Raw genomic sequence first — 72,089 nt, forward strand, 5'->3', positions numbered from 1 at the left:
ATTATATTTTTATCTTCTCATAATAACTTATCTTTATATGATGTTATAGGATTTTTTTTTAAACTTTAACTTTTCATATTCTCTTATTCTTTATTTTTATATAGGTTACAATATTACTTTCAATATTAATGCTAATTCTTTTTAATAGATATAAAGTTAACTAAAATCTAAGTCATTTTCTTCTCCTTTCATACTCATCAATCATTCTTATATTATATTTACTATATAAATCAATATTTACTTTACACATTTTCTTTATCTCCTTTCACATAATCGTATACCTCTTTCTCTTTCTCCCTCTCCCTCTCAATTTCTACTATTTTTTTGCACAACTGGAATTTAATTGATGACCATAATTCTTATTTTTATTTTTTTAATTTGCTAATAAGCGTATATATTAGGTGATTGTGTGATTGTATTCATGAATTTTTCTATTTCTTTCAGTAATTGTATTCATGAGTTATATATTGTCTTTATCGTCTATATATCACTTCTTTTCCTTCAACAATTTACATTTTTTTAATATCATTTAGTTATAATACTATTACTAAAAATACATATTATCATGATTCATGAAAAATAAAATTAAAAAATTGAAGATCGTTTTTAATTATCAAAACATTAATAATATTTACTATATAAATCAACATTTACTTTACACATTTTCTTTATCTCCTCTAGCTAACATAATTTCATGCCTTTTTCTCTTTTTCTTTTTTCCTCTCTATTCTTGCTAATTTTTTGCATAACTAGAATTTGGAGGTGATTGTGTAATTGTATTTATTAATTTTTTTTATTTCTATGTATAATTATATTCTTAAGATATATAATGTCTTTGTCGTCTATATATTCATTTTTTTTCAACAATTTACTTTTTTTTTAATATAATTTATTTGTAATAATATTGTTAAAAATACATATTGTCATATTCATAAAAAAAATTAAAAAATTGAATATGTTTTTAATTATCAAAATATTAGTAATATCCATACTTATATTTTATCTAATAGTTTCATTATTGTACTATATTATTTAAATATAACCTAAAGAAAGATTAAAAAAATAAAAGTAACTATTTAAAAAAATTAATAATAATTATACAAAATCAGGTGAATAAACTTTAATTGAATATTTTTATTTCTTATAGTCTAATTTATCTATAATTTTATTTTTTATAATGATTAAATTTTGAATTAATTTTTTATTTTAAATTGTTATTTATCATTATAAAATCTAAATTAATTTTGATATGCTACTAAACAAAATTTTAAACTTCTTAATCAATTAAATTTAATTCATATTATTATTCAATTGAATTATAAAATAACAGTTAAATATAATTATTATCTATATTAAAACGGTATATTTTTTTGTATTTTTTCGTTGAATAATAATATTATTAAATCATATATAAATTCCCAAATAAAATAAATGTATTATATAATATTTTTTATAAATTAACTTCTATCTTTAATATTAATTTACATATAATCTAATATATCCCTAAGCAATATATATAGCATTTTAAATTTATACTATATAAAATAATTAATTTAGTTATCCACACATCGCTTAATCTAGTTAGATATTAATATTATAGGAAAAACAACTATTTGTACCCATGAACTTTACGAATATTTACAAAAGTACCCATTAAACAAGAAAACTAATATTATACCCATGAAAGATGGTTTACGTGTGACAACACTACAAAAAAAATCATTTTTAGCGGTTATTTATTTTGTTTTTAGTGGCAATAAAAATAGCCGCTAATACATTTACCGGCAAATAGACATTAGCCGTCTTATGCTTTGTCGCTAAAAAGTTTTAGTGGCAATTATAACATTTGCCGGTAAAGACCTTTTTAATGGCCGCAAAAAGTATATAACTTTTAGCGGCCATTTTCTTAGCAATTTATATGGCCACAAAAAGTTATTCTAAAATTAAAATGTTATTCACTTTTAGTGGCATTACTATTGCCGCCAAAACCCATTTTACCGGCAATTTATATGGCCACTAAAAATAATTCTAAAATTGTAATGTTATTCACTTTTAGTGGTCATTACTATTGCCGCTAAAATATTAAGTATTTTTTTAGTTATATTATACTCATTTTCTTAGAAGCAACGATCTATTTTTTTTTTTGGAATTTCAATTATTTTTGCCAACAATTATTATTATTATGCATAATATAAATATACTGAAATTAATTACTACAAAATGAGATATTTCATTAAACTCAAAATATTAATACACAAATTTCTCTTGAAAAGTAATAAATCATGTTATAAATCTAAACAACAAAAAATACTACAAAGCTATAACTATGTTGTATCAATGTAGCAATTGGAGTGTTAGCAATGATCTAAAGTTGTACCTCATAGAACAAATAGGGGGTAATGATTGCAACCTTCTCTTAGAGCTACTTTGATCATCATCTTCATTTTGTTCACTTCTATTAAGAAGAAGATCATCAGGGAATTCAAGCTCACTGATATTGATATCTACTCCCAATGCCATAAGCTTCTATTTGTAAGCCAGGACTTGGAACTGAAGAGCAGTGGTTTCCATCTCCTTTTGATACATAAGCTCTTCAAAGACTTCAAGAGTTTCCTCAGCATGACCTATCTTCTCCTCTGCCATTCTCTTGTAGTGACTTGCCTCCATTTTCATGATCAATTTCACAATTCCATTAGTAGCGTTGCATTTGAGCATACAAAATAGATATATACATATAAGAAATCAAGTTTTCAATGTCTGTAAAAAAACAATGCTTAATTCCCACAATTTTGGAAAACCAGGAACCTTTCTCTTTTCACAAAAAACCAAAAGGGAACTATAGGGTAATGAAGCAGAATGGTGTTAGCGGCAAGGCAAATACAAGATAATAAATTAGAAAATTATGGTGTTAACTACATAAATCATATAAAAATGGATCATGCTTTTATTGCAAGGAAGAAAAGAAATTTATTAAATGTACCTTGCAGCTTCCAAATGAGCGTGAACGGATTCAATAAGACAAATGCAGAAACACCCTAAAGAAGCAGGATCCTTTATTTTTCTGCATCAAATTCCAACAAATTAAAAGATTATCAGAAAGGAAAAAAATTGAAAAGAACAAAATGTGTTTGGTATTTTGTATACAAACAGGCACAGTTAGAAAATTCATGTGATGTCAAGGATTCAAACGAAGCATAGATATACATTTTTTAAAAGAGGGTAAAACAACAAGGCAGCAATATATTTATAAAAGGAAAAAGACATATCTATCAATAATAATAAGAGATCTCTATTAATTGATTTACTATATTAAATCATGAGCATATTTTGTTTGAGTTAATAACAGTAGCTTCTTGTTAGAAAGGTAATGTGCTTCGAACCCCAAGAAATAATGAAACAAGCCAAGATCTTTTAATGGAAATATAGCAATAGTACTTAATTACATCATTAACCATAATAATACTAAATGGACCTATTCCACCCTTAAAACATCACCACCTAACCCCCAATGGCATCCACCCCTGACTGCAAACCTCCAATTGCCACTCTAACACACCTATCCAAAATTTAAAATTGAATATAGTAATTATGGAATATAAATAAATACCCGATAAGGAGAAGAAAATTTCTTGGTGGGATTTGACCCAGGAATGAATTAACTGCCAAAGATATTTAGTATTTGCACATTATAAAATGGTTGAATGAAATACACATGCTGGAGGCACAAGTTAACAACAGCAATCTATGAATTGACTGTATATCCATCCAACCAAAACTAATTATCCTCCGCATGACAAGCAATCATTTAACTAGAGTTGCCTAGCTCAATTATTTGAATATAAACCAACTCCATAATAGTCCACTAATTATTTTAACGATAAACTAAGATGAATGTACCCTATATTCTAAATTCATGTTCAATAGATTGTTAAAAAAAACAACCACCACTACCAAAAAAGAAGTAAAAAAGATTTACCACTTTACCTGACTAAGAACAGTTGAAACTAACTTATCCTTTGGACCATTGATGCATATATCAAGAAGATCATAGCTGAAGGCAGAGAATACACAATATCAGTTACAACAAGGATTTAATCATGCATTTAGTTGTATGGTTCCACAGCTTTGTGTTAAGCAAATTAAAGCTGCTAATGTTCGTGGCTCTGGTAATGTAATATGACATTCTTTTTCACTTTATTTCTTAAGATGGCAGAAAAGCTTGGAGTCTTGTGAAATTACCATAAACCTATGTGCATGTATATCTTTCTAGATTGACTTTTTTTTTCAAAAACAACCTCCAAACACTTAATATTATACTTTCATTTATTGTTCTACCTTTTCTTCGACTCAGATTATAATGTTGGAATTAAAATAAATAAAAGATACAAAGACAGAGGAGCAACACTTATATTACATCAGAGAAAAAAGAAGAGCCACACTTACTTGTCATTTTCCTCGTCACTTAACACTTTGATTCTATGAAATAATAAAGTTAATACCCAAAGTTAATTTATTTCCTTATAACCATGTCTAGTATAAAATAGTTGCATCCGTTACTCACTCTAAGTTTGTGTTATTAAACACACAATAAAATGAATCCTAAGTGCAATGTTATAATACTAGTTAGAACTATAAATATATAGTTGAATGGTATCATTTGTAAGAGTTAGTGAACTCTAGTTCACTTAAATCTTTATATTCTAAGTCCCACTTAGCCATATTCTTATTAATTCTTCATTAATCAAACTCCTGTTTGTAACATAAGCCATGATTTCCATGATTACCATAAGAGCATGTACTTTACCTTAGAAACCCGTGATGACAATTTGTGAGGATCCGTGTTAAAATGTTCTAAAGAATCAATCATGCAGCTAAACAAAATAATGAAAAATACAACAATTAGAAAGAAGACAAGATAAAGAAGAAAAATTTGTCACCATTTCAACATCTTCACACTCTTCTTTTAAGATGCTAAGCATTACAGGAAAGCCTACAAAGAAGCATTAATCATCAAATGAAAAAATAAATAAATGGAAAACAGAGCAAAACAATTTGTTTAAGTATACCCATGGCGCCAAATGCTAACTGGGAAGCCTAATTTTCTGAGACAACAGCTTGAAGCTCAATAATAGCATTTCTTCTATCGTCTGCTAGTTTACCATTGCTTATCCGGTCAAGCAACCGCTCAACATAGCTACAAGATAAATACCAAGCATGTAGCTTTAAGTATTAGGAACTCATTAGTATAGTAAGATTAAGCAAAAAATTATATTTATAAAATAATTCACTCTTTTCTTCTTCTTTTTCTTTTTTCTATTTGGGTTATAATAATAAATAAACTTTCTAATTTAGCTTTTTACTTCACTAACTCAACTTTAATTAGCTATTAAAAGCTTCGCTTAGCATGTGAACCAAAGATCAAGTGCAAAAACATAAAAAAAATAGTATTGTATCTAACAAATATTGACAAGAGTGAAATAAATGAAATGATGAAATGATGAATTGTACCTGTATTGGTGACATATCCCTCTGCATGTAATCCAAAGGAGTCCAATTGATAACATTAGAACAAGTGTTGGAACCAAAAATACAACTCATAATAATGGTGGCGGTGTAGTACAATAATGAGTGTTAGTAATTTAATTAGGTCCACTTCAAAAGAGAGCTAAGGATTCTGGATTCTGGACTATGAAAAATTGTAGCAAAGCTGAGAAAGCTAAATGAAAATCTAGTGTGTTATAATTTTACTGTAAAATACAACTGGTAGCTTCAAAGATTACAAAATTCATGTGAATATTAGTAATAATATAGCTTTATTTCTACCTGTAATCAATCGATTCAACTCAATCTAACATGTGAATAATACAATAATAACAGTATTAAAAATGAACTAATAGTAATATATCTATTCTTTTAATATCTGGTAAGAGACGAATTTGTTTCTTGTTAATAATTTGTGGTGAGATTTTGGAATGCGTAGAAGTTGGTGATGCAGAGTGTGAATGAGGAATTTCATCGAACAGGTAAGGGAGACAAACAGGCATGAATCATCGAAAGTGCAAAAGCTTAAAGAAAAACAAAAAGATCACTAACCTATGCAATATGCAGGTAAGAATATGCTTTGAAATTCGAATCTGGTTGACGAATCCAAGATGAAGCTCATCACTGCGATGAACTCAACTCGCTGCGCATGCATTTCGGCGCTTTGCACTTTTTGACTCTGCAATAACGGCGGCGGTGCAAGGCGGAGGTATGGTGTTGCGACAATAGCAGCAATGGTGGTTGGAAGACCTTGGCGACGTAGATCTGAGACGAACAAACGATGACAGCGATGCGGATATGAGGCGGATCGGATGGAAACGAAGTCCAATCCAAGGAGTAGGTTGATGGACGGCGGCTGTCGGCGATGGCAACGGTTATGGCGGTGGTGATCGGCAATGGAAGGATTACGCAAATTAAGCAGTGAAGATATTTTTCTTTCTTTTTTCAGTTTTTCACTACATTTTCTCTCTTTCCGTTTTTCAATTTAATTTAGAAAAGAAAAGACAAAAAAACAGTGATAATAAAAGTATAGCGGCAATAATTTAAATGGCCAGTATAATAATTTAAAAAAATTAAAATCAAAGGTAAAAAAGGATAATAATTTTCTGGCCATAGTAATAATGGCCACTATAATATATAATAATAATGGCAAATACATAATTGCCACAAAAATATAGCTTAAATTAAGAAATTAGTGGCCATTATGTTATTGCCACTAAAAGTTTGTCGCTAAAACATATTTTTTTGTAGTGCAAAAGTATTTAAACTCTAATTTTTTGTTGACTTTTTAATAAAATTCCTAAATTATCCACAAATTTCATCTTCATCTTCAACCTCAACTCTACACTATCTTTTCTTCCCTAAATTTTAAACTTTCACAACCCTCTATTGTCATCATCTTATTCTTAACCCATTTTCTATTATTTGCTAGAAGCTAAGTTTGTTTCAAAACCTTTTATATAAGGCGCTGGCTTTGATGTCAGCAATGTTTGTGTTTGCCATTTACAACCTCATACTAAGCATAATTTTTGTGCTAGTCATAACCTTCAGTTTAAATCAAAATTAGGAGAACACCTAAAAAGACCAAAGTGTTTGAAATGGTGATTGGAGTTGGTAGGGACAATGGTGTTGATTTTTGTCAAAGGGGTTCAAATTGGCTCATCATTCAAGCTAAAATGATCAAGAAATACCAATTCATAACTCAAGCACAACTTTTTTTATGCTTACAATAAGAGCTATTCAAGCTATTGTTATCGCTTTTTGTATTGAGAGAGATCTCAATTAATGGAAACTTTGTTGAAATATTAGGTTTTTGGCTTCTTCTTATTTAGTAAAGGAGAGAGAGAAGAGAAGAAGAGGATCGGGTAACTATAAAGGAGAATAAGAGAAGAGCTTGTGTGAGAGAGAAGAGGGCTAGATGTGCCAAGCTCAGCGGCGGACAACGATAATAGGGACTGCGGTGACGGAAACTACGGGTTAGACAGAGGAAACAAGGACTAAATTGACATAAGCAGTAAGGATGGACGGCTACAAATGGAAGGCGGCAAAGCGTTGCAAAGTGCGAACATAAGGGAAAGCGATGGCGGCTGTGTCACTAGATGCTGGTAACGGAAAAAAGGAGAGTAGAGAGACGCAACGACTAGGGATGGCAACACCACCCGAACCCGCGGGTACCCACCCCGCCTCTACCCGCTTGGGGCGGATAATTACCGCCCCGCTCTGGGGTGGGTTTTTTAGCAGGGCAGGACGTGGCGGGTTCAGGCTTAGGTAATACCTACTCCGGTATATATAATATATAATATGTGTAATATATGTAAAATAATTAGTAAAATGATTAATAATATTGTATCATATTTAAATTTTTATTTTAATTTAGGTTATGTGTGTGATGATGGTTATATAAATTTTGAAATATAATTTTATTTATTGGATTTTAATAATTATAGGGGCAGGTAAGGGCAGGGCGGGTATCCGCAAGTTAGAGTTCAACTTTTTACTACCCGCGGATAGGAGCAGGAAGAGTGTTATGCGGGTTATTGTAGAGAGGGGAGGGGTCGGGTAGAGCAAAAATTCGTCCCTTTCCGCCCTATTGTCACCCCTAGCAACGACTGTGTGACTGAAGTCTAGCAGGTGATGACAGAGGGGTTGTCTCTGGAGGTTGGAGTGACTTTCTCCAAAGATGTTGGAAGTTGGAAAAGAATAGATGGTGTAAGGGTTGAGGTTGAAGATGAAGAGATGGGGTAATTTAGGAGTTTTATTAAAAAATTAACAAAAAATTAGAATTTGGGTACTTTTGTCACACAGAATTCATCTTTTTATGGGTACAATGTTAGTTTTCTTATTTGATGGGTACGTTTGTCGATATTCACAAAATTTCCTACAAATTATTATTTTTCTAACACTATATTCTATTTATAGATGTGCACTCTAGATTTACATGTACCTATTTCTTGAGATCTAAATCAAAAGCTTTCCATGCCTTTTTACAATTTAACTATTTAACGATAATGTAAAATTATAGCCCTAGAAGAAACTTAATATAATACAATCAAATTGAGAAGGTGAATTTAGAGATTTTTTAAATTACTCTTGAAAGAAAGGTATCAATCAAGTATTAATTTTCTACACATTCACACCATCAAAATGGTGCAATAGAAAGAAAATACAGATATCTAGTTGAGACAACTATCACTTTACTATAATGACTTAATGAGAATTTTATTGGCTTGTATTTTTTTATTATTGAAAAATCTAACTTTTTTAAAACCCAACCAACAACCTCAATTCATAATTATTAATGATAATATTATTTAACATTTCAATTGATATCTATTTAAGACATAAATTTAATTTTAAAGCAAAAATATCATAAATAAAAAATCAAAATAATACAACAAATTTGTCAGCAATTTTAGATTAAGTGTTTAAAAATAGGATAAAATATATTTTTTATTTCTAAAATTTTTTACAAGCTAAAAATATTCTTAATGTATAATCTAATTCAATTTTATCCTTAGTATTTGAATAGATTTTAGTGTTATTGTCTAAATTCATTTTTATAGTCTAATTTTATCTTTCTATCTTTGTTTTTTTCACTTTCTATATCTCTTCTCCAATTTCTCATCACCACTTCAACAAAATCAAACTGCTACCACCTTTTCACTCCTACTATCACAGGCATGAATATCATTATCATATAAAAAATTTTTCTCTTAACAACACTACAATAATTGGTGCTATTATTACTACTCTATAGCTCCATTCTTAAACTCCTTGCATCTCTCTGCACGCATTTACTCAAATTAAATATTCTCCTAACCAGCATATCAATTTTGTTCTTCTTTTGTCAGGGAATATAACTTATCAATCTAATCTCACTTTTGTTTTTTGGTCCCTATATATTACACTCATCTGCGAATTATTTTTAAATCCTTGCACACTATTTCTCTTCTAAGGCGTTTTTCTACCATTATATAATTCTCAAATGAAAGCGTCTTCTTGATTTTTTGTTTCTATTGTTTTATTTTATTTTTCAAATAGAATAATGACAAACAACATTTGTTGCTTGTATTTTTTGGGTTTAGAGTTTTATATATTTTATTTCCTATTGTTAATTTTAGTTCACAAAGAAATAAACAATAACTATTCTATTTTGTCACGATAAATTTTAGAAGGTTAGATTTAACAGTGTTTGTATAATTTTCTGGAGTGTTTGAGAATGCTCTAGATGGTTTCGGAACGTTCTAAAATGTCCTAGAAGGTACCGGAATACTCTAGAAGGTTCTAGAAGACTCTGGAAGGTCATAGAGTATTCTAGAAGAGTGTGGATGTATATAGGAGTATGAAGAGTAGTATGGAAGAATCTAGAAGTATTTAGAAAGTTGTAGTAGGATAGATATTTATAATGAAGGTTCTAAATAATTAATCTAGACCGTTGATTAGATTTAATCCTAACTATCCATTAAGGAGGTGGATGGCTATAATTAGGAGGTGAGAGTTAGTGTGAGTTATGTATGAGTCACTTGTAATAAACACTTGAGTAATAGAGTGTTCTTTCCACCAAAGCTTTCTTTCTCTTGTGTTCTCTTGTGTTCTTAGCTTTCTTGCTAAATACTAAGGGTTAGGCTGACTTGGTCTTAGCTCAAGAGGTTGAGTAAGTTCGAGTGATGGCACGGTAGCATTGGAGTGTGTCCAAGGTCGTGACAATTTGGAATTAGAGCAAGGTTCGAGAGGGAGCACAAGTGGTTTGTGGGTATGACTTCTAGTGTAAACATGGAGCATGTTGAGTCTCAAAGGGGAAGGAATGCTATTCCTTCTCAATGGGGAGGCAAGAAAGTCCGTTCTTCAAGTGAGCTTAGAGGTAAGGACTCTAACTTCTTAGAAGAGAGAGTTTCTGTATTGGAGAATGTTCTATCCTCTATGGATGAGCATTTTAAAAGGATAAAACATGATAAGGAGACCCTCGAGGCTCACGTGTTAGGAGAACTAGATGCTTTCAAAGAAATCATGCTCTAAATCGAAGAGAAGCTTGAGAATTCCTTGAAACTATTTGAGGAAGTTTGAGTTTGATTCGAGGAGGCAAAATCTCGACCTACCATTATAAGAGAGAGAACAAAGATTGATCTCCCCAAGCCAAAGGAGTTCAAGGGCGTGAGGGACGCTTGAGAGGTGGAGAACTTCCTATGGCAAATGGAGAGGTACTTCGAAGGTCAAGGAATGGTCGAAGAAGCAATAAAGGTACGCAATGCAGCTCTCTACTTTTCTGATAATGCTACTTTGTGGTGGAGGAGAAAATGCGTAGATATGGAGAAGGGTACTTGCAACATAGCCACATGGGAAGATTTCAAAAGAGAATTGAAAAGACAATTCTTCCATAAGAATGTGGTTTATGAAGCAAGGAAGAAGTTGAGAGAGTTGAAGCACAAGAGTACAATTAGCGACTACGTAAAGGAGTTCACTACTCTCACGCTTCAAATCCCCAACATAGCATCAGATGATGCATTGTTCTTCTTCATTGATGGACTCCAACCTTGAGAAAAACAAGAACTACAAAGAAAGAATGTTAAGGATGTTGATGAGGCCATCGTGGTGGCCGAATCACTCACTGAGTACGAGACTCTAAACCCAAGTCTTCCTCCAAGCCTAGTTCTACTAAAGGTGGGGGAGACAAGGGGAAGAGTTTCTCAACCAAGAAGAAAGGAAAATACTCTTCAAAGAAAGAGTATGAGAAAAAGAAGAAGGCTTTCGTGCCCAAAGGAGGATGCTTCGTGTGCAAGGGACCACACCAAATGAAGGACTGTCCCAAGCTAGGGACTCTGGCATCTATCGCCAAGGAACGAGAGGCCCAAACTCAAGTAAATGAGTGTGTTGGATCTATCAAACTCATGAATGCTGTGAAAGGCAAAGAGGCAAGCACCGCAGAAAAGAAAGGCTTGATGTATGTCAAGGCCTTTATTAATGAAAAACCCGTCATGGCTATGATCAACACTGGTGCTACACTGATGATTGGATTTTTGACGGTCTAGAATTCACTAATGAATCCTCGTTGCAATATAGTTTCTAAACCAACAATAATCCTTTCATACAAAATATTGTTTGTCACTAAAACAAACCCCTAAATTTATAAATCGAAGTATTGAACCTCGGGTCGTTCTCCCTAGGAATTACAATAAAGTGTCTTGTTATTGGTTATGAGTTATTTTTGGGGTTTTGATAAGAAACATGAAAGATAAATGGCAAGAAAGTAAACTAATGGCTAAAAAGGTCTTGGCAAGATTTGGTGGTCAAGGATCTCTATCCCTATCACTTACCACAATATGAGAATTGGCAAGGATTAATCTCATTAAATCATCCTTTAACTAGTAATAAAGGAAAATTAAATGAGATGTATCAATCCAAGTCCATAGGTCCTAACTCTCCACTAATTCAATTAGTGAGAACTAGAGTCAATGGCTCCCAATCATCAATTACTTGGATATTAGTAACTCAAGAGTTCCTAAGTTACCTTTCCAAGCCAAGAGCATAAAATTCTATTGTAAAAACCAACCAAGCATTTCATCAAACACTTGGAAGGCATAAAAGAAAAGCATAGTAAATTGATAACAACAATGAAATCTAACAACAATTATTGCAAGGAATTAACAACAACAATCAAAAGAAACACAATTATTATGAATTACCTTGAATTGAATTGAAAGAAAATAGAAGGAATAAGAGTAGCTCTACAACAAAACATAGAGGCAACATAAAGGAAATTACAACAAAAGAATAGAAGAAAAATGAATGTAACAACTAAGAATTGAAAGGTAGAAGTAGAAGAAGATGAATGAAAACCTAGATCTAAGAACTAAACCTAATCCTAATACTAATCCTAGAGAGAAGTGAGAGCTTCTCTCTCTAAAATAACTCTAAACTAATCCTAATGAGTATGAATGATCAAAAGTCCCTTTGCTCTTCAATCATTGGCTTTAAATAGCATCTTTGGCACCAAAGTTGGTTGGGATTGGGCCCCACAACTCCTGAGAATTTGCTGGGCACGAATTCACTTAAAAATAAAGTATCAGCATCGACGCATACGCGCACAGCACGCGTACGCGTCCATGGGCCATTTCGCAAGGTGCGCGTAAGCGCCTGGTGCGCGCGCGCGTCCATGGGCGAGCTCAACTCTATGGCTTTTCATGATTTCTCCACTTTGCATTCTTTCCTCTTCACTCCTTTGATCAATTCCTAGCCTTTTCAATCTGAAATCACTAACAAACACATCAAGGCATCTAGTGGAATCAAAGGGAGATTAAAATCATCAAGTTAAAGGCCTAAAAAGCATGTTTTCACATCTAAGCACAAATAAGGAGACAACCACAAAATCATGCTAATTCATTGAATAAATGTGGGTAAAAGGTATTAAACTTTCCTAAAATCAATACAAGATAAACCCTACAAATGGGGTCTACCATACACACAACTTCATCACACCTGATAAAGCAAAGAGGCTTAGGTTGAAGATCACCGAAAAGAATGGCTGGTTCAAACCTGTGAATACCAAGGGTGAACCTCTTAAGGGAGTAGCAAAAGGGGTTGAGATGACTCTTGGTTCTTAGAAGGGTCTTGTGGATTTCTCAGTAACACCCATGGACGATTTTAAAATAGTCATTGGGCTTGATTTGCAAAGGAAGACAAATATAATACCTATGTCATACTATGACATAGTATGTGTCATGGAGAAAGGGTCTCCATGCATGGTTCCTACAGTCTCTAAAGCTAGAGGACCACTGATAATCTCTACTATGCAACTCAAGAAAGCGTTCAAGAAGGGAGAGATTACATATTTGACTCTATTACAAGAGGAGTCAACACTTGAAAGAGAAGACGTTCCTCCCAAAATCAAAGAAGTCCTTGAAGAAAATAAGGATGTGATGCCTCCCGAGTTGCCAAAATAACTACCACCTAGGAGAAAGGTGGACCACAAGATTGAATTGGAGTCAGGAGCAAAGCCGCCTGCCTCAACAGCTTATAGGATGGCACTGCCAAAACTTGAGGAGTTGAAGAAGCAAATCAAGGATTTACTAGATGCTGGGTTCATTCGTCCATCGAAGGTACCTTATGGCGCACCAGTCTTGTTCCAAAAGAAGCATGATGGTTCGTTGAGACTATGCATCGACTATTAAGTACTTAACAAGGTAACCATCAAGAACAAATACCCTATTCCTTTGATAGCCGATTTGTTTTATCAACTTGGTAGAGCCAAGTGGTTCTTAAAGCTGGATTTGAGGTCAGGATATCACCAAGTGAGGATTGCTGACGGTGATGAACTTAAGACCACGTGTGTCATGAGGTATGGATCGTATGAGTGGTTGGTGATGCCTTTTGGCTTGACCAATGCTCCTGTGACCTTCTGTACCTTGATGAACGAGATCTTTTGACTTTACCTTCATCGGTTTGTAGTGGTCTACTTGGATGATATTGTTGTCTATAACAATACTTTGGAGGAACATGTGGAACACTTACGAACCGTGTTTAAGATCTTGCGAGAGAATAACCTATATGTGAAGAAGGAAAAGTGCTCCTTTGCAAGGGACGAAGTACACTTCTTGGGACATATCATTAAAGATGGAACTCTCTGCATGGATAAAGAAAAGGTGAAGGCTATCAAAGAATGGGAGCTGCCAAACAAGGTATCTGAATTGAGGTCATTTCTTGGGTTGGCTAATTACTATCGGAGGTTTATCAAGGGATACTCCACTAAGGCTACACCATTAACTGATCTTCTCAAGAAGAATCACTCTTGGAAATGGTCAAAGAAGTGTCAAAAGGCCTTTGATGAGTTGAAGGCTGTTATCACAGAAGGACCAATACTAGCACTACTCGACTTTCAAAGGTGTTTGAAGTCCACACTGATGCTTCTGACTACGCTATTGGAGGGCTTCTGATGCAAGAAGGACATCTTATTGCCTTTGAGAGTCGCAAGTTGAATGATGCAGAGAGGCGATATACTATCCAAGAGAAGGAGATGACCGCGGTGGTGCATTGTTTGAGAGCTTGGTGTCACTACTTGTTTGGTTCACACTTCATCGTCAAGACAGACAATGTGGCTACAAGCTACTTCCAAACTCAGAAGAAGTTAAGCCCCAAACAAGCTAGGTGGCAAGATTTCTTAGCTGAGTTTGATTTCAAATTTGAATACAAGCCTGGCAAGACTAATGTGGTAGCAAATGCACTGAGCCGCAAGGCTGAGTTGGTAGCCATTTCCATGGTCGAAGGAGATATTGTACATACCATCAAGGAAGGGTTGTATCATGATCCATTAGCCAAGAAGTTGGTGGAGTTTGCTAGAGAAGGTAAGACTAAAAGATTTTGGCTAGAAGACGACCTTTTCTACACTAAAGGGAGAAGATTATACGTCCTTAAATGGGAAAATCTAAGAAAAAAATTAGGAGAGAATGCTATGACACCAAGTGGGCTGGTTACCAAGGTCAGCGAAGGACCTTGGCACTCATTGAATCTTCTTATTGTTGGCCTCAAATGAGAGATGAAGTGGAGAGTTATGTGAAGACTTGTCCTGTGTGCCAACAAGATAAGATTGAAAATAAGACACCAAGTAGGTTGTTGGAACCTCTGCCTCCATCAGGGCGACCGTGAGAAAGTGTCTCTCTAGATTTCATCTCTGTCTTACCGAAGTCTGAGGGGTTTGGATCTATTCTTGTGGTAGTGGATTGATTTTTGAAGTATGCTACCTTTATACCCGCCCCTACTGACTGCACTGCAGAGGAGGCAGTACAACTATTCTTCAAGAATGTGGTGAAATATTGGGGATTTCCTAAGAGCATCAGTAGTGATCGAGATCCACGCTTCACAGGACGACTATGGATAGAGCTGTTCAAACTCCTTGGGTCGGAGCTTCATTTTTTAACAAGCTTCCATCTTCAAACCGATTGGACAACAATCTGCAAAGGAGTGAGTCTACAAGGAAGAGTCCGTTCGAGATTGTGACTGAACAACAGCCGCTTACACCTCACTCTCTTTCTTTCTCTTACTCAGGGAAGGACCCTAGAGCTTATCATATGATTAAGTCCTGGGAAGAATAAGCAGATGTCACTCGTTCTTACCTTGACAAAGCTGCAAAGAGGATGAAAAAATGGGCACATAAGAAGAGGAGGCATGCAAGCTATCAAGTGGGAGACAAGGTAATGATTAAACTTCTTCCACAACAATTCAGAACCTTTCGCAAGGTTCATAAGGGCTTAATCCGCAAATACAAAGGGCCATTTGAGATCATTGGACGTGTTGCGGAGGTTGCTTACAAAGTACAACTCCCTCCCTCTATGAAGATCTACCCGGTCTTCCATGTGAGGGCTGCGATGGTGAGGGAGATGGAAGGGGAGTCTGCATTGGAGAGGGAGTGTTTAGGGTTTGGGAGGTAGTTTGCCATGTCACCAAAATACGGTGGCCATGTCAGCATTATATTTGCCGGATATTTACTCCGGCGAGTTCGGGGACACACTTGTCAAATTTTAAAATCTTTTTGGGACTATTTTGTCAATAATAAAAATCAGATACCATTTTGTCAGCGCCAGAATCTTTCGGGTACCGATCTGGTATTGACCTCTTTTTGAAATTATTCATGTTATTTGGGTAAGTATTTTTTAAACTAAGTTCAATCAGATTAGACTAATAAGTCACTAATCCAAAATGTTCACAAACAAAAACTATTGATTCTTTTCTTTTCTAATTTTTGAGTCTTCATTTTCTACAATAAAATTAGTTACTTTGTCTCCTATATTTTTAGTCTTTTTTCTTTTTTTTTTCTTTCTTTCTTTCACATTTTTTGTTCTCATTTCGTGGTTCATTTTTTTTCTTTCCTTGAGAAAGAAAAACAGAAAATGAAAAAGAAAAAGAGAAAGATGAAGAGAAAGAAAAAAATAAAAAATAAAAAATGCATAAATTTTGTGTTTTTGTTTATAAAATTTTTTGTATTTTTTATTTAGAACTTTTTTTAGCTTCTTCTTTTAAGGTTTTTTTTATGCTTCTTCTTTTATTATCATATTTTTTTCTATGATTTTCTTATAAATTTTTTGTGTTTATCATAAAAAATTATGTGTTTCTCTTACAAGATTTTTATTACGTTAGATAGATTGGTTTATTTGTTTTCAGCCTTGATATATGTTATTGTGATAATTACATCAGCTATTTGATGATGTTATTTTAGATCTCTCTGCTCGTTGCAAATAGGTCAAAGTGATAAAAAACTCTATTTATCTATCTTACAACACAAAATTTAAGAAAAACGAATTCTAATATTTTTTTTTGAAATAAATGCTTCCAAATAAAAATTCATTTGGAATCTATTTAGAGTATTAATCTAAATTTAAAGGTAAATTGATCGAAGGGAATGAAAATTTTCATTAAAATGGTATCTTAAATTGATGTTGATCTTTTTATAAACTATTTTGGAATAAAAACTTAATAAATTAATATTTTAAATTTTAGATAATTTAATTTTTTTATTATATAATATAAATTTAATTTTGATGTACTGTCAGTATAAAATATTTTATACAGTTATATAATTATATCTATTATTTTAAATGACTATTTATGTGACTAATATAAAAATAAATTATTTTTGTCAATATAATTTTATATGATTAGATGCATGTGTAAAATCACTTTATATTAATAATGTGCTAAAATTAAATTCATATAATATTTATAAAAATAATAGATTAATTTGTCTATTATTCTAAAAGAATAAAAACCATTTTCTTTATTTCTTTTTAGAAATTCATTTATTCAAAACAAAATAGTTAGAAACTAATTCAAAATTTTTATTCTATTTGTTTAATCCTATCTATACTTGTTCAAACTTCAAAGTATAGTAATTAATTTCTTATTAGATTTAGTAAAATTTATTAGTACTAGCATATCTTTATTTATGTGATATTGAGATCGCTTAAATTTCCTTTTTAATGATGTCTGTTTTATATTTATAATATAAAATATTTATACTTAGCATTGTGTAATATTTAATATTTTAAAGAATAATATAATAAAATAAAATAAAATAGGGTTGATTTCACGTTCCACCAAATTTCTTATTATAATGTGTGAAAATTAGAAAAGAACCTATATCTTACGCTAATTATGAGACTAAATTATTGAACTTAAGCTTCCACTGCCCCATGTCGTCTCCCAGACCCGCTCTTCAATTCGCGGGTGTGATGGACAGATAGCTTTTAAAATTTTTTAAAACTCCACTTTACCCCCATTGGGTCCCATAAGGGTCCCCTTTCTTCGGTTTTTGCCTCCCTTTTCTTTACTCCGTCTCACACCTCTCACTGGTTCCAGCTCCTCTGTCTCTTTCTCTCTCCCCCCATCCCAACCTTTTTCTGCTTTTTCCATGGCTATGCTACGCACTACGCACTCTCTTCCAGTCTTCCTTCTCTTCTTCTTCCTAATTTTTCTTTCTATGACTCAGCCTCGGTTTCAGTTCCTGCGTCTTCTTCTAATCCTAGATCTCTAATGTTCTAGTTTGGTCACAACAAAAAATAAAACGATTCACTCACCTAGTCACCTGTAGTTATAGTACCCTTAACAAGCATTGTGCTTCTTAGATGTTAGATCCTACCCAAAACGCTGCCGTTTTGTTGCGGAGCCTGCATTTCTTTATAAACGCTTCATTTTAAGTCTTACAAGCCTGCATTTCTCCATGTTTTTCTTTTCTTGATTTTATTTTTCAGTTGTGGAAAATTTCTCAGAAGCGCTGTTTATAAATGGAGGAGCCTTCAGAGCATCAAGGCGAAGTCGTAAAGCCAGAAAATCCCCAAACTGCTGAAAGAAAGGCCTCTTTGGAAGCAGGGAAACGAGCTTCTTCGAAAACTGCCGCGAACACTGGCGGTTCAGTTCCCGCAAGAAAGAGAGTAACGGAACCTCGAAATGGTTCGGGTTCAGGTTTAGGTTCGGGTTCTTCGGCTTTGGCGGCTAAGAGATCAAGTTCATCCACCGGTTCTGTTTCTTCGGTTTCCGTGCCAAGGCGAAACAGCACCGGTGGATTGCCGAAGAAGCCGTCTATCTCTGATGAAAAACGGAAAGCCGGTGCGGATTCTGCTGCAGGCGTCAAGGGCAGCACCGAAATGACGCGGAAGTCATTGCCGGAGCTCCGGCGAAGTTCTGTTACTTCTTCACCTCGCGCTGGAGTTGCGGCGAAGCCTGCACTGGGATCACCGGTTGGACTAGGTTTGAGGACTTCAGTGAGTAAGGCGGATGTTGTCAAGAAGCCGTTGAGTAGGCCGGCATTGTCGGTTTCTTCGTCGACGAGTGTTCGTTCTTTGGTGGATAGTACTGCCAGCAGCGGCCATGGTGGTTCTTCTAGGAGGATGGTTTTGCAGGCTTCATCACCATCAGTGGTGCGGTCGCCTTCGGTTTCCAGCGGGTCAAGAGCAGGGTCTCTATCTTCATCGGCCACCTCAATTGATAGGAGTTCTAGCCTGTCTGGGAGGAAAGTAGGCACGCCTGATACCCGGGATTCACGATTTATTGTTCTTCCACAGGTTGATAATAAGGCCAATGATGATGTGGTAAGACTCGTGTCTTTTTGAATACTTTTAGGTGATATCACAAGTATTTAGATTCTCCTCAGTGAATGAATTTCTGTTAACTCTAATGCGTAAGTGCAGCAATTGGCAACGAAAGAGAGAATTATATGTATGTGAATGAAAGTATGGTTGCTGTTGTGTCTGGAAAAATCTAATGCTTGTACAGTAATCTTTTAGACTGTCACACTAGGAATCATTATACTTTACCTCTATGAAACTGCAAATGTTAGTTGATATTTGGCATACTTGAGCCAATACATGTCGTGAAATGGTCTCATCAATTGATTCCATATCTCTTGGGGGGGCCTAATTGTAGTGTGTCACTTGTATATTTGATGCTGAACTATTGTTTTCAATCTCTTCCCTGCCTATAATTTTGTGATATACTGTGATGGAACTTTCTAGTCTTCGTACTGTGTTATCTAATTCTGGATCCATCTGTGATATTTTATTATCAGAGGTTGGATCTTAGGGGACACAGAGTTCGCAGTCTGAATGCCAGTGGATTAAACTTGTCCTCAAACTTAGAGGTAAATATGTCATTTGGTTGTTTCATTAAGATTATGATATATGTTCTGATTTTTTTTATGGTCTATGTTGAAATCTTAACTCATGCCAGATATTAGCTACGTTTGTCAGATTTTTTTATTTTTTGTTTATTTTTTTTTATCAGAGGTGGTGTTCTAAGGAGGGTGTGCCTGAATATGCTTTGATAAATTATATTATAAGATAATACAGAAAATTATTTACTTTTAGACGTTTTTGTGAAAGATAGAATTTGTTTTACAATTTGATAGAACTATATAGAAAGCACATTTTAGGTTTTATTATTGTTGATCACTCTTATATTCCATTCTTAATTGATTATTTTACAAAGAACACTTTTGTGCTTCTTAAAAGGTGCAGAAAACTGTAACTTTTATTGGTAGAGCTGCTTTTCTTTTCAAGATTTCATCTTGACAAATGTCAATATATTCCGAGAATGGTTGTTTGCTTACTATTTTAACCAGAAAAAGACAATCAAATTTACAATCATATTCTAGTGTTATATGTACGAGTAAGGTTTGGCATTTTTGGTCAGTGTTGGGTATGTCTGGTAACCTAAAGTTAGATTCTTTTGACAATGTTTAAGGTTGGGGAAGAGAGGGGGCAGCTGAATCCTTGTGGCAGTGCTTTATATATGCTATCATTTGGAATACTTGGTTATAGTGCAATTCTTGCACTTTCCATGACATTTTCAGACGGAGATGTTTTGTGGGATAGATTAGATGCTTAGCCTCTGTATGGTGTAAAGCACATAGTCTGTGTAGAGGAGTTTCCATCTTATATGTTGTGAGATTGGAATGTTTTCCTCCATTGCTAGCCTTCTTTACTTTATTTGTTCTTGTATAGAGGATCTCTTCTCCTTCTCCTACATTGTAATTTTCTATCTTATTAGTATACTTATTCTTTTTTCAAAAAGAGAAAAAGGACAAATATGCTTTCTTATGGCAATGCTTTGGTTCAGCAGTTGATGAGATATGAATTAATTAGTGTTTTCCATTTTTCTTGATATTTAATGGACACAAAATTATTTAGAATGAAAGTTGTTTGTTATGATTGAGCTCACTCTAGTTTGTATTGAGAAACAGTAGTGCAAATTGTTCAGTTGCTAATTGCTAGGAAGAGAAGTTGTGAAAAAAGCATAACTTTTCTTGGTGGTCCGTTTTTGTTTTTCTCTTAATTACTGAACAACTGGAATACATGAAGCAAAGCACTTTCTAACAGGTCTTAGACACATTGAACAGTTGGCCCTAGTGAGATGATTTTGGTTAGTTGATATTGTATTTGGCAACAGGTTTAGGTTTTTGTTCTTTAAGATTGTGAAATAAAGATTGAGGTGTTAGGGAAATTGGAAGACTTTGGGTTTTTCCAAAAGTAGGTCTGTTTTCACTTTTACTATCATGTGGTTGAACTTATACTGAATACATTGTTACATTTGGTGATTGTTCTGTAAGCCTTGTGACCTTACATCAGTTTTGTGGATTAGTTTTGTTGGTTTTTGGTTTTTCTGAAAATAAAGGAGGCCAAATCTTTGTACGATTGTGCTATATGTATACAACTATTCGAAGTCTCTAGTCAGGGCACAATTCCCACACCTTCAAAATAAATTTCAAAAATCAAGTTTTGTAGGTTAGTGCTAGGTCTTTGGTGTCTATTTGGTGCAAATGACATGACATTTTAGCAGACTTTACTTCTCAAACATGTTTGGAGATTGGGATGCTATGTTATTGGTACATTTTCTTGCATCATTCTTATCTTCATCTCAAAAATATTTTTCTCTTATCAGAAAAGAAAATAAGTTTTCCATTTTGCCTTGCTCTCATGGACTACATAGTGTTAATTGTAGAATTTTGGTTTATTTCTTTTATGTACCCCAATGTGTTCTATTGATTAACTTTTAATTTTTTTGGACAGTTTGTTTATCTTCGTGACAATCTCCTTTCTACATTGGACGGAGTTGAAATATTGACGAGAGTGAAGGTTTTGTATACTTTTAATTTGTAATTTATTTAGATTTTGAGGTTTAGTTTGAGAATTTTTGTTATCTTCTAAATGCTTAAAAGAATTATTTATTGCCAGGTTCTTGATTTGAGTTTTAATGACTTTAGAGGGCCTGGATTTGAGCCTCTTGAGAATTGCAAAGTACTGCAGGTGTGTTGCCTTCTTTCTTGGGTTTGTATTTTTGTATGCATGTGTAATGTGTTTGTCATATTGTTGCTTTTGGAAAAAGTTTTACAATGTTAATTGTTACTTGATAAATTTTTCTGCAGCAACTTTATCTTGCTGGAAATCAAATTACATCATTGGCAAGTCTCCCGCAACTTCCTAACTTGGAGGCAAGCTTTAATAATTCTGCAAACTTCATGATTTTAATTATGTCTTAACTCGTTTGTCAACTTAAGTGTTTTATAAACTTTCTGATTTTGTTCTGTTTTTGCAGTTCCTCTCAGTAGCTCAAAATAAATTGAAATCTCTCACTATGGCAAGTCAACCTCGACTGCAGGTTGTTTTGTTTCATTCAGTTGTGACAATATATTGGCTTATATATATACACACACATTGGATTATATATTAATCTATGTATTTGGACTTTGGTGCAGGTCTTAGCTGCCAGCAAAAACAGAATTTCCACTCTTAAGGGTTTCCCATATTTACCTGTTCTTGAGGTTAGTATAACATGGCTTAAGCATATCATGCATTGTGTGTATGAATTAGTCATATTGTTTGACAAAGTTCTTATTTATTGTGTGAAATGTCATCCTCTCAATGTATATGGAATGGAGTCATAGACAATAGAATATTAGAATATGGATTATACTTTTAGTTTTTGTATTGTTGTGATGAAATGAACTATTGGTTTTCTAAGAAAATCAACCAGGGAAAATGTATAGTTTGTGGGTGTGATGCTTGGGTTCTTTCTATTTTACCGTTTGGTGTGATTGGTTGTCCCTCCTTCCCCTCTTCTTAAGGATAAAATTTGGAACAAAGCATGCTGATGTCTATCAATTATAATGGAACTGTTAAGTGTTGACCATTTGCAATGAACAAAGGGATGTCAAAAGAGTAATCCAATCCTTGTTGAAAACCAACAATAAACATCGATAAACTTGTTTGCAAATTTAAATCTCTCTCCACGGTCAAATCTCTTACTTGGATTGCAGTTCTTAATTGGATCAATACTAATTGTCAACTGGATGTCAAGGACATCAAATCTAATCAGATTCCTTGATTTGTTTAATGAATTGTTTCCTAAATATGATTTGTTGTGATATTCTTTCCTTTTTAGCTTAGCTTATTTTAGGAAGTTTTATGATTAGAATTAGAAATCTTTCTTTTTATTTTAGACTAGTATTTTCTTGTTTTCTAGTTGTTTCTATTTCTGTAATCCCTCTCTAAAGAGGATGATTTTCTGCACATTTGACATAACACAATATTCAAACACTTCAAGGTGGTATTAGAGCAAGACTTTGCACTATGCCTTTGATTTATAGCCATGGCTAACAGTTCCTTAACCATTAATTATGGATAGACGGAGACTGCCACTCCCACTCTATTTGATTCAAAATATGAGCAACGGGTATTGGTTGGTGGTGACTCCCATTTAATTCAGATCACCACATTGTGATTCAATTGGTCGAACTACCATATGTGATTCCAATCAGTTTAGATGTACATTCATCGAAGAGGGAAGATTGGATACCTCACTGAGGAGTGAAGCTAGCCTGGTGTCTTTGACAGGCAATATAATGTGTATGATACCGAAAATTCCATGGTGGCGAGTGGCGACATGACTGGTGAACTCAGTGGAGGAAGATATCAGCCGTAACTATATGTATTATACGACCTCCAAGGAATTGTGGAATATTGTAAAGGAGATTAAATATGATTTTGGGAATAAATCCTGGATTTATCGTCTCACTCTCCAAGTTAGAGACATTCGACAAGGGGTGATAGTGTCACCAAATATTTCCATAGAATGAAGTGGGTGTGGCAAGGATCCTTACCACTTCGATACCTACAAGTAGAATTCAACTGTTGATGCTAAACATCACTAACAAGCAGTGGAATAAGTGAGGATGTTTCAATTTCTTGCAGGACTCAATGTGGAGCTAGATGATGTTCATGGTAAAGTTATTGGACGAGCAATCCTACCCTCAATTGGGGAAGTATTTGTTGAAGTTAAAAGAGAGGAAACCTATAGAGCTGTGATGATGGAAAGGCAAAATTGAACAGACTTCATTGGAGTTCAATGCACTCTTAGTGGAACCTACTGCACTTATGGAATTGAGTCAGCCTGAGGTGGTGTTAGGTGCTCTGGTTGGATGGCTAAAAGTCTGCAATTTAGATGATTTTGGCCGAGATTTTGCAAATTGATATCATTCTGCCTAGCACGAGCCCTTTCTTTAGTCCTGTTATTTTGGTTAAGAAGGACGGTGGGTGGCGGTTTTGTGTGGATTATTATCGGGTGCTAAATAACATTATAGTACCTAATAAATTTCCAATTCTGATTATAGATGAGTTATTGGATGTTGTTGGGGCTGCGGTATTTTCGAAGCTTGATTAGAAGTCCAGTTACCACCAAATCTGCATGCAGCAGGAGTATATTCTGAAAACAGCATTTAAGACCCATGAGGGGCAATATGATTCTTAGTAATGCCTTTTGATCTCACGAATGGTTCATCTACTTTTCAGGCATTGAAGAACAACATTTTGAAGGGAGTTTTTGGGGGAAGTGAGTTTTAGGGAGTTGTTGGAGGCGAGAGGAGTATATAAATAGAAAAGGGAGGAGGAGGGTAGGTAAAAAGTAGAGTGAGAATTGAGGGGGAAATTGGCCTCTCGAATGCCAAATATCATTGTGGTTATTTCTTATATGCCCATACACACTTACATAATAGAATTCTTCACTAATTGGGGAACTATCATACTAATACTCTCTTTTCAGTGATTCTGTTTTTTCTTCTATTTCTATTATCTTCTACTAATTCCTACTAAATTTCTATACTGATTCTACCTCAATTCTCTTTTACCTTCTGTTATATCTCAGAGCCTTATAGACCTCAATTTGGTGCAAAGTTCATTGATTTGTTAGAGGACTTTCCTTCTCAAACGTGTGCCAATTAGAAAGCTAAGCTACACTTCATTAATTTGTTCTGTTTTGGATCTATTAGGAGGATCGCTTTTCCTTTCCTTTGCTTTTGGTATTCTTCGCTTGGTGTTAATGGTATTTCGTCCCCCCCCCCCTTCCTTTAACTTTCTCCTCCTCCCCCGTAATATTAGAAATACTCTCGATGGATGTTTGACTTAATTTATAAATGCAGTTGAATATTTTCCCGTAAAGGAAAAAGTTGAGTAATATGACAGTCAGTCATTATGTGGTCCTGTTAGAAACATTTGGTGCACGTGTGCCTGGTTTGAAACTTTTAAATCATTGGCTGCACTTGTAAATTGTGTAATACAAGTATTTTCAACATCCAATGTTAGAGATTGCGATCAGTGAAAATTACTACATGAATGCATAGTAAAAATGTGAATTGATTGGTTACTTCCAATGATTTTGTTGTATCGTAGCATTTGCGTGTGGAGGAGAATCCTATACTTAAGATGCCTCATTTAGAAGCTGCTTCGATATTGCTAGTTGGGCCCACTTTGAAAAAATATAACGATAGAGGTATGGGTGGTAACTTTTTCATTACCCTTTATCATCTACTGTTGTTAGGACTGGAATTGATTGTTTAAACTTCTTGATTCTTATTCCCTGAAATAATATTACCCAATGTATGTGTTATCTACTGTTGTCTGTGAGTTATTCTACGAATTAATATAAGTTGAAGAAGTTTTGCAGATCTTTCTCGTGAGGAAATGGCATTAGCCAAACGATATCCTGCACAAACAGCATTTTGTATCAGAGATGGTTGGGAGTTTGGTCGCCCTGAGCAAGCTGCAGAGTCAACTTTCCGTTTTCTAGCAGAGAAATGGAAAGATCATATCCCTCCTGGGTTCCTCCTCAAAGAAGCCTCCATTGATAAACCGTCGGAAGAAGATGTGTGTCACTGTCATTTCACGGTTATTCCTGATGGTGCAGTGAGTGTGGACTCTCCATTAGTCTTAAAATATCAATGGTTTTCTGGTGACAAAACACTTTCAAATTTTGTTTCTATTCCAGATGCTACTGGTGAGGTAATGAGTTGACTACATTTACCTTAAATTGTTTATGTTTTACCCTCTTTTTGTTATTGTAAATATATTTGCTCAATAAAGTGTTTGATTACCAGATTTACTGGCCAAAGCATGATGACATTGGTAAAATTCTGAAAGTGGAATGCACTCCCTGTTTAGGCGAGACAGAGTATCCTTCTATATTTGCCGTCTCTCCTCCAGTTTCACGAGGTAGACCTGTCTTATATCCTTACAGATAGTTATTAACATGTCCTCTATAGAATAGCCTTTGTCAGGAGAGAATTGTGGGATATCCTAGCTGTCTTTGTGAAGTTGGTTTGTGTAAGCATGAACATAAGTAACTTTGCTTTTGGGGAACGGATGAGCTCCTCCAAACCTGAATTATTGTGTTGTTGCTTGAAGGTGAGCTATTGTGAGGGGAAAACTAGAAACACCCCCTTTTGTTAGTATGGCAAACTAGAAGTGAGGACAAATAGAGAATTTTGCAAGCAAAATGAAAAAAGAGAAGGGTTTAAAGCAATGGAGGGGCACCATAGATGCAATGCTGTGACATTGCCTTTATTTGTGCCAAACATAGTTTTTGATTGCAGATGGCGGCTCATGGCGGTGAGCCAAAAATCCGCCATAAAGTTATAGCGGATAGCGTTGCGGAAAATGGTGGAAATGGCGGATTACCTAAAATACACATATATGTACAAAAAAAAACATGCAGAAAAATTGCAAATATAATAAACTATAAAATCTATCTATATAAGCAACTTTCTAGTCATAAAACATCTAATTAATATAGCAAATATAGTAGCAAATTTAGCAAATAAATATAACATCAAGTTCAAATCATAACTCAAAAGTCATAAGCAAGCCATAAAATAGAAGACATAAAACATAAAAACTATAAACCATCTACATTCTAGCTCTCATCAAATTCATCCAAATTAACACGATTATTATCGTGTCCCTCTACCCCCTCATTATCCTCTGAATCAGTATCATTGAATTGAATCTCCTCTTCTTGTTCTTCTTCATTTTCTGAATCTTCTTCATCTTCAAATTCTGGTTCTTCCTCTTCCACAATTACTGCTTTTCCTTTTCCTTTTTTTGAAGCCTTAGACCCACTTGGTATTTCCCTCTTCTACAGCAGTAACATATTTCCACCCTGGATCAATCCTAGTGGCACGGACAGCAGCTGCAGGACGAGCAGCAGTTCCAGCAACATGGCCAGCAGAGGCAGAGGCAGGGGCAGGGGCAGGGACAGGGGTAGAGGCAGGGGCATCAGAATTACGGGCTGGTCTAGAAGTTGACATGATGAACTGAGCTGAAAGGAAAAAAAATTGAAGGAAGAGAGGTTTATGAGGGAAGAGAAGGAGAAGGAGACAGGGAAGTGAGTGAACTGAATGAAAAAAAAAAGGGAACGGTAACTTCTACAAACCAGAAAAAAGAGGGAATTGTGGTGATGAGTGGCAGTGACCACCAGCAGTGACGGTCGGCGACGAACGGCAACAGGTGGCGGCGACGGACGGCGACGGGCAGTGGCTAAGATCGGCTGTGATTGGAGGCAGAGAGAAGAGAGAAAGAGAACAGAGAGAAAGAGAACAGAGAGATAGAGCCGTTTTGGACGTTCAGAGAGGAAGGCTTGTTTTTGAACTGCGGCGGCTGAACGTGGGTTACTCTTTCATTTAGGGTTTTGCAAAATTACCCAATCACCCTCGAAATTTTTTAAAAAACCCGAAAAAACCCGCCATTTTCGCCATTCTCAATGGCGGACCGCCATGGCGCCACCGCAATTGCGGCGCCTTTTGCCCCGCCGTGATAAGCACGTTGCGGTGGCCTACATATGGCGGCGAGGTCAAATCCCGCCACGCCATTCCGCCATGGCGCCGCCATGGCCGCTATTTTAAAACACTGGTGCCAAATGACAAAAGAAGATAAAGTTTTGGATGCTCAACTCTAAAACACAACCTTTTGCCTCAATAGTGCTGCTATTTGGTGCTGTCGATAACTATATGTCTGCTTACCTGTTTTGTTTCTTTCTGGCAAAAGAAAAAGGAGCTGTATGATTTCTTTCTATATTGATGTTCTGTAGCAATTTTTTAGCATGTATATTTCTCATGCATTTCTTATTCTATGCTTTTACTTTTCACAAGGAAGTGGAATTCCAAAGGTTGTAACACTTGAAGTTCATGGAGAACTAGTAGAGGGAAGTATCATCAAGGGCTATGCGAAGGTTGCATGGTGTGGTGGGACTCCAGGAAAAGGTGTTGCTAGGTGAGATGGCATTCTCTACATCTGTACTTGCATTTCAGGTTCCATGTGTTGGTCTGCATCTGTGTAAATGATGAAATATATGTTCTGTTGAGAAAGTTGTGTAATACAACTCCGCCATGTCTTTTGTTACCTTTCCTTAATATAGTTGGCTGCGGAGGAAATGGAACAGCAGTCCTGTAGTCATTGCTGGGGCAGAAGATGAAGAGTATCAGCTTACCTTAGATGACGTTGATTCAAGTTTGGTTTTCATGTACACACCAGTAACAGAGGAAGGTGCTAAAGGAGAGCCTCAATATAAATATACAGATTTTATAAAAGCCGGTATGTATTAAATTTTATCATCTTTATCTTTATGTTTGAGCTTCTTTTGAATCATGCTTGGTAGCATTTGTGAGAAAACTTGTCTAGAGGAGGCTGGTGATTGTGGTTTGGAGAAGCTATGGTTGGGGTAAAGAGGATTCTAGTGCCACAAAAGGTTGTGGAGACTGTTGAGACGATGGGTTTTTTTAGTTAGGAGAGGAAGAATAGAAAGTCTTGAGTAATATGAAATATGTTGCTATTATATTATGTGGTGTTGTAGAAATACAAGCTATTTGCCATAATCCTCGTTAAAGGAGGAAATAATCATAAAATAACATAATCAATCATTAGAGATATTTGATATTTTGAGATATGATAGAGATATAATGGGATATTCTCTTTATTTGTTGCACCTCTCTACAAGGTAAAGCTTACTAAGTTTTAAGCTTGCTACACTTAAGCTTTAAGGATATAAAATAACTTCTGTTGAATTTCATGCCACCATGAAAAAGGAAATAAATATTTGAAGGAAAATATTTAAATAAGTGGAAATAAATTTCTCAAATGAAAATGATGATTACAATTAGTCTATTACATGACTTATATTGTGTTAGACATGTAACTAACTATCATAACCTTCTTGCTAATCCTAATTACAATAATATCCTCCGACTTCTCTTCATAAGTTGGAGAATGTGTACTTTAGCATGTCCAGCATGAGATGGACGAGTGTACACCACAACGAGATGTGAAAAATACAGTGAACTAGAATCTAAAAAAGGAAGGAAAAACCGAGTCACAAAGGCCTTCATTCCAACCAATGGAGAATACGAATGTGAAATGAGTTAACTCCCCAGCATACAAATCAGTCAAACATTGCACTTCAATGTAGGAATGGGAATAGAGATTGGCAATGGAAGCCAAAATTAGATCCACAAAGGTGGAAGCCAACTCATTGTGAAAGCAGAGATATATGGCAATGGAAGCCAAAATTAGATCCAGAAAGGTGGAAGCTAAGTCGTTGTGAAAGCAGAGATATATCACAAACCAAATTGGAAAAGGTTAAGATGGGCACTGCCTTGAGATAAAGAAAAGACAACCGAGATGGAGATTACCAAGTGTGGGAAATCACTTACCACACCGCAGGGAATCCACTTGAAAACAGAGAATGCAGTGGCTAAATAGAGAGTGCACTTCAGGCAGTGAAGAACTACCAACTCATGGGAGAATCTTGAACTAAATATTTATGATTGAAGCAGTGAAGAAACAAGTCTGGGGACAAGATTAACAAATTGGTACAAGGCAGAAAAAATGCTGGATTTGCCAGCATGATGAATAGATTGGCAGTGAACCATAATGGAGCCATAATATGCTTTCAAAAAAGTGGTTTTGGAAGAATTATTTTAGAAAGTTTAAAACGAAATATCAAAGAAAGAAAAGAATTATGAGAAAATGTGTGATAAATGGGAAGTGTTTTTGGTAGATGGCAAAAGAAAGGATAATCCAAAAAGAAGAAACCGCAGCAAGAAAATCATTGAGGGTGATAATAATTCAATGCCATGTTGATTTACTTGGTACCCGGTAAAAGGAAATAAATAATTAAGAGAAAAGTGGAAATGAATTTAATTCAACGTTGAATACGATCGTAAAAGGGTATACGAAGGTAGCTGGAGTGAGAGTTACCATTAGCTTGAACAATGCTTTGGAGAAATTGAAGAGGCAAAACTCATCGGTACTTCCAAATAGAAATTAAACTATTCGAATGAATTAGGATTGATGGTTGTAAGAAACTCAATGAAGGCATCAGAAATTTTCTATACATACAATAATAAATCACACATGGTTAGCCAAGTTTGACGAGATGACAACACTATGGACAAACCAAAGTGGCTACCATGGTGCAAAGATTAGTTGGCTCAATCATCAGGGAATCTTCAGCGATTGTTGGAAAAGGATCAACAAACATGGGTCATTGAAAGGGTAAAAAACGGAAACATGAAAACTGGTGCATTCAAGTAGTGTTTGGATGTGAGCAGCATGGCATATTTACAATGTGGAGAATAGGGTGATTTCAGCGATGTGTCGCCATGTGTTGCCAAAAGGATCATGTAACCTGATGCTTGAGAAATGAAGTGCTGCGTGTAGGTACATGGATGAGCGGATGGAGATGTGCACAGTGGGGAGCCTATCGTGCAAGTGGTGCTAAGGTGAATGATGGGCTCTGTGGCACACTCATAAGTTGGTAGTGGTTGGCATCAGAGAACACTTTGAAGGTGGTAAAAATGGCTATTTGAATAGATATAAATAGGAAAAATGCATTGAAGGCTGTTAGAGTGACATGCTGAAATAAATGTTCCATGCGATGGTTAGCATGATATACTCTGCTGGATAACCATGGGGCCATTTCTTTATGACATTTCACACATTATAAGAGAAGGGTTTGATTGCCCTATGCTTCAATTTTAGTTTGCATACCGTGAAAGATCTATAATCCCCGAGATTTGCTTGCAGTTGGATAGGAGTATGTACATGTCTTTTTCCGTTAAATGGAATGGGCTACGTAGATAAAATGATAGTGTTTTAGTGCAAATCATGTTTATCGAACAGGTTATTTAACTTTGAGTCTTTAATGATTTTTGTTTACCACTATTCTTGATCATTCTTTGACTTAAATTGTTTGATGACACTGAATTTGATGAGATCTTCTTACTATTCACAAGTGTTTTTTTTGCATGTCCTTCACACAATAGTTGCTATTTTAGCTTCTTGTCTACATTCATTATTATTCCTCTCATATCTAACGTGTGTACTAATTAAACATAATGTTTTCATGTTTTCTGGCTTTGTTGCCAAATATTCAATCGCGTACAGTTGACACTCATAACACTGCTCTGTTTTATTAACGTAGCTTGAATCCTGTTGTTTACATTTTTTTAATTGTTCCTTCATGTCTATAAGATGCATACAGCTAGATGCTTAATCACTGTTAAAGTCCGTGATTAACCAGGAAAATAAGAGTAAATAGTAGCTTACAGGATGGGAGAAAGAATATATTATTCTTATGTGATGTGTACGTGATGTGACTTACATGAGAGGAATACTACCATCTTTTTATAATAATGGTAAAATCGTAATACTAATAAGGAAATAATGATATATATCAGTGCTAATCCCAAGAGATCATATTTGATAATCTTTGATATTATACGATTCTGTCTTGATTTCTGAGGAACCCAATGTTGTGGTATGTTCTCCATTTTTGACCACCATGTTAAAGATACACCCTATTTTGCTAACCGTCACTTTTTCTCTGTTTTTAACCTTTTCTAACATTCACCTAATTGAAAATATGGTCTCAAGATTGTTTTCTGTTCTGAAACTTTACATTTATATATTTGCTCAACTCTTGAACTAGGACTATTCCATCAGCAAAAAGCATGCTTGGTGGCACATTTGAATAGGGAACTTTCTTTAATTGAATTTTTAATTTCCTTGTGATAATTCTTTTTTAGGTACTAATGTGTCCTCTGTTATTAGGAATATGTAGATGAACATGAAGTGAAAGTATATATTGGATATAAATGGCTTATAATTAACGAAATGATTCTATTTGGAAATTATTACTGTAAAGAAAGGGTTAATCTATTGTCATGAGATTAAAATTGGAAATATCTCTTGGTTTCGAAGCTGCAAACTGTTATCTTGGAGGGACCAATTTTGCTGAACTACTTTCCATGGTACTATCTGAGGTTTGTTTGTCATTTTTCCCTTTCACGTTGCAGCTCCTCCTTCAGTTAGTAATGTTAGAATAGTTGGAGATGTTGTTGAAGGAAATACCATTAAAGGAGTTGGTGATTATTTTGGAGGGAGGGAGGGTCCCAGCAAGTTTGAATGGTTACGGGAGAACAAGAGTGCAGGGTGAGTATTCATTTTATTATGCCTCATAGGATTCACGCTCCTTTCTCTCGTGTTTTGTTTTACTAATTTTTCTGTTATTCGTTGTGGTAAACTTGGGCAGTGACTTTTTGTTAGTGTCAGCTGGTACTTCTGAATATACCTTGGCCAAAGAGGATGTTGGTCAATGTTTGGCTTTTGTATACATACCGATTAATTTTGAAGGTTGGTTTCTAGATTTTCTGTGATTTTATTAATTATATACATATAATGTGAAGGGGAGCCTTGGAACAACCGTGAGTTGTCTCCATGTGACCTCAAGGTCATGGGTTTAAGTTGTGAAATCAGCCACTGATGTAATTATCAGGTTAGGCTGTCTATAATACACCCTTTGGGTGCGGCCCTTTCCCGGATTCTGTGCTATTGTGGGATGCTTGTGTACCAGCTGCTCTTTAAGTATATACATGTAATGTAAATATTTAACTCTTCATTGGTATATTTTCTCAGGTCAGGAAGGAAAATCTTTGTCAGCAAGGTCGCCTGTTGTCAAACAAGGTACCTCAGTAACACTCTACATTGTCCCCTCCGCCCTGTTTCTTCTGTTTTCTGCTTCACCATTATTGGATATACTCTTAACAGTAGCCAGTGCCATTTAACTTTGAAATGATTTGATATGTCATTTCTTATTGTTCACACACACATACAAACACACACACACACACGCACACACGCTCACACAACCATTTGTGGGCCCATCTATTTAGATTGGAGATATCAAACATTCCTCAACCCTGTCCAACCCCGCACGCATGTGGTCACCCACCTGCCGATAAATTGAGCTTTTGGGTGGATTGGATCGGATTTTGACTGTTTTCTTCAAGGGCAATATTATAGGAGGTTATTCCATGAGGGGATGGAGTTAGTCATCTTTTGATCTGTGTATTGCATGGTTAGGTTTCACAAAGGATTCTATAGTAACTTTTTCTGCCCCTTTTCATTCTTTTAATTGATCACCCCCAAGTGTGTAATGTTCCGGGAAATGGTTCTAACTTTTACCCTATGCGTTTTGAAAATAAAATTTGTTTTTTATTTGCCGAAGTTTGCATTTTAATATCAAAAGAAATTTATATTGAAGAGAAAAAAAAGAGTTGAGTAGAGGATTAGGCATCCTAACAGCAATGCATGTAAATATGTATAAATTTATGAATACTTACAAATTTAAAAGTAACCATTGATTAAGCATTTTTTATTCTTTTAAATGCTTTATTGTTGCATATATGTGAACCAATGTATGTAATTCTTCTCAGTTCTTCTAGTAATATGTGAGATATCTGAAGATGATGATTCTTTTACCAAATGCTGCTAATCACATTAACAATCAACATATTATCTTTGATTTTTCTTGTGATGCTTCTATCTGAATTTCAGCACCACCAAAAGTAACCAATGTCAAAATAATTGGTGACCTACGAGAGAATAGCAAGGTAACTGCAACTGGTATTGTTACTGGAGGAACTGAAGGATCTAGCAGAGTTCAGTGGTTTAAGACATATTCTTCAACTTTGGATGAAAACAGTCTTGAGGCCTTAAGTTCTTCCAAAATAGCAAAGGTGAGTTGTTTTGTGCTTTATATCATTACATAATGATTCGTGAAAAGCAAGGTGTGATTTTTTTACGCATAATATCATTGTAATTCCTTGTTGGATTTTGACTGGTTCAGGCATTCCGCATACCACTTGGAGCTGTTGGCTGTTACATTGTTGCAAAATATACACCAATGACTCCTGATGGTGATTATGGTGAACCAGCATTTGTAATATCTGATAGAGCAGTTGAGAGTGAGTTTCTACATCCCTTATCCCTCCTCCTTTGTTTTTGTTCTGTCATAAACTATCAAGAATATAAATACCATATGTTTCATATAATGTATTTCCTAGAATATCATCTCTACTTCTTGAAATTAAACCAGCTTGTATCTTACAACTTCCTACAATTTTCACAGCTCTACCTCCAAGCTTGAATTTCTTGTCTATTATTGGAGATTATAGTGAAGGTGGAATATTGACAGCTTCATATGGATATGTTGGAGGTCATGAAGGGAAAAGTATATATAATTGGTATCTTCATGAGGTATGCAATCCTGTCATAGTTACAACATGCTGAGCTTCATTTAACAAAATAGATTGCTAACGTAAAAGCTCACAGCATTCTTCCTTGAATCAAGTGATAATATTAGACAACTTGTATTTTTGTTTTGATAGAAAAAAATGCTATCGTGAATAAGATTATAAGTAAAATTCTATTGTTATGTTAACAACTGCCCAGGACTGTTTAGTATATCTTGCTTTGCAAGCCCCCATTTCTATAAGGTAGTGTTTGTTTCCAAAGATTGGAACTGAGACTGGAGGACTGGGACTCAATATTGTGTTTGATGGCCAGAGATGAACTAAAATTTCAGTCTCGGGACACAAAATTTCGGTCGTTTCAGTACCTCCAGAAAGTGGAGACATAACGGACTGAAATATCTGGTGACGGAGATTGAAATTTTAACAACATTTTCTTTAATAACTAAGGATATTTTAGTTAATATTCTTATTTTATATCCATATTTATTTTGCACCAAATAGAATACTAAGACATAACTTAGTCCTGTATATTTTACACTAAACATAATACAGAAACTTAATTTAGTTTCAGTTTATGTCTCCTAGTCTCTGTGTCTCAATCTCAGTCTCTCTTCCAAACATAGGTTAAATGATTTCTCTATAACTCACACTCAACAGAATAACAGAACACCTTTTCATCTCTCTCTCTGAGCGAGAACAGTCTATCTATATCTATACCTTCGTTCTCAATATAAAATATCTTTTGGAATGAGCAGGTTGAAGGTGATGTGGGTTCGTCGATACCAGGTGTTACAGGTTTGCAGTATTGTATTACTAAAGAAGCAATTGGAAAATTCATTTCATTCCAGTGTACTCCAGTTCGTGATGATGGTGTTGTGGGTGACCTACGAATTTGCATGGGACAGGAGCGTATTCGCCCTGGTAACATCTTTATGGATCTATATGGGAGAATAAATGAAGAAGTTGGTTTATTTTTGTGAAATTTAGACATCTTTTAGTAATGACATGGAACTATTGAGTTTTTTAAGCAAGCATTTGATTTCTATTTCATATAATTTTCATTAAAGCAATTATACAAAAAAGTGCTTGTAATAAAGTAAATTAATTGGTTATAGTTTAGATATCTGTATATTTGATATTTATGAAATAGATTGTTAGACATATTTTAATTTTGATATTTTACTTGAAAATGAGGTTTTTAGATAATCTATTTTTGTTTTTATTGCATGAACTGTAGTTTTTGTATGGGGAATTTCTATAAATGGTATGGAATGATTGTTTATACTACTTAATATTTGATTCTTTCGGTCAATTTTGTAAAACAACAAATCGCTGGAAATTGCAAAACAACAAAACCACAAACTAAGTCATGAAATTTGAAACCTATGGTTAGCTTTGGTTTCTGGAAACAAGATTATTGCCAAACTGTTAACAGAGGCTTTGGAAATAACCTCAAAACCCTTAATCAAACACCAGGTTTCCAATATTATTATCATTCTTTCCAAGAAGGAAACTGTTAGCTGGAACCTTACACAACTAGCTTTTAACCCAACCAAAAGATCTCTTCTACAAGGTCTGTATTGTGTTTAACATTTCATTCAAAATGAGATTAAAGTTTTATTGTGGGGAAATTATACATGACTAAATATTATGCTGAATCGACCAACAATAGCGAAGTGTTGGTGCTTTTTTCACCAACATCATTGTAAGTGTTCAACAATGTTATGCTTGACTTACATTGTTTATTTTGCTTTCTGCTGTGTCTGGAGATTGATTTGCTTGCTCTATATTTTGATTCTTATAGTGAGGTTGTTTGTTGTTGATCAGGAAGCCCAAGACTACTTTCTTTATGCATAATTGGAAATGCTGTTGAAGGAACAATGCTAAACGTTGAAAAGAAGTATTGGGGTGGTGAAGAGGGTGATTCAACATACCGCTGGTTTAGGGTACTTTTTTCAAATTTTTTAGTTTGAAGTGTTCAATCATATTTGAAACTTTTGTAAAACCAAAATCTTACATCCTATATTGCAAATTTATCAGGTTTCTTCAAAATATATTTCCTCCTAGATATTACATTCAAATACTTTTATTAATACAGAAATTAGTGAACTTGCTGCTGCTGCTGGTTTCTGGTAAAATTGTGGATCTTTGGTCATTTTTCTTTCATTTTGTGTTGTTACTTTTGATTTTGGTTGTTGGATCATGTCACGAACCATCACTAGCTTTCAGTACAAGATAATGTGGGCATGTCCACATGTGCGTTGACCAAGCTTGCCACGAGGGCTCACATGACGTGGCCCTGGGAAATATAAATTGATTAATATAATATTTTCAACGGGTTATGCTATTAGGTGAAGGCATATGAATGATTTTGCTTCTTACACTTCCCTTTTGCATGCAAGTGGACAATGGGTGGCCAATCTTGGGCAGAAATCCAGCGGATTTGTGAGTTTTGAGAGAATCTGTGACTCCTGGTTCCAATACAGATATCTGAGCAGTACCCACTAGCAGTGATGGCACTTTGCACAAACAGTGGTGGAGCCAACATTGGTTCCATATCACGGGCTTTGTTAAGAGAGATTAAATATAGAGCCTTGGAGTGGGACTTTTGGATGAAGAAGCAAGAGGAATTGGTTTTTAAAATTTGGGATTCAAGAATAACTGTTTTGTAAATATCTAGTTATAAGTTCACATATTTGAGGATAAGATTGATGTCTTTTTTGTTTAGGGAGGGGGAGCAGTGATAGGGTATCTTTTTTAGGATTTAGTTAATTACTTAGTTACAAAATGTTAGTTACTGATTAGATATTATAAGAAAGAATAAAGTGGAAAGAAATAAATACTTTCATTTGCAGTCTTTTGGAGAGTCACAAGCTCTAAAATCCCTCAGAGAGATAGTATACACATTGTAACCATTAGGTTTCTTGACGTAACAGATGGTGAAGGTTTCCTCATTCAAGAAACATTTTCCTTTCAATTCTTCCTCTTGCTGCTAATGGTCTAAACAGAGAGTTCTCCCTGAAGCACCAACATTGTAACATAAAAGTGAATGCAAAGTATTTGCCAATATTATGGAAGTTGTAGTTTCCCTTACATATATAGTGTAGAAACCTTGAACATACGATTTAACATGAAAAATAGGCAAAGTAAACATATCTATTCTATTGTGAAAAAACAGGACCAAGATCTTAATGATCATATACTATAATGTTGCTGTATTTTGTTCAGTTAGACACTGGACTGACCAACATATTGATTTTGGTTCTATACAGACCAGCTCTGATGGCACACAAAGTGAAATAATGGGTGCCACCATGGAATCATATACACCCTCACTTTACGACATTGGCTTCTTTATTTCTGTTTCATGTGAGCCTGTCCGCTGCGATTGGGCACGCGGTCCCATGGTTGTTTCTGAACAAATTGGGCCAATAATACCTGGTATCTAACACTAATTCTTTAGTGTGCTATCAATACATAGATGATTTTTTTAATTTTTTTTAAGGATGCAATTGCATTTTTGTTTTATATTCTCTTGCAATTCAGGTATTCCAAAATGTCATTCTCTGGAATTCCTTGGATCATTTATGGAAGGGAAGTGCTTGAAATTTAATGCGGTTTATAGTGGAGGGTAAGGCTTTTGTGGTCCACTGTTTTGTTTATAGCTTTGTATGTCTATTCTCGAAGTTTTTTATCCTTGTTTATCCTGACATGAAATTTATTGCATGCTTTTTAGGGAGAGAGGAGAATGCACTAATGAGTGGTTTAGGGTGAAAGAGAATGGTCTACGTGAGAAAATTAATTGCTGTGGTGAGTTTGTGTAGTTATTGTTCCTTGGGTAGGTATTTGTTTTATATACTCACTATGGCAAAATAAATGATATTAATAATTAGCAGATTTTTTGGATTTGACACTTGAGGACATTGGTGTGTGCATTGAATTATTATACAACCCTGTGCGAAAAGATGGAATCAAAGGGAGCCCAAAGCGCATAGTGTCTGATGTAATTTCTCCTGGTAAGGTGGTCTTGAATTCGACAATGGATGGATTTTTGCTGGCCCTAGTTTTTTTATGTGGAGCTAATATAAAACGGGAGATGCCAGTAACATTAATTGCTTTAACCTTGCTTTAAATAGTTGATAATATAGATTTAGTTCAGTTGATACATGGTTACAAGAATGATTTGTTCTTTGCAAAAAGTGAGCATTTCTGAACCCCTATTCCTATTAATGAATTAGTTGACGGTTTAAATATATGTATGCATGGAGATATGTATACACTGTTGATGCTTGCATAAAAATTCTGAACTGAATTTTCATCTTCACCCTCTTGGATGTTGCTTCTTGTCATTGTGCTCTGTTTCTATGTTATTCTTTCAAGTTCCATTATATGTGCCTTAGTGTCATTCGTTTTTTATCTTCTGTGCACAGCTGATCCTATGGGTATCGAACTCATAGTTCCCAACTGCTGTGAAGGCACAGAGCTTGTCCCGATTAAAAAGTATTTTGGTGGACATGAAGGAGCTGGGGAATACATTTGGTATCGGACAAAAAATAAGCTTGAAGGATCTGCCCTACTGGATATATCAAATGCTTCTGATGTCGTAATATGCGGGAGAGACCTGTGAGTACCAGGATATTCTGCTGTGTTTTTCTCTATGAAGGTTTATATGTATTGAAAATTAGGATTGTGATTATTTTCCTTGTCATGGCAGAACATATACGCCATCACTTATAGATGTTGAATCTTACCTGGCCTTGTATTGGGTGCCTACTCGTGCTGACGGCAAATGTGGAGAGCCCTTGATTTCATTGTGCAGTTCTCCAGTTTCTCCAGGTATCTCTGCAGTACATCATTGAATGTTCTTTCTTAATTATGTTTGATTACATCATCTCTTCACATGGTTTGAAAATGCTTTTGATGTGGATCCTGTGCTGTTATCTAGAAAGCTCACTCTATATAGTATCATTTGTGCCTGTGATGAGTGTGATTATGCTTTTATTTGTTTCTTTAGCCTTTTTTGCTTTATTAACCTCTGACATGTATGGTGTTTGCAACTTTTCTTGTCTTATTCTCATGATAATTTGCAGCTCCTCCCATAGTTTCTAATGTCCGGCTGATAGAGTTATCTTCGGGAATTTATTCTGGGGATGGTGTATATTTTGGTGGATATGAAGGAGAAAGCCTCTTTAGCTGGTATAGAGAAAATAATGAAGGAACCATCGAACTAATTGAAGGGGCAAATTCTAAAACTTACAAAGTTACTGATTCAGATTACAATTGTCGTATATTGTTTGGGTAATTACTCTATATTACTATCATGCTTTTCATGTTTTACCATAATGATAGTGTGTGATGTCATGATAGATGTAAGTTTCTTTGATGTTCAGCTTGGAATTGTGAAAGAGATAAGTGAATCATAGTTGCTTAAAATGTGGAGAATTAGAGTTAAGACCAGTTTAATGTACTCAGTCGTGAGTGTTGTTACATGATCTGGATAAACGTTTTTGAAGTTTTTTTTTTAAATTTTAATTGACAACATTTATTAGTTAATACGGTTTAATTTATGTTTCTTTAGCATTTGCAAGAACTGATTTAGATGGTGTTCCGGACAATGCATTGATGCTTGTTGAGGCTGAGCATTGGTGAATAGGAGTCCATTTTAACTTTAGTGTCTAGAGGAAGTTGGGCCTTGTTGAATGTAATTTCTTTTTTAATCTTTTTATTCTTTTTGGTGACATTGTAAATTCAATAGGCAATATATTTTGACAAAGGATGTAACATGGTGCTTTTCTGATCCAAAACACGTTCTATAACAAAAGCTCAGACAAGAAATAGTTATATACTGTCAAACATGACAGCTGGGGCATAGTTGTGTTGTATATGCAATCTAACAGTTTATTGCACTAGTCATTTGTTAGCTATATTGTTTAAAGTTAACTGTATAACTAATTAATCTTTAATTTATGCTCTGTCCATCTTAGGATTATCTTTGCATGTCTTTATTAATAGTTGTCAATATCCTCAAATATCCGTAGATGTATTAATTTAATTGAATTTTGGCAGCAATCTTAATTGTTCTTTCCTGATTTTCATGTTTCCTTATGTAATTAAGTTTAATAGTCTTATTCTATTTGTGATCTTGGGCTTGGACTCATAATACAATAGTACTTATTCTATGCAATTGCCCATCTCTCCCAGAAGTTTAAAATCTTTGGGAAGGTGTAGGTATTGTAATATTGTTTTTGTATCATGCTTTCTCATGCAATGACAATGCAGTGAGCCCTACCTTGTAGTTTAACCTTTTATTTGAACATTAGGGTTGGCAAGGATTGAACTCTAAGACACTTGGTTTTGGGTCTCTAATTTGATAGCATGAACAATATTGATATGCATTGCTGTTTAAGCTAGTTATTTTTCTCAACATGCACATTGGATCTTTGTCTATCAACCTAATTAGTAAGACCAGTGGAACATGCCTATTAATACACTTTTTTTGGTTATTTATTTTATTTAACGAAATAATGTCTGAAAATAGTAACTAACATGGGATTGGTCAAGATAGAAGGTATGTCAGTCCCATTAACAGTGATCCTAGATTCAATTCCTAAACATGGAAAAATTATTTATGTTATTTCCTTTAAGGGAGGAATAATTAATTTATGAAAAAGGATATTTTACAGGAAAACCAATAAAGGAGAATCCCCATTATATATGCAATACATAATGGATAATAGATATATGTGCTGATTAAGTTAGTATTGTGTCACATCATTATACACCAAATCTAGATAATGTCATATTATTCAGACCATTATTTGCCTTTTACTAATTAAACCTAGAATTTCTATGAGATAACATATTATGTTGATAATTGATATTTATTCCCATTATTATTGTTTATTCAGATACACGCCAGTTCGCTCTGATTTGGTTGTGGGAGAACTCAGGTTATCGGACCCAACTGACATTGTACTCCCAGGTAGTTATTTGGTGCTGAAGCATGTGCTTTACTAATGGTAAAAGAACTCTGTTCGTCCAGATCTCAACGTTACCAATCTTGGAAATTAAATGTGGTTTCTTTATTGTCTTTTAGAGTTGCCATATGTGGAGATGCTTGCTCTCACTGGAAAGGCAGTTGAAGGTGATGTACTTACAGCAGTGGAAGTGATTCCAAACAGTGAGGCTCAGCAACATGTTTGGAACAAGTACAAAAAAGAGATAAGATACCAATGGTATGTTGCTATAATCCAAATTGGCAATATGCTAATATTTTTCACTTAGTATATGTACGATTTTATATTTTGCCAGTTTGAAATTTAAATTCCATAGTTCTTTTTTCTACATTTTTTCATCTAGGATTTATTTGAGTCTATTTGTGGCTTTCATCTAGTACGGAATTGAATATGAATATAAGCTTTTGGAAAAGCTAGAATTAGCTTTGGTTTATATAATTTTTAATAAATTACTAAAATTCCACTCTGTTGAGTTTCTAATAGAGTTTCAGAGAAGCGAAAGTAGAGAGAGAAGAGAGAGAAGCCGAGAATTGTAGAAATGAGAATCTGTTTCATATCAGAGTGATGAACCAGTATTTATACATAGATGAGGAGAGTGTTCAGCATACTTGATCATAGGGGCAGGAAGGTCTTCACAATCTTAAGCTTGTTAGGGAGGAACCTATCCTAGCCGGCAACTCCTATAACTGCGGTAACAGCTTCTAGATTCTTCTAACTCCTTTACTCAGATCATTCTATTAGTTTCAAATTGCCTATCTGAAAGCTTTCAGCTTGTTTGACTGGAGTAGTGACATAAGCTTTTATTTAACAACCTCTACTTTGTTGACTAGTTCTTATAATTGTTTATGCAAACAAAACCTAATTGTGCAGTTGCAAGTCACCACTATCAAATACAGGATAGTCTTTCATACCGTCATAAAATTATGAGTCAATCTCGATCATATTCTTATACTGTTAGAATTTATTGGTTCTAATTGAAACTCAGAAGCTAGCTCATGAGATGAGGAATATCTAAATGTGTATTAAGGAAAGGCTAAGTTCTCTTCTCAATGCCTATTCCCAGGATATCCTTTTCTCTTCTATATCGTCTATCGTTCTTTTATAATTCTCCCATTCGGTCATTTTAGATTACATAGGGTTCCTCTTCCTTTGGTGACTTCCATTTTTTTTTGTGACCTTAATGATAGGGAATCCTCTGAACTTTTGATTCTGTTATTTCTCCTTGATGGCTTTTCTTTGTCTTCTAACCTTGACAAAAGGATATGGTCTCTTGACTCCTCCGGTAGTTTTAGTTGTAAATCGTTCTTCCGATTTCTTACTTATTCCTGCAACACAACTTCCATCTAGATAAACCATTTGGAAGTAGAAGCTCGCTCTAAAGTCTAAAGTCAAATCTTTTGATTGGACGGCAGTGCTTAACAGAATTAGTACCAATGACTAATTGCCAGTTCGATATTCTCGTAAGACTCTCCCTGATTTGTGCGTTGTGTGCAAGGCAAATTCAGAGTCAAACTCTCATCTGGTTTTGCATAGCCTGATGGCTGTTTTCTTATGGAACAATTTGTTGAGAATCTTTAATTAATGTTGGATGTGCCCCGCAACACATGACCAATTTCTGTTGACTAGCTTTTTGTTGCATTTGGTAATAAAAAGTTGTGGCTCTGTGCTGTTTTCACCACTATTTGGACTATTCGGTTGGAGCATAATGCAGGCATCCTCAATTACAGGTTTTCTAACAAGCATGTTTTATGAGATTGAATTTGAAGCCTAGCATCTGTTTGGTGTAAAGCTCATGAGCTTTATAGGGGATGTTCCCTGTTTGACATGTTGAGAAGAGATTGGAAATCTATGTTTTATAGATAAATCTTTTGTTTTGCTTTTGTATAGTGGAACCTTTATTATCCTTTTCATTTTAAAGAAATTCCTTTTTTTTTTTCAGAACAAAATATGCATTAAGATGAGTGAAAATCAAAGTTGTGTTTGTTGGGAGATCTTAGGAATGGAAAACATGAACACCCAAACCCCTTGAATTGAGTGTAATCCAAGTTCTTGTGGAAAAGAGTTTTAAATTGGGATTTTGTTGATTGTGAGTGGCAGTGGTCACTGCCTCATCGCAAAAGGCATGAGCTAGTAATGTGACTGCAGTTTCTGTTATGTGGCGATGTTTTTGCTCAACAAGATCATTCTTGCAATGAGTGTGAGGGCAAATAAGTCTATGAGAGTGCCCTTTTACTGTGAAATTTGGGAAAGTTCTAAAATCCCCAGCCCAATCAAATTGGATTTCTTTTATTTTGGTGCCATGCTGCAGTTCATCAGATACTTTTGAATTGTAAAATGGCTTGAACTGTCTGATTTTTGTATTAGGAAGTACAGTAGTACACTCAAGTGAATCTAGAGAATGCACTACGAATGCTATCTAGTATCTCTATCTATTGTTGGATAGAAAAGTATGGACCGCAAATATAGTAAATATTAACATTTAATTCTAATGGATGTTCACAAGTAATAGTAGAGGGAGAAGAAGGCAATAATCGTTGCTAAGACATGATGCTTAATTTTCTGAAACTGTTTTCCTAATATATGAAAATTTTCAATTCTTTAATACATCGAGAAATACATTTTTGTAAAGCATGTCCCAGCCTATAGTGCCATGTGCTAAAAGTGTTATCTAGCAAAGATAAATGGCTCTAACATGTGAAGCCTTTGCATTATTGTCAATAGTCCTAAAATTCTGGAAACTATGGAGTAGATGTAGCAATTTGAAGTCGAGAAGCCAGTACGGACCATCTCTCCCAGCTACTCCATGAAGTAATAATGCCCTTGTTCCCAATGATTTAACCTAATAATCATGAGAAATTTAATTTTGCTATCTCAAATGAGATCTAGTCATTTTTGGGACATGTAAAATATTTTTCAATTGTAAAGGGTGTGAGGCAGAGTGAATGTTTGAGGTTCATGACGTGTGTATTTCATGAATATGCTGCAGGTTTTGTTCATCAGAAGTGGGAGACTATGATCCATTACCCAATCAATGTTCTTGCTCATATAAGGTGCGACTAGAGGACATTGGTCGTCGGTTGAAATGTGAATGTGTCGTAACTGATGTATTTGGAAGAACAGGTGATGTGGTGTACATTGAGACCACCCCTGTATTACCAGGTAATTATTTTGATTCAATATACATTCTATACAAGTTTTCCGTTTTCAGTTTACACCCCTAAAAGGCAACAAAAACACCTTTTCATCCCATTTACTTCGGTCTTGCTTGTGCATGAGATGCCTTAAATGATAAAAATATCCGTTATTTAATGGGAAATAAAATTCAGGAGAGGAATAATAAAGTGGATAGGAAAAGTTAATGTTATTTGGACTCCCTATAAGTTCATTAAAGTAAATGGATACATCCTTGTGTAGCAGTGTTTCTTTTGCTAAGAAATGAAGGAGAAAAAATAGTGTTTTTATTGCTTTTATGTTTCTTTTTATGATTGTTTCTCATGGACTTCTACTGTGCTTTCTGACTTCATAAGTATTATATGTGATTTCATAGGGATTCCTAGAATCCAAAAGTTGGAGATTGAGGGAAGGGGATTTCATACCAATCTCTATGCTGTTCGAGGCATTTATAATGGTGGGAAGGAAGGAAAAAGTAGAATTCAGTGGCTTAGATCAATGGTTGGAAGTCCTGATCTAATCTCCATACCTGGTATAAATCTACAAGCTTACCCAAAACTGATCTTTCTTTTGTTTCAATGGTTTGAGAGGTATTGTGATTGATTTACATCTTCCATAGAGACTAAATTTCATACTTTGAAATCTTTTCTTCTGATGATTCCAGGTGAAACAAGCAGAATGTATGAAGCTAATGTTGATGATGTTGGCTATAGGTTAGTGGCTATTTATACTCCTGTAAGAGAGGATGGAGTAGAGGGACAATCAATTTCTGTATCCACCGAGCCAATCGCTGTTGGTAAGTTGACATTGTTTATCTAATTACTGATGGCTTACTGTAAGTAAATTATCTTCTCATATACATATATGGTCACCATGATTTGAACTGATTTGTTAGTTGTCAATCTCAGTGTGTGAATGCAATCAGCTAGATTATTTTCTTTGCTTATGTTATCGAATATTTCAAATGTGCTCATCAAATTTTGCAAAAGCTTTAAATGCCTAGCCCCCATCAAACCCCTATTTTTTCTTTGCACGAGTATTAACCTCTCTTGTGAAAACCAACTTTTTCCCAACATATCTTGCATGAGTATTTGATTCCTCTGGAATCCCATTCTTAGGAAGTATGATTGTGATGCATGAGTCCACTTCTGATTGAATAGGTCCCAGATGCAACCTCAGGTTTAATTCATGTATTAATATTCTTATTAATATCTAGTTGCTGGATATAACAGCTGGTATATGGAAACCGGTTTCGTGGATGATGATCTTTGCAAACAATTGCTGTATTATCTTGTATATTATTAGCAAACCCAACTGATGGTTTTTTTGTGCATACCTTTCAATCTGATATTTTATCTACCATCTTTTGCACTTTCTGTTTTGTTTATGGAGAACTATGTTCCTAATTCTTTTTGGTTAAATTGTTCTCTGGGACTGATTATCCTTGCACTCGCAGAGCCTGATGTTATTAGAGAAGTGAAGCAGAATCTTGATCTTGGATCAGTCAAGTTTGAGGTGGGATATCTATCTATGTTTGGTTTTATTGGCATAAAAATATTCTGAAAACGTAATGTTGAAGAAAAAATATGAAACTGACTTGGGAAGGCCATTTCAAAATTCGAAGTTTTAATTCTGATGCTGTTATATAGTGCTTGAAGGAAGCTTTGATAATTTGTAATTTTTGTGGGTAAAAACTTTATTGTCCAAGTATACATAAATTTTAGCAAATTTAATTTTGATGCACTGTCAGTGTAAAGCAGTTTTACACGTACATCCAATTAGAAATTGTCGTATCAGCAAAAATAACTACTTTTTATATTGACTACGTGAAAGGTTATCCAAAAGAATGGATGTGAATGGACGATCGCAAAATGTTTTACACTATCCTTACATCAAAACTAAACTCAAACTTTAGCAACTCTTTGTCGGATAGAATGATTTAATTTTTTCTCTTTTGCTTCCTTCCGTGTTTAATTGAATAAGTGTTCTTATATTATTCTTCCCTCCTGTGGTTATTTAGTTTCTGTCCTTATGCTCATTACTTGATATCTTTGACAGGTTTTGTGTGACAAGGATCAGAATTCGAAAAAGGTAGGTTGATTCTGGTGTTTTTGTTTTAAATCATAGGTATTATATTCATTTTTATCTCTGATAAAGCTACATTGGGACAATACTTAATTCTGGTGTCATTTTCAGATATCAACAGTAGGCACTTACGAGAGGCGAATCCTTGAAGTAAATAAAAAAAGAGTCAAGGTGGTAAAGCCTGCCACAAAAACGTCTTTTCCAACTACCGAAATCCGCGGGAGTTACGCCCCTCCTTTTCATGTAAGTTTGGGTAACTATAGAAATTCATTTTCCTTGAAGAACCATCACTACCTGATTATTGTATCTTTCATTTCTTGTGTTTGATCAAATGTATCAGGTGGAGCTTTTCAGGAATGATCAACACCGCCTAAAGATAGTAGTTGACAGTGAGAACGAAGCAGACTTGATGGTGCACTCCAGACACATTCGGGATGTCATTGTTCTTGTTGTTCGAGGATTTGCTCAGCGATTCAATAGTACTTCCCTCAATTCTCTTCTCAAGATAGAGACATAAAATTCTTTCTTGCACATTGTATAGTCAAATTTATTTCATGTTTTGCAAATCATGGGTCCGAGCATTATGTTGAAATAACCGTTATTGAAGCAATAAACATTGGATTGCATGCAATTGTGTATTGTATTTAAGGATTTCACATTCCAGAAAAGAGCAGAGTTTAAAACAATTGTGGCTTTGCAAATCCAGGGTTCTTATACTTGTCTAGCTAAGAAATTAACTGCGAATACTTATTCGCTTATTTTCCAGTTCCCCCTCCCCTTTCCCTCCTTAATTATAGATTTCATCTGCACGCAAATACATACTCTATTATTTGGGTGGTGACCGTATACCATGCTCCCTACTTTTACCATTATCGAGTATCGTCACCACATCCTTCAACAGATCAACCACCACTATTAACAGCCACAACTACGTGGATGTGTTTGAATTACAGTTTATAAATGGGAGTTTGGATAAAATTGATTTTACAAATTTAATTTTAATGAAAAATAAATTTGTATTAAGTTTGACAATTTTTATATTAAAATGGATTATAGTAAGTAAATGTTATTTAGATTATACTATTTAAAATTATTTTTAGATGAAAAATTATCGAAAAATTTAAACAAATTTTTATTTTATTCTATCATTTTATTTTAGCTATTTAAATAGATTTTATTTACAAATTTTATAAAGCTGAATAAAAAATAAAAAATTTAATACAAAACAAAAACAAAGTACATAATAAGGTAGAAAAAAATTCATACAAATAAGACATAATAAAAATTTTATAAAACTAACAACATATATCATATGAACAAAAAAATTATAATAAAAGATAAATAAAATTTATATGAATAAAATTAAATAAAAAAATAAAAAATTTTATACACAACATAAATATAGTACAGTAAAAGATAGAAAAAAAGAATTTAAATTAATAAAAAATAATAAAAATATCATAAAAATTAATAAAAATAAAAATTTATATCAATAATATTTGTCATATAAATGAAAAAATACAATAAAAATAAATAAAAAATTATATGAACAAAACCAAATAAAAATAAAAAAAGACTTCATAAAAAATATACATATAAAAAATGGTATAATAAATGATAAAAAAACTCATTAACTAGGAAATAGTATAAATTCTAAAAATATAACGTTAGAATACTAAAAAAATAATAAAAAAATATTTATCAATTAAATAAAAAAAATACAATAAAAAAACATAAAAATTAAAATATAAAAAATACTAAAAATAATATAAAATTTAAAATATTTATCTTACTAGTGATGGAAACAAATTTAAAAGATCTTAATTAAAAAAAATATTGGAACAAAGAACCTAAAGAACTCATGTGAAAGTATATAGTTACTTATATTTTTTTTATAGAAGAAAATAAAGGATATGATAACTAGAAAAGAAATAAATTTTTGACCTAATTTCTCAACTACCATCAAGCTGAATGTAAAAATTACATTTTTTTGCTTCACGTGCGGTGAAAGCACTTCTGTGTTCAGAGTTTCCAAAAATTGTCAAACATAAAAATGAAGTGACACTTATACGCACTTCTCTCGTCTCCAACGTAAACCCCAAACACACCCTGTATCATCATCCCACCATCACACCATGTCACCATCACTGTTTCCATCATCTCTATGACTTTATCTCCCCCCGCCGCCTCCCCCCAAGTATAACCACGGTAACCTTCTTAGTAGCACAGCACCTTTCTTGAGTTGTGGCTTCATGTTAGAATTTTATATTTATTACCGTTGTTTAAATTATGATAATATAATCCTGATGAATTGTGAAAACATACATATTCATAAGCAAGTAATTATTACCTTGAGTTCTTTATAAATTGGAATGATCTTCCATGACCCTACGTAAGTCATCTTCGTTCGGTAAGTAGATGAAGATCATCACTGTTACCATATGTGCAGAAACAAGAAAGCAAATACAAGAGAACAAATACGAAGTGAGAACCAGATAGAGTTTTCAGCAGGTTTGGTAAAATTACATGGTAAACCTACTAGTTCTAATTTGTATCATTTGACTTTCTAAACTAACATACTTACGTGTATACCTTCTAGTAATTCTTTAAATATATACGTATAAACTTAATTGGGGTTACGATAACACACAAGGATCTAATCACTCCTTAGGCAATCAACAAACCCAAGTACGAGTAATACATAGTTAAACCCTAAAATAGTCCCTGACACTGGCATTTTGCACTGAAATCGTCTCTGAGATTCCAATTGCACTAATTACGTCCCTGAGATTGAAAAAAATGCACCATAGTAGTCCCTGACCCATTTTCTATTAACGACGTGATGACATGGCATGATGACGTGGACTGTAAGTGACACGTGTCACTTCATAATTTTGCCATGTGTAATGGTAGGATGACGTGGTGACCAGTGACACATGGCATGCTGACGTGGATAGTTGTGCCACGTGTCACAATGTTATTTGGCCACGTGTCCAGTTGTGCCACGTGTCGCAACAGTATTCGTCCACGTGACATCCATTATGTCATCGTTGTATATGCACCAAATTAGTCCCTCACTTTGCATTAAGTGACTCATTTTAGTCCCTGAAATTGAATGTCGTGCACCAAACTAGTCTCTTCACCAATTTTTTCTCATTTTTTTTAATTTAAAATTTTAATATCTTAGATACACTAATTTCAATTCTATTTTTTCATATATCGTTTAAATACAAGTGCTTTTATAAAAAAATTTAAGATTTTAGTTTTAATTATATAATTTTTTTAATAATTTAATATTGGTAAATTTTGTAATATATAAGTATGTTATTATAAAAAAATAATTATATGATTTATTAGACACATTTTTTTCATAAAAAAACATGTGTTTTTAACAAGAAATTAATAATTAAAATAAATAATTTTTTCTTATGAAATACACATTTTCGTTATGTATAAATGAGTTAGATTGAAGGCACTTCAACCACCCTCACTACCACTTTTGATCTCTGCAGTCTAGACGAAAGAGGTCGGAGATGATAATGAGGGAAGCTTGAAATACCTTCACGTCAACTCTAAGACGGCGGCTAGTAGAGGTATCCGCAAGAAAAAAATATTTTATAAAAGTACTGAAAGAGGTTGGAGATGGTAGTGAAGGTGCTTGAAAAGCCTTCACGTTAACTCCAAGTCGGCGAATAGGGTATTCGCAAGAAAAAAAATATTTTATAAAAACACTTTTATTTGAAGAACATGTGAAAAAATAGAATTGAAATTAATGCATTCAAAAATATTGAGAATTTTGAATTTATAGAAAAAAATGAGAAAAAATTGGTGAAGGGACTAGTTTGGTGCACGACATTCAATTTCAGGGACTAAAATGAGTCACTTAATGCAAAGTGAGGGACTAATTTGGTGCATATACAACGATGGCATAATGGATGACACGTGGACGAATACTGTTGCGACACGTGGCACAACTGGATACGTGGCCAAATAACATTGTGACACGTGGCACAACTATCCACGTCAGCATGCCACGTGTCACTGGTCACCACGTCATCCTACCATTACACGTGGCAAAATTATGAAGTGACACGTGTCACTTACAGTCCACGTCATCATGCTATGTCATCACGTCGTTAATGGAAAATGGGTCAGGGACTACTATGGTGCATTTTTTTCAATCTCAAGGACGTAATTGGTGCAATTGAAATCTCAGGGACGATTTCAGTGCAAAACGCCAGTATCAGGGACCATTTTGGGGTTTAACTCATAATACATACGGTGTATGCCTTCCTAAAAGTTGGCTATGAGCCATGACCCAACAAAAAAAACAAGATTGCTCTGAGCTGTTGTGTCGGATTTCAACTATATGATATTGGCACGGGCGGAACTTAGTTAAGACAAGGGGGTTATGGCCCCCAAACTTTTGTTAAAAAAATTAGTAATACTTCTTTAGAAAATAAAAAATAATTTAGTTGGCTCAAATAGTTTACTATGACTTAAAATACCAAAATTCAATATTCATCTCTTATTTTTATTGCACAATAGTTTTTAGTTTTAAACATTCAAACCTTGTTAGATTTGGACCGAACTGAATGTATTCGCATTTCGCAACTCTCTATTCAATAAGCAACACTCCCTCTACTTGAGTTCAAATATAAAAAATTAGATATTTTTTATTTATGTAATTTAATATTATTTTATATTTTACTGTTTATTTAATTTAATTTTTTATATGATAAAAAAATATTAGAATATTCAATAAGTATTAATATTATTGTATTTGTATAAATTGATAAAAAAAATTCAATAAATATTATAAATTTTAATATTTGTCCTTCTAATTTCTTTTTTACATATTTTATAGGATATATATTCAATTTTTATACAAAATAATCATGAAAAATCAAAGAATTGATGCATTTTTAAAAGGAAGGCTAATATTCAAGAAGGATAACATATAACTTTTACAATATCAATACATGTAAATAGTTCTTCTACTATAATGAATCACGAAAAAAGTGAAATACAACATTCAAAAGTTCAAAGAGTTGCATCTGATGAGTTTGACATTAATTCTTTGAAACGAGACCCTAGAAAACAGCTTCAAATTTGGCAATATCATCCAAATTAGAGAGATGATGTTAGACAAGTTTATCTTAAATGGGTCCATATCAAAAATATCTTGACAATTATCTTCTATCTGACCTCCCAAAATTTTGTTTCAAGCTCTGCCACTGCTCGTTCCTGATCTGTTCTTCGGCTTTTGTTGCTGCGCCGATGCTAGTTCTTCAACAATCTCTTCGAACATTCTGGGAGAGCATGAATGCCAATCACAAATAATTTTCTTTTGTGAAAGTCACGCATACGAAGAAACAAGAAGTAGACGAAAGTAAAAAGGAAGAATAGAAGAATAAGAAGAAAAAGAAGGAAAATGTCAAATATAGTCTATTTTGATCATCATGGTGTAGACCAAATATTTTTTACTCCTCAGACTCCAAAACGACGTCACTTTTAGTGAAAATTGGGTGCGCTTTTAAAACAGCGTCATTTTGATCATTGTGATATGGTAATTTAACGTGCCACATCAGCATTCCATTAATGGAGATCACTGCAAGGACAAATGTGAGTCACGATTCAATATTAGGGGGTCTCAATCGAGTAACGCTAATTTTTGGGATTGAAATTGGGGCCGAGGTAAAATTTTAGGGGCCAAAGTGAGTTTTAACTCACACACACATCATCATCATCATCATCATCATATATATATAAAATTAGATATTAGTATAAAATATTTATACTAATAATTATAAAATTAACTCAAAATTAATTTTTTTTAAACATTTGAATATTGATTCAAATTATAAATCACAACATTAGTATTCTCTTCAAATTATATGTAATAAATACTTAAAGAAAGAGAAGTGCAAATATAGATTAAAAAAAATAAGCGGTTAAAATTTAAAACTAAAAAAGTATACATATAATAATATTATATTTTTTTATGTGAATAATATTACGGAATTATTTTAATTATATTTAATTATAAATTTAATGTATTCTTTGTAATTTTATGAATTTATTTGAATTATATTATTTTATGAAATTTATTTTTTGTAAAATAAAAAGGTAAAGAGAGGTAGAAAATGAGAGAAAAAGATAAAAGAAGAAGAAACAGAGAAAAAAATTGTTAATTTTAGAGAGAAATATTTTATTTTAATTGTAAAAAAAAATATATCATAACACATCTTGGTTTGCCAAATTACTAATATAAAATATAAATTATAAGCTATATATAGAGTGAGAAATGTCGAGAGAAATAGAGAAAAGGAGAGAAGTAGTAGATAAGAGGATAGAAGAAGGGAGTTTATTAATTTTAGATGAAAATATTTTATCTCAATTTTAATTAGAGTGACATGTGACACACTTTTTAATTGTCAAATTAGTAATACAATATAGCTATATTTCACTTTTAATTTTAATTTAATTTTATTTGTAATTAGAAAATAATATATTATATATTTTGATTGTCAAATTTATAATTAGTCATTAATAATAATAATAATAATAATAATAATAATAATAATAATAATAATAATAATAATAATATAAGAGAAATAAAGTGGGTGAAGGAATGAGAAAAATAGAGAAAGAGAAAAGAGGAGAGCACTCTTTAATTTTGGAGAAAGTGACATGTGGCACATTTTAGTTGTAAAATTAGTAAGATATAATAAAATAATAGATAGACTAATAGAGTAGTCATTGTTGATTATATATAAGAGAGATAGAGTGTGTGTGTAAGAGCCAGAATTTTTACGTAAAGCTACTTTAATAAAATAATAATTTAATTACCAAAATAGGTTCGAAAATATAAAAATGATATTTTGAAAATAAAAAGGTGAAATTTGATTTCAATAAATTTTTCTGAGTTGGAAAATGTATGTTTTGTGAAAGATTTTTGTAAAAATGCGTACCGGTGATTAAGCCGGCAATATCGGCTCTAATCTGTCCGGTACTGTGTATTTTTGAAAAATAAGGTTTTAAAAATTGATTTAATGTTTTGAAAGGATAAAAATAATGTAGAATTTAAAATCGGATGCTAATCTTAAAGGTTTTAGCCCAAAGTGGGTCAAACGGGCCAAAAATGCTAACGGGTTAAACCAGGCCTAAATCAAGCCCAAAGCCCAACATATATATATATATATATATATATATATATATATATATATATATATATATATATATATATGTTTAATGAGCTTTCAACTCATTTTTTGCCATAAAACAAAGAAAAGGGCGCTGACTGAGAAGAGATGAGAGGTGAGGATTTGGTCACTATTCACAACCACCTTCCAGTGACCATAACTTGAGCTACGCTGCTCCAATTGCCGAGCCGTTTATGGCCACGCGGAGCTCTCGTTGACCTCTTCGTTTAAAGAAAAGATTTGTTGATAAGACATTGAAACTCAAGCTCCAATTTCTAGCCCTAATAATTCTGCATTTTTGGTTTGGTTTTTGAGTAAGTTTTGTGATTTTAGTTGTTTAGGGATGATTTAGCATTGGAATATTGTTGGATTTTATCCCTAATCTCGTAGGTAAGGTAAGGTTTCACTAAACTCTTGTGTTTAGTTATTTGTAAACCTTAGGTTTGATGTTGGTATGTTTTATGATGCTAGATTGAGGTTTGATATTTGTTGGAGTAAGCTTGATGGATTTGGAGCTTTGAGATTGAGCTTAGTATTTTGAGTTGCATGGAAATCGGCCAAGGTATGATTTTGATTTCCTTTATATAATATGTAATATGTACTATTTCTGGACACTTAGACAAGTTGACTTTAAAATATGATTGAATTAAATAAATGGTGGATTGGATTATGTATGTGGCATGTGAATTGTGATGAAGATTTTATGAGTTGTGTATGTTAGAGTTTGATTATGATATTGATGAAAAAATTGATGATTGGTATTATTGATGGGAATTGATAAATGTTGTAGTGGTGTTGTGTGGAAGGAATTGGAATAATAATGATGATGATTATATGATTTGATGATAAATGATGATAATTGGGATATTAAGGTTTGGATGTTGTATAGTGGAATAATGATGGAATTTAGGAGCCTTGATGTGATTTAGGTAATTAGGACTATTTTGAATGTGGAATAAGTGATTTTGGTTTGAGAGTTTGGTAAAAATGGAGGTTTAGATATTTTTGGTAAAAATGAATTTTTGGTGAACTTTGACAGATCATATCTTGAGCTACAATTTTTAAAATTGAATGATTTTTGTATTAAATTAAAGATAATTCAAAGAGCTTTAAAATGGTATATATTTCATAGAAATCAACATTTGTAGAAAAAGGTATGATCGTTGGAAGTTGGTGTCAAAAATCTGATTTCTGTGATGTTGCAGAAATTGTGTACGCACGCACACTGCTGTGCACGTGCTCTGAACAGGGGCCACATTCTTACTTGTGCGTACGCACACCCTTGTGCCCACGCACACCATGTAAATTTTTGAAAACATGCATACGCACACATAGGGATATGCCTACTGTCGAGAGCATTCGCACACTCTAGTGTGCACACACACTCTGTGAAATTTGTAAGTTGTGCGTACGCACAGCATCATGCGTATGCACAAGCTGGGAAAACTCTTATGGGTGTGCATATGCACAACCCTATGCGTACGCACATGATCCTATTTTTCAATGAAAACCTTGTTTTTAACCGTTTTACCTTCCCAGCAAGCTTGCAAACTTCTGTAACACTTGTCTAAAACCTTTTTTCCAATTTTAGGGTCTTGAATAAAGGGAGAAAACGATAAAGAAATAAAAAGGCTATTTTAGTTATGAGTTTAGAGCCGGTGATATAGGTTTGGAAGGTCCGTGTAAATCCTAGCTTGAATTGGTGAAGGCTAAGTTGTGAAGTATATGGTTAAAGAGCTTTTTGAGAAATGGGAATGCTTATGATGAATTTGAGAAATTGGAAACCGGTGATGGTTATGATGAGTTGAGAACTTGGAAAGAAATGATGAAATTATTGGATTATATGGGAATGTGCGGAGCCTATATCTCTGGCGTGGCAGTTTTTCTGCTGCATGAGTGTGCGGAGCCTATATCTCCAACGTGGCAGTTTTTCTGCTGTAAGAGTGTGCCCAACACTATATCTTTGGAATGATTTATGATGAGATAGTTGTTGTTGTTTCCTTCCTTGCCGCATGAGTGTGCAGAGCCTATATCTCTAGCGTAGCAGATTCCCTGCTGCATGAGTGTGCGGAGCCTATATCTCCGACGTGGCAGATTTCTCTACTACATGAGTATGCAAAGCCTATATCTCTAGGCATGGTGGGAAGGCTACATCTGGAAGGATGTGTTGGGTTGGTATTTATGGACCGACAAATGATATCACGAGCCAATAGGAAAGGTATTCATCATATGCATATTCTACCTGTTTGTTTGCTTTGCTTAATTTCTGTTATGCCTAAATGAAACACATGTTTACATGCTAATTGTTCTAATTGCTATATATGTAGTGTACTTGTGCTTTACTTGTCTGCATTACTTGTGTTTTCTACTGGGATTGAGGAGGCTCGGTAGGCGGTGGCGATGGGATCGCATAAATGTTAGGTTTGTGAAGGCTGTGGGATACAGCGGTGTGATTAGTACTAGTTAGAAATCCCCTAAGTTTAGATAACCCTGTTTATTATTTATGGTTTGAGTTATTTATTTATTCTAAGCTTGAATATCTTTATAAGTTGAGAAGTTCTAAGATTGCCTTTGGCGTCCCGAAACCTTATATCTTATATACTGAGCGTTGTTACCATATTGAGAACATCCGGTTCTCATACCATATATTGTTGTTGTTTTTGAGATGCAGGTCGCAACCCACCATAGTGAGTTTGCAGATGTAGTGACAGAGCGGAGTACGATTTTCCTTAAGTTTTATTTCACTTTACTTTTGTTGTAGTACTCTCACTTTTGATATATTTAACGTTGTTGCCTTAGAGGTTTTACTTCTGAAAAACTTTGAGAGATAGGTTGTTGCTGTTTTAAACTTTAAAACTCTGTTGTATTCAGTTTGATTAGCCGGCCTAAACTCTGCAGGCTGTGACTAGTCCTCATTTTGGTATTTCACACTTATATATATATATATATATATATATATATATATATATTGTTTACTTAAATTATTACCTTGTGTATCCTGGAGCTATCTACAAGGTTTTATATATATTATGTCTCGTTCCATTCGTACCTATGCGTTTAGTTATCGTGTGTGGACACTTCGCATTTCGTAATTTTGCTTTATGCAATTTGAGCTTTTATTCCTTTATCGGGCTTCTAGTATTACTATATATATATATATAAAATATTATACGAGCCTTATAACTATCGTGACACTTTGTTATCCTTCACTTTACGGCGCGAGGTAAAGCTTAGGGTAACGGGGTGTTATAGTGTGAAGGAATGAGAAAGAGAAAAAGAGAGCTCTTTAATTTTGTAAGAAAATATTTGATTTTAATTGCAATAAAAGAGTGACATGTGGCATATTTTAGTTGTAAAATTAGTAAGATATAATAGAGATTAACTCATTTTAAAATATTAGTGAAAAAAGTAAAAATGTCTAAAGGTAATTTTTATATAAATTAAAAGTGCTATGGATAAAGTTAAATAAACTCTAAATATTAGAGACAAAATTAAATAAAATTAAATGTTAGAAGTATTTTAAAAAAAAATTGTAAATATCAAGGACATAAAAAAACTATAAACATAATTTTTTAAACTATTTGATTTTTTATTTTCTATCTATATAAAAACCAGTGGCGAAGCTTAGTTAAGACATGGGGGCCATGGCCCCCCAAACTTTTGTTAAAAAACTTAGTAGTACTTTTTTAGAAAATAAAAATACTTTAGTTGGTTCAAATATTTTATTATGACTTAAAATACCAAAGTTCAATCTTCATCTCTTACTTTTATTGCACAATAGTTTTTAGTTTAAAACATTTAAACCTTGTTGGATTCGGATTGAATTGAGTGTATTCGCATTTCGCAGCTCTCTATTTAGTAAGTAACAGTCCTTCTACTTTTGAGTTCAAATATAAAAAATTAGTTATTTTTTATTTATGTAATTTAATATTATTTTGTAATTTACTGTTTATTTAATTTAATTTTTTATATGATAAAAAATATTAGAATATTCAATAAGTATTGATATTATTGTATTTGTATAAATTGATAAAAAAATTAATAAATATTATAAATTTTAATATTTGTCATTCTAACTTCTTTTTTACATATTTTACAGGATATATATTCAAATTTTTATATTAAGTAATTATAAAAAATCAAAGAATTGATGCATTTTTAAGAGGAAGGCTAATATTCAAGAAGGAGAACATATAACTTTTACAGTATCAACACCTGTAGATAGTTCTTCTACTTTAATGAATCATGAAGAAAGTAAGATACAACCTTCAAAAGTTCAAAGTGTTGCATCTGATGAGTTTGACCTTAATTTTCTGGAACGATACTCTAGAAAACGGCTTTAAATTTGGCAATATCACCCAAATCAGAGAGATGAGGTTAGACGAGTTTATCTTAAATGAGATCTATATCAAAAGTATATTGACAATTATCTTCTATTTGGCCCCTTCAAAAATTTTTTTCAAGCTCCGCCACTGGATATTGGTAGTCATCTCGAATAAAGGTTATATGTCCAATAATAAGCTTATAAAAATAGAAAAGCTTTGAGGAGGTAAGAACTGGCTTTTCTTCATAAGATGTTCACAAAGTTATAATTGTTCTCTATTAATTTTTGGGCCTTTTGCATGTATTAATACTATGTATTCTTTGTTATCGAAGTATATTATCTATCAAAGAGGATGCAATTCAACTTCATTCGGGATGAGTTATACTTCAAAGAGCTTACTAATACAAGAACATTTTGGCATAAACCATGAGGCAGGAAATTATTCTTTTGGCATTGTTAACTTGTTTTTTTGCCATAGATTTTTTTTAGTGAATCAAAGGGGGTTATAGACCCCAAAAACAGAGCTAGAACAAACAAAACAAAGAAAATCAGGACTATCTCAATCTGAGGGATTCAAACAAATCAAAAGACAAGGTAGGCATGAAATCAGAGAGGGAGGAAATAAAATATGCAACCTAAGGAGGTCTTGTCCCTTCTTTATTAGATGGTCTGTTGTAGAAATGACTTTTCTGAGAGAATGGCTCCATCTCGCTATGTGGTTCTTCCCGACGAAATTCTGATATCCTCCATCAAAGTATTGTAAGGATGAGTGGAACGGCACCCTTCTTTACAAAATTTTGTAACTGATCTGTCACTTTATAGTTCGGTCTTTATTATGAATTATGAGTCATAACTTGACTTTATTTTTCTTCATTCTAAATTTGTAACGGACAATCTTAATAATCATTATTCTGAGTTAATGACCAATGGTCATAACATCAACTCTATGCCTATATAAAGAAACATATTTTCTTATCTCAAAGAGGGGGGGGGGGGAGACATAATAAGTTTTATTTCATGTCTGTGTTCTTCTTGCCGTATACATCATTTGGAGATGAAGAGACAAGTTCGATTTCCTCTAAGGCGAGATATACCTCGAAAGTTCTTCAACACAAGAACAATTAACGTTGTCTGTGGGGACGTATAAAATAATTCCTACCCCTCAAGTTCATAAAACTTGATTTACATTCAAATTTTTGAACCAATTTCAACAATCTTGTTTAAGATTTTAGTTAATATCTTTTGACAAATTTTTATGTATTCTCTACGATATTTTTGCAATTCGCATATTTTAATGCTAGACAACTTTCTGCCATGCTAAGATTTCATAAAGTTATATAACATCTATAGCAATTTCAATCTCAACTAAAAGGATTAACGCTAATATATATATATATATATATATATATATATATATGATATTCAATTTTGCTAATTTTTTTAAAGTTTTCTACTTACACAAGTAAATTGTTTATTCTATTCAGTATTTACACATATTTTTGTAATTATTCTTAAATCCATTTTTGGCCAGATACCCACTAAGATGATTATACCACATTTGTCTAGATTGCTTCAGACCATATAAAGATCTTTGCAATTTAACTGAGTATAACCCCTGCGAATATTCTTTGGATGGTTTAGATATCTTCAGTCCTTCAGGGACTTTCATATAGATATCACGATCTAATGAGCCGTATAAGTACGCTGTTACCACATCCATTAAATACATATGTAGTTTATGATATGCGGATAAACTGACCAAATAACGCAATGTTATCGCATCCACTATAGGGGAATACGTTTCTTCATAATCTATACCGAGCCTTTATGAAAAATCTTGTGCCACAAGTCGGGCTTTGTAGCGCAGAACTTCATTTTTCTCATTTCGTTTTCTCACAAATACCGATTGGTATCCAACAGGTTTTATATCTTCTGGTGTGCGGACTATGTAATACCCTAATTACCCTAAGCCTTACCTCATGCCGTAAAGTAAAGGTTAATCAAAGGTTACGACAATTCTAAGGCTTATACATAAATATATATATAAGAAGGAATAATAATACTAGAAACCTGATGAAGAATTTAAGCTCAAATACGGAATTACAAAGCACGAGCGTTCACACGAATCTACAAACGTGAGGCACAAGATAAAGGTACAAGGTAACAAAATATAAGAGTATAATAATCATAAGATACTGGCCACGGTCTGCGGAGTTTAGGCCGACTAGTGTTATACAGACATATTGAATTTTTGAAAGATAAAATAGCATATACAAAATATCTCTCTCAAAGTAAGCCTCTAAGAAAAATAAATACAAAAGCGAGAGAAACTAAACAAAATAATCAAAAGAGACTTCAAAACAGGATAAAGGTCCTCCGCTCTGTCACCACCAAAGCAACTCACCGAGGTGGGTTGCGACCTGTATCTTAAAAACAACAATAGAATATGGTATGAGAACCGGAGGTTTTCAGTATGGTAACAGTGCCTAGTAATGTAAGATATAAGACCTCGGGACGCCAGAGACAATCCTAGAGCTTCATATCAGTCATAAAATTCAAATTAAAGCATAACTAAAATTAAAACCATAACTTTAAAACCTTTATAGAAAGGGGTAAACTAACTTAAGGGATTTCTAACTACCAGTTCATCGCTATCCTACAGCCTTCACAAGCCTATCCGCCATACGATCCCATCACTACCGCCTTCCGAACCTCCTCAATCCCAGTATAATACACAGATAGATAACAATGCAAGTAAAGCATAAGTATAGCATGTATATCAAGAAATTTAAGTAGCAATTAATCATGTTATACAATTAGGCAAGCAATTTCAAGTCGGCAAAGCAAACAAACAGATAGAAGATGCACATGATGAATGCCTGTCCTATTGGCTGTGATATCACATTGTCGGTTCAACTGCCAATCCAACACACCTCCATGGACATGTCACCCTTTGGTCTCATAATGGGAACTCTTGAGATATCGTGCACGGATCACGGTCCAGGATGTCAATGCCTGCACACTATAGTGATTTTGAAGGGATGTGAGCGGGATACTCTTCCCACAGACTTCACATCTCAACGTAAGCGGGACTAACCACCGCTCTTATGTCGCCACTGCGACCTCGACAGGCCGGATCCAACTATCGTCCCTACCAGGCGCATAGCATCTCAACAATTTCAGTATAAAAACATTACATCAGTAGTTTTCACAATCATTGCATTCAGTATATCAGTGACCCACCATTCCATTCCGAGTCCCAGACTCATCTTAACCACCATCAATACATAATTTCCATAATTCATTGTCAGTGATCATCAACACAATACACTGCCTTCTCACTCAACCAAATCCGTCCTCAGTATTCCAGAAACCTAAGTCTCCGCTTTCTAAACTTTTTATCAGAAACATATCTAATTAAACTTACCTAAAGCATCCTCCATGTGTTGACACCTAAAAACAAGCTAAAGGATCTTAGATAAGGGTCACGGAAGTTTACAAGCTTGCCGGGAAGGTAAAACAGGCAAAAATAAGTTTTTCATTGAAAAACAGGCAGTGTGTGTACATATACAGTTGTGCGTACGCACGCCCATAGGGATTTTCAAGAAGTGTGCATACGCATAGAGGTGTGCGTACATACAGGAAGTAAAAATCTTCATTCTGTTTATACGCACGATGCATGCGAACGCCCTTAACAGAATGCACCTTCCAGCGTGTGCATGCGCACAGCTTGCAAAATTTTATAGGTGGTGTGTGCGCACAGAGCGTGCTAGCGCTCCCAATAGTAGACATCTCCCTATGTGTGCGTGCGCACAAGAGTGTGCGTATACACGCTTTCAAAAATACACAGGGTGTGTGTGCGCACAAGGCTATGCGTACGCACAAGTTCAAAATTGCCACTGCTTAGAACACGCGCACAGCAGTTTGTGTGCGCACACAAACCAAAAATTACAAATTCTGCAACTTCACAGAATTTTAAATTTCTGACACAAACTTCCAATGATTGTATATTTCTCTACAAAATTTAGATTTCTACAAAAAATTTATATGGTTTCAAAGCTCTTTGAATTGTCTTCAATTTGATATAAAATTTCTTAAATTTCAAAAGCTATAACTCAAGATATGATCCGTCAAAATTCACTAAAAATTTATTTTTACCAAATAAATGTAGCTGTGTGAGCATTTAAGCAACAAATAATTTACTATTTAAGTAACGGATAAAAAACAAAAAGGAGGCAATCATTGCGAAATAGAATCTTTTTACAAAACTAATAATTTTGATTAAGTCTTGTCTAAGCATATACAGTAAGGTTAAGTTAGTAGTGTCTGGTAATTTAGTAAGTGTCAACAAAAGGCTAAGGACACCATAAGTAGCATACATATTAGTTGATTTCATAGAATAGACAATGAAAATATATGTAACATTAATATTGTCAAACGCACTGAAATGATTATTAGCAGGAAGTGTTAATGTGTTATTATCATTTTTTTTGAATGTATGGATTAGAGCTAAAGCTAAACTCTATCATTTTGAGAACAGATCAGATAATCAAAGAAAAATAAAAAATGGCATAAATAAGACAATATGAGCATTGAGTAATCAAAATACAATTGAAGAATAAAATAATAACTTGCAATAACAACATAAGTAATAAATAGAGAAGTTTTGCTATACATAGAAACAACTGAGAAAGATTAAACAAGGAGAAGGAAAATTACGGTCGCAGGTAATTTGCTTAAAATTTTTGTAGTCAATAACACAACAAGAAAAAGAATAATTAAAATTAGAAATACACATACTTGATGTTCTGTACTATACAACTTTCTGATTGGTTATAGGTTGATGGCGTTAGAAATAGAGATGCCACGAAAGTATTGAGAAAAGAAGTGTACCAAACGAAGAGAGAAAGATTTAAGAATAATTGACCATTTGTACCCATGAGAGTTCAGAACGCTGACAAATATACCCATCGTACAACGAAATTGATTTTGTAACCATGAGAGATGGACTCCGTGTGACAAAAATAGCCTGCCTTGGGTTGGCACCTGCTTCGGATATGTAGCGTCCAACGTGGCTCTCCGAACCTCCCAAACATTAATCCACGTGGGCTATGCACGAACACGTAGCCACGAACCCTAATTCCCAATCCTCATCTCACCCTCTCAGTATCTCAGTCTCAACTCTCACCCTCTCACCCTCTGACGAACCTTAATAGCCACCACCATCGCCACCACATCCCACCGCCATTGCCACCGCATCCCACAGCCCCTCTTCGTGGTCCCACCTATCCTCCATCGCCGTCGCGGAGCTCCTCTCCTCCATCGCCGCCGCGGAGCTCGTCTCCTCCATCGTCCTCGCCCAGCTCGCCACCTCCACCGTCGTCGCCGAGCTCTCCACCTCCACCGTCGTCGCCGAGCTCTCCACCTCTACCGTCGTAGCTGGTAATACTCTGCCTTCCACCTCTGCTCTTATTCAATCGTCGCCTACTCTGTGCTTGATTTTATAATTTTTTGATTTTTCTGTTCATGATTTGTTAAGTCTGTGTTCATCTGTTCATGTTTTGTTAGCTGTGTTCATCAGAAGTTCAGAACATGTTTATAATTTGATTTTTCTGTTCATGTTTCTGTTCCTATTTGTTCATGCTGGATTACATGATTTTGGTTGCTACTTGATGTTTATCTGGAATACATGATTTTGAGTTGCTGCTTCATATTTATCTGGATTACATGATTTTGGTTTTTGTTTGATGAATCTTCAATCTGTTTTTGGCTTTCTATTATGATGCGTTTATTGGTGACTTGGGATTGAATAATGATCATTGCAAGCAAATTGAGGCTGGGGTGTTGAAGGCAGCTGGGGAATATTTTTACTTTTTGATGCTTCAATTTTGCTGCTTCATGAATCTGTTTAGAAATAGGGTTTTGTTGCTTCAATTTGATTTTTCTGTTCATGTTTCTGTTCCTATTTGTTCATGCTGGATTACATGATTTTGAGTTGCTGCTTCATGTTTATCTGGATTACATGATTTTGGTTTCTGTTTGATGAATCTTCAATCTGTTTTTGGCTTTCTATTATGATGCGTTTATTGGTGACTTGGGATTGAATGATGATCATTGCAAGCAAATTGAGGCTGGGGCGTTGAAGGCAGCTGGGGAATATTTTTACTTTTTGCTGCTTCAATTTTGCTGCTTCATGAATCTATTTGGAAATAGGGTTTTGTTGCTTCAATTTGATTTTTCTGTTCATGTTTCTGTTCCTATTTGTTCATGCTGGATTACATGATTTTGGTTGCTGCTTGATGTTTATCTGGATTACATGATTTTGAGTTGCTGCTTCATGTTTATTTGGATTACATGATTTTGGTTTCTGTTTGATGAATCTTCAATCTATTTTTGGCTTTCTATTATGATGCGTTTATTGGTGACTTGGGATTGAATGATGATCATTGCAAGAAAATTGAGGCTGGGGCGTTGAAGGCAGCTGGGGAATATTTTTACTTTTTGCTGCTTCAATTTTGCTGCTTCATGAATCTGTTTAGAAATAGGGTTTTGTTGCTTCTGTTTGATTCAGTGACGAGTATAGGGGTAATTCATGATTCATCCATTGTTTGCTTCTATTTTCCTGCCACTTTGTTCTTATTGCTTCTTGCCATTGGTGTTTGATTTGGATCTGCCGATCTGATGCTTTTCGATTTGAGAGTAGTTAGACAGATTACATTACCATATGAAATCGTGGTTGAAAATTGCTAAATTAGTTGATTAGTTGATTTAGGCTTTGTGTTAGGTGCTTAAGTAGTTGATTTATGGTGTCTGTTAGGTGTAGTAACATGCACTATTTTCTTAGAATGTGTTGGTTTATTTCACTTTCAGGAATGGCCACCATCCATATAACACTGTGTATTAATCATAGAGGACGGTTTGAGAGAGGGCCGTGTGGGAAGCTTAGTTACGTTGGTGGTGAAGTCACAGAGATAGAGAGAATTAATGTTGATACCTTGAATGGTTTTTTCGTATCTGATTTGGTGAAGGACATAGGATATACATCTGTGTCTAATTTTTTCTGGCTGGAACCTGGGAAAGAGCTTGATGATGGATTGAGGGACCTCAAGGTTGACATGGATATAGTTAGGATGTATGAGGCAGCTGTGAAGAATAGTAACAGAATAAATGTATATACAGAGCATCCGGTGAATGAGCCTGTCTTAGTTGAGGAGAACAATATGACTCCATCAAAGATGAGGGTAAAGTGTTGTGCTAGAAGGGTTCCAACTCCGAAAAAGAGTCCAAAAAGAAGGTTGATAGTAGTGGAAGATGAGGATGATGCTGAAATTGTAAGTAATCTGCAAGTTAGGAAGGAGGACCGAAAAAGGAGTGAGGCCCATAACAGGGAAGAGGCCTATGAAGCACATAAACAGGCTGGTTTGGAGGCCCAAAAAAAAGGACAATATTAGTGCGGCCCAGGAGACAGCAGACCCACAACTTTCAGGATCTGTTGAGGCAGGACATGTTTCTCAGCCTCCCCCAACACCTGTCATACCAGATTTACCACCATCAACTCAGTCCCAACCTTCTCAGCCGCCTATTGAACAAGATCAGCAATCAACAGCGTCTGCTTGTTCAGACTCAGTCCCTTCTTCTCAACCCAATGTCTCTGCACCTCTTGAACCAGAACAACTAACCCAATACACCCCACATCCATATGGGAATCCACTCTCACAATCAATCCCTCAGACAGTCCCACCATCTGAGACCAATAGGACTCCCCAGAATGATCAGAGCAATCCTTCAGAGGAGGTTCAGGGAAGGCCAAATGTGAACAAGAGGAGATCAACTAAGAGGCTCCCCTACAGGCCAGTCTTTCATCCTGAACCCCGATCCAAACAAGCCTCCAACCTTCTACGTCCCCGTTGATGATGATGATTTCTCTGACGAAAATCCTGGACATCATTGCTATGAATCAGAGAAATTACATAGCATAGCAAGTGACGATGATACTGAGCAGACGCCAGTTTTTCCACAGAGCAATGTTGATACCCCAGTTAACCAGGTTCGGTTGGAGGTTGGGATGGAGTTTGAAACTCTAAGCCACTTCAGGAAGGCTATCAGAAAGTTTAATATCAATATTGGAAGGAGCATATTCTTTGCTCGTTGTGATTCTACAAGATCGAAGGCTATATGCTATGATGAGGATTGTCCTTGGCAAATATACTGTGCCAAGAGAACATTTCCAGAAGTTTTCAGGTAAAGACATTTGTAAATGAACATACCTATAGTAGGGACAATCACTGTAAGTCAGCAGATGAAAAGTGGGTCATAGATGAGTTGGAAGAGAGGATACGAGTGCAGCCAAACTTGACAATTTGGGAGGCTGACCAATACTTCAGATCCGAGTATGATGTACTAATCAATGAAAGGAAAATTTATAGATCTATGAAGAAAGCAAAAGAGTGAATAGAAGGTTCTGAAATTGGAAAATATGCATGACTTCGTGATTACGGTAACCAGATACTGAAGACTAATCCAGGTTCGATAGTAAGGATCCAAACGGATCCTGACTGCACAGCCACAACCACCAGCAACAAATGCAACAACCAGAAAACAGGTTAAAAGGAGAAGTGTTAAACGCCCTCCTCCAGCCGGACAAAGACAGCAGCCAAGTACACCACCTGCCAACCAGCCAGCAACAACTCCATCCACACACAACTCTCAAACTACACCACATCCACTGCAAGGTGCTAGTGCAGGAACAAGCACCCGGTTCATGCGGTTCATGCCCACACCTGGAGTTGTCACTCCAACTGCTACAGGTCGAGGCACATCTGATAGAGGGAGAGGTCAAGGTAGAGGTCGAGGCAGGATACGTGGAGCAAGCGGAGGAAAAAATGGTCTGTCAAGCGGGAGCAGTAACTCGACCCCAATATCGTAGACTACTATTTGGGAATTTGGAATCTGGCTTTTTGTTGTTTTTAGTTTACACTTGTGAGATACATAACTCTTATGTTTTTTGATGCATTTTCATGCAATTGCTTAGATATGACTTAGTAAGGCTTTTTTTTTAGGGTGTAAATTCAATGGCCAGTATTTGATTTTTTTGTCTAATATCAGAATGCTTGGAACCTCCAGCATCCATATATATATAATGAACAATTTACTTGTTAAAGCAGTTATATACTTGCCTTCTTTTGCCTCTTTTTGATATCACTATTGTTATTGTTACAACACTTTCTTCATCCAATTTGGTCCTTACTCATATATTGAAAAGCAAAATTATCAGGTTGCTAATTTTCAGCTTTCTGTTTGATCCTTAAGGAGAAAGTACATATTTATATCCATTTTGTTATCAGAATCATTTTAGATTGCAGCAACAGATTCAAACATTGTGTATCTACATCAATGTATCACATGTAAAGCAAACCAGTATATATTAGAAACAATCCATATCATGCCAATATCATTCAAAAATTTTAACTATGACAGAACAAAGACCTCCAATTTTACAAGTCTTATGATTTCATAACCAAATACATCTCACAAAACAGACAAAATGCTACCCCCAGTGCAACAGTAATAATCATCACTTTAATTTTCCTAATTTCACCCTTAATTTCAACCCTAAATTTGTCTATCTTCTTAGCCATCATTGAGGATGCTTGCAAATTTCCCCCTGTATTCAGAGTCAATCCATCATCAAGCGTTGCATAACAATGCTCGAACTTTCTCTTGGCTAAACATCTTGCCACGCCCTCCCATCCTTGTTCGAGTTCATCCACCCAAACAAAGTATCTGCAATCTCTTGTCTGAGAGAAAAAAAAACCCAAATTTGTCAACTAAAACTCAGAAATCGTTGTCTCACCTCAACAACAACAGCAGCTGTCCCTTACCGCCCATAGAGGACATCTGATGAACCATCTGTTAGGGTTCGTAATCGTTCCAGACTCCATCAACACAACATCCCTCTCACAGAAGCATTTGTCATCCAGCTTCTTCTCCTTCATCTTCTTCGAATTGGAAGAACTACTGCGAGTTCCAAAATTGGCATCTGAGTTAAATCTGCGTGATGACATCGCTGGGGTTCTGAGATAACTCTTGGTGCGCTTGAATTGCAACAATGTTTCAGATTTGGGGTTATGGTTCGAATTGGGGAAGAGAACTTACTAGGATTTTCATTTCAACCATTACCTATATATACAAACGTTCAGATCCACGTGGATTAATGTTTGGGAGGTTCGGAGAGCCATGTTGGACGCAACATACCCGAAGCAAGTGCCAACCCAAGACAGGCTATTTTTGTCACACGGAGCCCATCTCTCATGGTTACAAAGTCAGTTTCGTTCTACGATCAGTACATTTGTCAGCGTTCTGAACTCTCATGGGTACAAATGGTCAATTATTCAAAGATTTAACTTTAAATAGAGGATTTATATACTTTATTTAGAAAAATAAATAATATTATTGGATTGATCAAATTGAAAGAGATAAGTGGATAATGTGTGGATTGTTGAATACACTGTTAACTCCAAGGCATTCTGCAATTTGCTATGTTTACTTTCTTTTCATTGGAAAAAGTAGTTATTTATAAGGATTAGGAAGGAAAAAAGCTAGTGCATATCTTTCTAAATAGTTTTTTCCTAGTTCATAGTAGCCAAGACATATCATGTAAAAGTGCTTTAAATATTTAAAAGCTGACTTTTAACTATACATAATTTTTTTAAAAAAAATAAATTTTAAATCGAGCATTATAGATACCAAATTAAAATTGAAAGAGGGAGAAAATGTCCTCGTACTATACATAAATAAAGGTAAATTTTGGTATTTGATTTATAATAATAAAACTCTTGTAATATGATAATATGAATTGATATAAAATATGTAGAATTGTAATAAAAATTCATAATTGTAGAGAAAAAGTAATATGAAAGCTATATAGAATGCCAAATCAATATACATTGAATGTGAATTATTTAATTTCTTTCGATAATATTTGAATTTTATTTTGTAAGACATGGTTTAATTTAATAATAAAATAATAAAATAATAGTCATTGAATGACATAATAAGTGTTGTTTAGCTATTACAACACAGTTTCGTGCAATAATAATAGGTTGCATGTTTGCACCTATTTTTTATTTAATTTTGTGTATTAATCATATAGTTGGTAACAAAAATTTAATAACATAAAATGAATAATATAATAATTATATAAATTTGATATGCAATTAATTTTTTATAAAATCTAATTTTAAGATTTGAACTTATCATTATCTTTAATTAATTGTATAAATAAAATTATTAAACAATAAGAATATAATACATGATAAAATAAAAATTTAATTGACATACATGATTGTTATATGTCATTTTGTAAATGGATGACTTTATATCTTAATGTAAGATGTCTCTTTCTTATTTATTTTTTCAAAATAAAAACACGATGATTAATGATCTTTAGTAATAGAAATAGAAAACGATAAGTATTATTTTATAACTTAAAAAAATATACTATTAGTAAGAATTGTTCAAAGTATAAAACATATATTGAGGTTTGATGAGTTTGGAAAACTCTAATTTAATTTTTGATGATGAACAAACATTATTGAAATAATTAATTACAAAATTATTAATTTGATTTTTATTTAACATACATTAATTAATAATTTTGTGATGTAGGATTGTTACTGGGCCGAAAAGAAAAGAAAAATATATCAAGCTCAATTGAATCAAAAAAATTCAGCCTTGGTATTAAGACTTTGTGATAATGTTGGCTGAAATCATATTTGGGCTAGAAATTATTACTTAAGCCCTATTGGTTAAATCAATTCAGCATTGATTCAAAAATATTCAATGATGTATGGCTGAATTGATCATTATAATGTTGGGCCAAATTTAAATGTGCAAGTCCAAAATTATTGTTGGTAAATGACCAACTTGCTTGGACCGAAATCAAAAGGAGATGGGGCACACAATATTGCTTTATCCTTTTAACAAATAAAACCCATTTCTTTAATTATGCTGCACACTCCCAACGGACTCCACTCATACCATGTGATGGAATTCAAATCTTTTTGAAGTGGAGTTAATAAATGCATGGGAACTATGAGAGAGAAAGTGTGATTGACATGATGGTGATCATCAATGCTATACGCTACTCAATCAAAGGAAAGTAAAAGCAACCCATTTTAATTAATTTATTCAAACACACTTTATTGCTTTTCTTCATCCTCTCTCTTCTCTCTCATCCCTTTCTCTCTTCTCTTCGGTCATGTCACAGCAACCATGGAAGCTACACTAAGCTACCAAAAAGAAAAAGAAGAAGTTGCATGCATTAAGGCCATCAAGTTAATGATGGCAAGAAAAAAAAAACTAAAAGTATGTTGTGGCTGAGATAATCACCAAATATGGTTAGATTTGGTGAGGTAATCTCGGATCCTTCATACTCAAAAAGAAGTAAGAAGATTCGGCCAGCAAGGGAGATTCTTGAAGCATGGCTTGTCTTTGATTTTGCTCAACCACCACAGGAAGTAGCTAGAGTGACGAAGTGATGGTTGAGGTAGAGATTGAAGCAGATGAAGTCATCATCATCATGAAGCATCAAGGGCCAAAAATCCATCTTGGAGAGGAAGCCAAGGATGGAGCGCTCGGATTGATGAAGAGTGATGATCAAGAAAGGACTAGAGGTAATTGCATGTTGGGTTTTGCATGGTTATCTCTTCTCTCTCTATATGGCCGAACCGGTTCTGTTTCTTGAAGGAGGAAGAAGTTGATTTGGGTGTTGGCTTCAAGTGTGGAGGCTTCCCTCTTCATTAAAAAGAGAGAACATCCACTGTTTGGAGCAAGGAGACAATGTGAGAGTGCAAGGCACAGGGTTCACAGAGCTACCTGAGTTAACATATATTCTTCTCCTTCAAAGTATTCTGTTTTATATTTTTCTGTTTAATTTTGTCATGTCTTGAGTCTCATGGAAAAAGGCAAACAGTGAGGTTTGTATGAAAAAAGCCATAGAGCGGAAAAAGGCAGAAAGTGCAAAATTAAAAGAAAAAGCCATAGATGTCTTAGAGTTCCTTTGTACATCTGTGTTGTGTTTCATGATTCTGTGGGAATCCCCTTGTAAGTTGGGTTAGCACTTTACAGTTGAAAGCTTGGCAGTGACCAAGTCAAGTTCAGGATTGGGTTTAGAATTCTAGACTTGTCCCAGATAGGAAGGGTAGTTCCTAGGGAGAATTAGTGTATGTAATCAAATTTGATTATAGTGAAATTCCATCATTGTTGTGATGGAGACTGGATGTAGGCTGCACTGCACTTAGCAGCTGAACCAGGATATATCTGGGTGTAATCTTCCTTCTCTCCTACTCCATTTCTGTTTCTACTGCACAGGAGCAAAATCCAAAAATGTCTCGTGCCAAGTGACGAGACAAAATGAAAAAGTCTCGTGGCTAGGGACGAGCTAAAAATAGAAAAGTCTCCTCTAAGTCCAGCAAGTGTTAGCAAGTAAAAAAGGGGGCTAAGATTCAACCCCCCCTTCTCTTAGCCACTGAAACCATCAATTGGTATCAGAGCTTGGTCTCAAAGAGATCAAGCTTTGCAGGTTGGAGTAAAGATCCTCATGGCGGAAAACAGTGGCGCAAATGTGGTGTCCTATAATCTGACCGAAGGACAATCAAGCAACAGACCTCCTCTTTTCAGTGGAAAAAATTTTACCTATTGGAAGGAGAGGATGAAGATATTTGTACAAGCTGTAGATTACAGACTTTGGAAGATTATTCTGGAAGGACCTCAATTTCCAACTACCACAAATGCTGAAGGAGTGGTCACCCTCAAACCAGAAGCAAGATGGACCGAGGAAGATAGGAAGAAGG

At 34.4% G+C, this 72,089-nt stretch overlaps 1 protein-coding gene across 2 annotated transcripts; it reads left to right on the plus strand.

Annotated features, from left to right (window-relative positions):
- Window positions 1-17,889: 17,889 nt before the first annotated feature.
- On the plus strand, window positions 17,890-47,431 carry LOC130967689 (187-kDa microtubule-associated protein AIR9). Of its 2 annotated transcripts, none has more exons than XM_057892664.1 (36): window positions 17,890-19,112; window positions 19,589-19,660; window positions 21,588-21,653; window positions 21,753-21,824; window positions 21,944-22,009; window positions 22,114-22,176; window positions 22,274-22,339; window positions 25,242-25,341; window positions 25,516-25,850; window positions 25,946-26,060; window positions 27,995-28,115; window positions 28,261-28,436; window positions 32,198-32,333; window positions 32,434-32,534; window positions 32,817-32,864; window positions 33,738-33,919; window positions 34,030-34,147; window positions 34,312-34,439; window positions 35,191-35,356; window positions 36,263-36,381; window positions 37,708-37,876; window positions 37,982-38,066; window positions 38,172-38,245; window positions 38,329-38,451; window positions 38,866-39,058; window positions 39,150-39,271; window positions 39,526-39,733; window positions 41,344-41,417; window positions 41,532-41,670; window positions 44,438-44,610; window positions 44,999-45,154; window positions 45,287-45,418; window positions 46,079-46,137; window positions 46,681-46,713; window positions 46,819-46,950; window positions 47,048-47,431. In XM_057892664.1, exons 1-36 carry the CDS (start codon window positions 18,309-18,311, stop codon window positions 47,222-47,224), a joined length of 5,103 nt encoding a protein of 1,700 aa, XP_057748647.1. In that variant the 5' UTR covers window positions 17,890-18,308; the 3' UTR covers window positions 47,225-47,431. The 2 variants fall into 2 exon arrangements, with proteins under 2 accessions (XP_057748647.1, XP_057748648.1); XM_057892665.1 differs by having other exon boundaries at window positions 38,332-38,451.
- Window positions 47,432-72,089: the final 24,658 nt, after the last annotated feature.

Source organism: Arachis stenosperma, chromosome 3, assembly GCF_014773155.1.
Source record: "Arachis stenosperma cultivar V10309 chromosome 3, arast.V10309.gnm1.PFL2, whole genome shotgun sequence".
NCBI lineage: Eukaryota > Viridiplantae > Streptophyta > Magnoliopsida > Fabales > Fabaceae > Arachis > Arachis stenosperma.

Bases quoted from the DNA above. Each gene is read 5' to 3' on its own strand.
- LOC130967689 (XM_057892664.1), top strand. From the start codon at position 18,309: ATGGAGGAGCCTTCAGAGCATCAAGGCGAAGTCGTAAAGCCAGAAAAT. The intron at 25,342-25,515 runs GTATGGGTGGTA...GAAGTTTTGCAG, and splicing joins GAAAAAATATAACGATAGAG to ATCTTTCTCGTGAGGAAATG. The intron at 38,246-38,328 runs GTGAGTTTGTGT...ATTAATAATTAG, and splicing joins TGAGAAAATTAATTGCTGTG to CAGATTTTTTGGATTTGACA.